Genomic DNA, 59,971 nt, shown 5'->3' on the forward strand with positions numbered 1-59,971 from the left:
CTTTACTTGACCCGAATCCATCTAGGCATCTCATCAGGAAGCGAACTGAGGTAAATAGTGGGTATAATCACGTGTGTATTATCACGTGGGTTACACGTGTGTATAATCCCTTTACTTGACCCGAATCCATCTAGGCATCTCATCAGGAAGCGAACTGAGGTAAATAGTGGGTATAATCACGTGGGTTACACGTGTGTATTATCACGTGGGTTACACGTGTGTATAATCCCTTTACTTGACCCGAATCCATCTAGGCATCTTATCAGGAAGCGAACTGAGGTAAATAGTGGGTATTATCACGTGTGTATAATCCATCTAGGCATCTCATCAGGAAGCGAACTGAGGTAAATTATTTATCGGTTCTTATTTGGGTGGACCAAACTGTGAGCAGCCTTAATTATATAAGCGGGGCTGAATTTATGAGAATTGCTCAAAGAAATAGTTGGCCTCCAACGGGTTTAATTTTTAACTGGGTAATCATTAGTAATCATTAGTAATCATTAGTAATCATTAGTAATCATTAGTAATCATTAGTAATCATTATAACTCGTTCGCCATCAAACACTTTTTGATCTGTTGAGAGACTTATTGAGTTCACCTACCTTATCGGTCATAAATATCACGGACATTCACGCTGAAGACCTTAGCGTGAATAATTGTGTCCGTGAAAATAATGTCCGTGGCATTAAGGTCCGTGAACAATAAAGTCCGGTAATTATTTCCATTACTTTTAGTGTGTGTGTCCCTGCATATGCATAGATATGTGTGTAGCCGATTACTATATTAGCTTATTAGTATACTAGGACAAATATTATCACTCCTCAGTCACATTCTAGAGTTCGGAAAAAGAGTAAAACACTTATTACAAAATCAACACAAACCCTCACAATGTTTTGGAAACTTTTGGGCGGTCATGAGCGTGAATATTTATGTCCGTGAAAAACTTTTCTGTGAAAAACTTTTCCGTGATGATTATGACCGATAAGGTATGTCACAAGTGTGTTCGAGTATACGTACACTATAATACACTTCAGTCAACTTAGTCGATCAGTACTAACTACTAACCAGTAAGTAGTAACCAGTACTAGTAACTAGTAACTACTAACAAGTAGGCTACCTTTACAAATGTCTCGCGTCTGATGAGGTTTACAAATACTTATAGAGATTGTAAAGTTTACAAATTACATACTAGCTTGTCGGATAATGAGAGATTTGGAGATTGTAAAGCTGACAGTTCTGTCATATATAATAATACGGATAGTTCAATTGTGTGGAAATGTGATGGTTCGATTGTGTGGAAATGTGATGGTTTGATTGTGTGGAAATGCGATTGTGTGGAAATGTGATGGTTTGATTGTGTGGAAATGTGATGGTTTGATTGTGTGAAAATGCGATTGTGTGGAAATGTGATGGTTAGATAGTCTAACCCTGATTTACCAGGGATATTGGGGATACTACCCTTGTAAATCGGGGTTTTGATTTACATCGGTGTGATAGTGCGATAGTGTGATCACATCATGGAGCTGCTGTTGGTGTGTATGCCACAAGTCTCATGAGTTCCTGAGACTCACCATAAAGCTCACTCAACCTTTGTTCAAATACCACCAACATTCACATGATCACGTGGTGTGATCACGAGGTGTGATAACGAGGTGTGATAACGAGGTGTGATCACGAGGTGTGATGACGAGGTGTGATCACGTGGTGTGATCACGTGGTGTAATCATGTGGTGTGATCACGTGGTGTGATCACGTGGTGTAATCATGTGGTGTGATCACGAGGTGTGATCACGAGGTGTGATCACGAGGTGTGATCACGAGGTGTTATGACGTGGTGTGATGACATGGTGTGATCATGTGGTGTGATCACGTGGTGTGATCACGTGGTGTGATCACGTGGTGTGATCACGTGGTGTGATCACGAGGTGTGATCACGAGGTGTGATGACATGGTGTGATGACGAGGTGTGAACTGTGATCATGTGGTGTGATCACATGGTGTGATCACGAGGTGTGATGACGTGGTGTGATCACGAGGTGTGATCACGAGGTGTGATCACGAGGTGTGATCACGTGGTGTGATCACGTGGTGTGATCACGAGGTGTGATCACGAGGTGTGATCACGTGGTGTGATCACGTGGTGTGATCACGAGGTGTGATCACGAGGTGTGATCACGAGGTGTGATCACGATGTGTGATCACGAGGTGTGATGACGTGTTGTGATGACGTGGTGTGATCACGAGGTGTGATCACGAGGTGTGATCACGCGGTGTGATCACGAGGTGTGATCACGAGGTGTGATCACGAGGTGTGATGACATGGTGTGATCATGTGGTGTGATCACGTGGTGTGATCACGTGGTGTGATGACTTGGTGTGATCACGAGGTGTGATCACGAGGTGTGATCACGAGGTGTTATGACGTGGTGTGATGACATGGTGTGATCATGTGGTGTGATCGCGTGGTGTGATCATGTGGTGTGATCACGAGATGTGATCACGAGGTGTGATCATGTGGTGTGATGACGTGTTGTGATGACGTGGTGTGATCATGTGGTGTGATGACGTGGTGTGATGACGAGGTGTGATCACGATGTGTGATCACGTGGTATGATCACGAGGTGTGATCACGAGGTGTGATCACGAGGTGTGATCACGATGTGTGATCACGAGGTGTGATGATGTGTTGTGATGACGTGGTGTGATCACGAGGTGTGATGACGTGGTGTGATGACGTGGTGTGATCACGATGTGTGATCACGAGGTGTGATGACGTGTTGTGATGACGTGGTGTGATCATGTGGTGTGATGACGTGGTGTGATGACGAGGTGTGATCACGATGTGTGATGACGAGGTGTGATCACGAGGTGTGATGACGATGTGTGATCACGAGGTGTGATGACGTGTTGTGATGACGTGGTGTGATGACGTGGTGTGATCACGAGGTGTGATCACGATGTGTGATGACGAGGTGTGATGAGGTGGTATCACGTGTGATCACATGCGTACCACGTGGTATCCGGTAACTGTAGTTACAGTCACTTTAGTTGAAAATATTCGGGGCGGGTCAATTAGTTGCTCCAGTAACCTTAAAATACTTGTCTTGAGTGCTCTCTATCACGCGCACATTGCACATGTCTCCATGAGTAGACACTAGACATTGTGGTATTTGAAGTGTAATGCTGCATAGAGTGCTTAAATGTATTTACACAGTACGGTACCGTCATTAATACTCATAACAGTAATATTAAGAGGACATATAGTTATTATGAAATGGAATTATCTGCAATTGTACTAATTTAAAAATGATGACGCGTTTTGTTAATCTCTACTATAATTCAAAAGATTCTTTCTGATGTACGACCGCCCACGTGCAAATCAGACGAGAAATAGGAATTTAGGTAACAACCAAAAGGTTCCATAGCAACGGTGTTTTAATGCACACATGCACGTGCAAAGATTGTTTTAACGTCATTTTGATCGGTTTTGTGGTAATTACGTTGTGTTTAAAGTGTTTTATATTTAAATCGGCTGTATCTTCGGTTGAGATGGATATTTTTTGATGCGATTAAAACTTTCTTTCAAAGAATACTACTAGCTTCGTCCCTGTTACCACGGGCTTTCTAGTCATAAATAATTCATAACCTCAATTAAAAAATCACTGGAAACGTTTTGCGCAGGCACCCCCATCAAACTTAACCTGCTGTGCGATTCGTGAACTAGATAATATGGAGAATGCGCTTCCATATCAAAATAAACAAGTTGAAGAATAATAAGAAATCAAATAATAAGAAATCGAATAATAAGAAATCGAATCATAAGAAATCGAGTGATTCATATCATTTATCAGTAATACTGATAGCACTATGCTTTGCTGGGACAATTAACATAAGAAATTAAGCTCGTATAAAATTGTACGTGTTTGCAAATAAACAGAACATTATTATTACAGAACGCACTGATGTATATTGCCATTGGACAATGGTAAATGGACCAACGAACCGTTTTCCTTTCTAATAAGTTTTTAGATATTTATAAATGAATATACATCATTATTAATTAATATAATATAATACAATTTTACCAGTAACTTTTTCAAAGCTGTTTGCTCTATTATCTATGATATTTTAAAGTTCTGTCTTGAATGCGAATGGTTGATCAATGATCATTTGAGGTTGAATCTTTGATACATACATAATGGAACCGGTCTTGTCGAATTTTACGATTTGCAATCATACTTATGAATACTTCCACTCTGCTTTCCCCATTACTGATTATGTTGCAGCGCACAACAGGATTCCACTTATACAAACCAAAAAGGTAAGGTTTCGTCTGGTTTCTTCAAGAGGTTATCTTTTGCTTTGGTTTACTCACAGAGTTGTACTGGTTTTTTAATTCAAAACGTATGTATGCTCCTGTAAGAATATTTCAACAACAGTGCATATTAGTTAGGGTATGAGGGTATCATGTATCTTAACAAAGGCAATGATGGTTCTAATGAAATTTATCATGGCTCCATGGCAACCTTTCTGCTCCATGGCAACCTGTCTGCTCCATGGCAACCTGTCTGCTCCATGGCAACCTGTCTGCTCCATGGCAACCTGTCTGCTCCATGGCAACCTGTCTGCTCCATGGCAACCTGTCTGCTCCATGGCAACCTGTCTGCTCCATGGCAACCTGTCTGCTCCATGGCAACCTGTCTGCTCCATGACAACCCATCTGCTCCATGACAACCCATCTGCTCCGTGACAACCTATCTGCTCCATGACAACCTATCTGCTCCATGACAACCTATCTGCTCCATGACAACCTATCTGCTCCATGACAACCTATCTGCTCCATGACAACCTATCTGCTCCATGACAACCTTTCTGCTCCATGACAACCTATCCACTCCATGACAACCTATCTGCTCCATGACAACCTATCTGCTCCATGACAACCTATCTGCTCCATGACAACCTATCTGCTCCATGACAACCTTTCTGCTCCATGACAACCTATCTGCTCCATGACAACCTATCTGCTCCATGACAACCTATCTGCTCCATGACAACCTATCTGCTCCAGTTGTCTCAATAGAGTGCAGATGCTACGTGGGTTACTTCCTGTTGCAGACCGTCGCCAAGTACGGTAATTCAAACGCTCGCTTCTTGTACTGTAAATACGTGTAAACTCAGGAGTTGCAATGTTGATCTGTTATCGTTGAGTCTATCCTACAATATTTGGTTGATTGTTGGGCCACTCCTCACCAGTGTAGTTTCTTAGCGACGGCTGTTTCTAGGTGTGATATTGATAAGTTTTGAAGACACTGCTGAGTGTAAAGTGAGAAGATGTCAGATGCTGACGTGTTCAACTTTGAAGGTGGTATCCAGCTAGAAGAAGGAGAAGATACTGGTCATTTAGCTGGCTTCACTCCTCCACCTTCTCATGATGTAAGATTGTTTCTATAGTAACCATCACGAACACTTCATTAGTTATTAGTCTCATCTTGTGGTCAGACTTTCAAATCTCAACTACCATGGGTATTTCAAATATCACGTATATCGGAAACACACTATATTGCCGTAATTCTTCACAGACCTAGAGGTATTTGTGAATTAGGCCACGAATTTGATCTAACCCAGGAAAAAAATAATGTTCACAACAGAAGTACTAGTTCCCGCGTGCATCCAGTCATATAATGATAAATTCTAAATATCATAATAGGGATAATGGAACACGCGAATAATTAACTCTCTGTCATGATTGTATTCTAAAGGTATATTCGATAGGTATGCAGTCTCCACCGCAGTGTATTATGTACCTAAATGTACTGACATTGTCCGGAGAAGAAGCCGCGCAGGAATTACTGTTTTTGGATCAAGCTATAATCCTATCATGGTCACATTTCAACATTTCACCGCGCACCATTGATCGTATTCTTTATACTTCACGTCACCATCCAATACCATCATAATATGTTTATTATTTTTCTTATTTCCTTATTTCTATAAGAGAAATAATAGTAATAAGAGAAATAAGAGAAATAAGAGAAATAATAGAAATAAGAGAAATAAGAGAAATAAGAGAAATAATAGAAATAATAGAAATAAGAGAAATAAGAGAAATAAGAGAAATAAGAGAAATAAGAGAAATAAGAGAAATAAGAGAAATAAGAGAAATAAGAGAAATAAGAGAAATAAGAGAAATAAGAGAAATAAGAGAAATAAGAGAAATAAGAGAAATAAGAGAAATAAGAGAAATAAGAGAATAAGAGAAATAAGAGAAATAAGAGAAATAAGAGAAATAAGAGAAATAAGAGAAATAAGAGAAATAAGAGAAATAAGAGAAATAAGAGAAATAAGAGAAATAAGAGAAATAAGAGAAATAAGAGAAATAAGAGAAATAAGAGAAATAAGAGAAATAAGAGAAATAAGAGAAATAAGAGAAATAAGTGAAATAAGTGAAATAAGAGAAATAAGAGAAATAAGAGAAATAAGAGAAATAAGAGAAATAAGAGAAATAAGAGAAATAAGAGAAATAAGAGAAATAAGAGAAATAAGAGAAATAAGAGAAATAAGAGAAATAAGTGAAATAAGTGAAATAAGTGAAATAAGAGAAATAAGTGAAATAAGTGAAATAAGTGAAATAATTGAAATAAGTGAAATAAGTGAAATAAGAGAAATAAGATAAAACCTGAGAGAAGCTTGCTCCACCAGCTAATAAAGCTAGTTTTAAAAGTGTTATTACTTGTTAAGTTATTCACTCCACAATCGCGCAATCCGAACTTTGCCGGCAAAATTTTCGTGTCTGTAAAACTGATAATATTGATTTTGTGAGTTTAATAAAGTATATTGAAATTACTGATCGGTAATTTACATTATATTTTTCATAATTAAGAGATTTATTTACGTTTGCTAACCTGCAAATATTTTTCAGGAGCAAGAACCAGCATCAGCGGTAAGTGCGGTGTAAGAAGCGGGGGGGGGGGGGGGGGGATCTGCGGTAAGTGCGGTGTAAGAAGCAGGGGGGGGTAAACAAATAATGATACCAACAAATTTTCATTAATGAATATTCGCTATACATCGTATATAATATATCCAATAATTGCACACATACACTATATTTTTCTATCATTTTTCCTCATAGTAAAAGTGCCATGGTGGGACTAACAAGGGGGCGAATAATCATTTAACATTAACAAGCTTTATTTTGTTAATTCTTTTGATTGTTTGTGGGATGTTTCTTACTGCATACTACCTTAACTCAGGGACAAAAGGAAATCGCGGCATGTACGGGATCGCGATTTTTCTCATTCTTTGCGACAAATTTGATGTATAATAGTCTTACGTATAGTCTGTCAAAAATCGCGGTATCGCGATTTTTGGGCAAAATAATCGCGATTTTCTTTTGTCCCTGCCTTAACTTGACCTATGCTATACTACATATATCTCTTTAATACTAGCCTTTATCTATTTACACTACCTATATCTTTATTACTATTAGGTAGGTTCCTAATCTTTATCTAAAGTCCTAGTGTTCCAGTTTGTTGTTGGCACAATCAATACAGCGCACACTTACCACAATATGAGGAAAGCTAATCACAGTACACCAATCTAAATTTAATTCCAGTTTTATACAATTTATTTATCCACAATACCTTGCGGTTACCAGCTGTCCATCTGGCTCCATGTGCGGCCCCACGTGTCTCAGTCACGTGTATCACATGTGACCGAGACGAGGAGCTTCTCACGGTTACACGCACTACACAGTCCGCACGGAGAGTACGCATCTCCGGTTGTGCACTAACGACCCCCTGGGTATCCACCCTGTTATTTGGAGCTGATCATTAAGACACATTCCATTGTAGCATTGTGTATATTATCCAGTTCTCAGAAGCAGTCTGTTATCTAATCCTTGTAGTATTTGAGTACCACACTTCATGTGGAGTGTCAGGATACACACTTGTAGAGTTACAGAGCAATCCAGTGTAGTGTTTTCAGTACAGTGTTCTCAGTATGTGTACTGAAAACACTGTAACTATATTTACTTACCCATAGTGGAGATCTCTAGTGGAGATCTCTAGTGGATAAAGCTCCTCATGAAAGTCGTGATCTTCACTAGCTCCTCATGGTGTATCCACTCGAAACGCTAAGAACTTTGAACAAACTTTACAAAACGTATTTCTCACCGTAGAATTGATTAAAAGTGATCCAGTAATGATTGAATCGATTTTTATTTGTATTTTGATTGGCTGAACTTATTGACAATTTCTAAAAAACCGCCATTTCGCAATCGGTGCACTATAGTTTTAAGTACAGCATAATCATATAATATATATACATAATATTAAGTTATAGTGGCCAGTATCTTACTTTGAATTAGTGAAGAATTATTAGTGGAGAATTACTGTAGTTTTGTTGCTTTGTTTTTTCTGGAATTTTATTGTTTTGACCCGTCATCCGATGCTGCTTTTTCGATAGAATTTTGCAAATTTTGTGTGCTCTTTGCTTTTCATAAAGGTCGTTGGTTTATCTTTTTCCCATTCTAGATTTCAAGAAGCAAGAGAGTGCTTCATGGTTGATCTCAAGGTCATGATGAATTAAGCATCAGAATCATCACTAAAAACCATGAGTGCCATAGGGACACCGCAACAAATAGTTCCTAATGATTCGGAATATCCACGAGTCCTAGCCAAAAAGGTTTCAGTTGGCTGTTGCCAAAAACTGTTTGGAAATGAGTCTGTAAGTATATTGAAATGTTTGGAAATGAGCCTGTAAGTATATTGAAATGTTTGGAAATGAGCCTGTAAGTATATTGAAATGTTCGGAAATGAGCCTGTAAGTATATTGAAATGTTTGGAAATGAGCCTGTAAGTATATTGAAATGTTTGGAAATGAGCTTGTAAGTATATTGAGCTTAATCTCAGGTTAATTTGACATTGAATGTTAAACAAAAGTAACATCTATTACTATATTCTAATCTAGAATAGAATTATGGAACATTTGCAGACGGTACAATGTCTTTGTTCAACACGGTCACCCCTTTTCACACATCTCTTTTCTTCTGCACTCGCACGAGCGTGACTATCAGAGCATCGGGCGTGACTCGGAGAATTCCTACTAAAATCCCGTATCTCACATCCTTCATCGGATTTGGTTTAATTAATGATATGAATGCTATACTACTGGATCCGCGGGCTGGGCGAATACAAAACATTAATTAACAGCACCGGAGTGACCATTGTATGGTGTCTACTGTCTAAACACGCTGCATCCACTGTTGTATGTCTCACACCTTACACAGGTCTCCGCTTTCCTTTGTTACGTCTTGCTCTGCATGTTCTTACGAAATAGTTTCTGTGGTTGCTTTAAAATAGTTTCTGTGGAACCTAGTAGAGGCTACACACTCTAGGTAGTGATGTAAGGGAGACCTCTCCTCGTCACGTCCAGCTAATGAAAGAAAGATTGTCTTCCTTTAATAATGACTCAGCGTACTTGTTACTGCACGATGTAAATGCTAGTTCGGACTATGGTTCCACAGGCAATAGTGCTCCCTCAGTCACAGTCAGCTACCCAGTTGATGAGGATGATACTTTGAGTGATTCTAATAGTTATTCAAAAAAGGTACTCAGATTTACACTTTCCTGGTCGTTCCTTGAACTTGAAGCCTATTTCAATATTTTTATAACACCATAGATTGCATTTATCATTATGTCCAAGTCTCATCTTGTCTAGACGATTGGTAGCACATACTGAGCGACATATTTTATATTATGTTAAGTTCAATGATAAAATACCCCGATTACACCCAATGAACCGAGTTATTCTAGAGGGTCCAATGTTGGACCTTGAGGGACCCCGTGGTGAATGGTAATACTTGCTGCTTGTATTGCCACACTACATATTATATTGCATATTATACAACATATTACTGTGGTCATACTACATATTATACTACATATTATATTACATATTATACTACATATTATACTATATATTAATTACATATTATACTACATATTATACTACATATTATACTACATATTACTGTGGTTATTCTACATATTATATTACATATTACTGTGGGTGTACTACATAGTAGTATTATACTACATATTACTGTGGTTATACTACATATTATACTACAACTGTGGTTATACTACACTAAACTACATCCTCGTTTATTTCCATCGAGAATCGCCTAAAGTAAAGTAATACTACATACAGTGTTATACTACATAGTAGTATTATACTACATATTACTGTGGTTATATTATATGTTCTACTACTGTGGGTAATGAAATTGTTCTTCAGGAGGACTACGATTACTCCCTTCACTACTTCCGAGCTGATCCAGATAAACGGATAGGTATATTGATTTAACATAACCAATAAACATACTTGCTTATTGCTGCTATCTTAGAAAATCATGGGAAGGTCCTTCTTGAACGATAATACGAACGTTTAAACTAGAACCATATCTGCCTTAAAGATTGGAATATACATTGGTTGGCAACCTTTTGGAAAATGCTTGAATCTAACAATGATATATCTCAGACTTTGTTCTCTCATATAGAGAAGTGATAGAGGATCTAGAAGAATGCGGAGAGAAAACTCCCATCCAGAAGACGGGAAAAGAACTTGACGCTAAGAAGAAAAGGAGGATCTTTGAAGAAAACCTTGAGAGGAAGGGACTTTCTATTGAACGCGTTAGTAACACTGACGTCACAGTGACAGAATTATTGCACTGGAATCTCTTTTATAGTAGCTCTAATACCTTAATTCGTATTACACTGGCTCCATATCGAGAAATGTTTAATTTTTACATGTTACTATACATGTTACTATACATGTTACTATACATGTTACTATACAAGTTACTATACATGTTACTATACATGTTACTATACATGTTACTATACATGTTACTATACATGTTACTATACATGTTACTATACATGTTACTATACATGTTACTATACATGTTACTATACATGTTATAGTTATAACAATCTTTATCAGGAAACATATGACAAGAATGAGGGTTCGGACATTAAGAGGATTGTTTACGTGAAGGTTCACGCAACCAAGCAGTGCCTTTTCGAGTATGCAGAACATCTGCAAGTCAAGAAGCTGCTAAAGGTTTGTAAATACGCCATCCCTTGTTCTCTTTATATGTTCTTTAATCTTTATGTGTTCTTCATAATAATATGTTCTTTATGGGTGATTGATGTGTTCTTTAAGTAACTCGGTATGCTGTTCGGTGTTCAACTACAATTTTGCTGATAAGTCTTTTGAATAATCTATCCCCTGTCCGTATATTCCGTGCTGCTCATTTCAAGTTAATACTAATAAATTGAGGTTATGAACAGAATGGCAGTAAAACCCCACGAGTGAGTACAGATAATCGCTTCACTTACTGTTCAGGCTGTTTTGCTTTGCATCCCGACATTATGGCAAAAATCAAAGTCGGAGCTTATTTTGATTCGGTTTTAATTTGCAACTCTACACTCTACAACGTGGTCAAGCTTGAAACTGAGATTTCCTGGATGAGAAAAACAATGTATTATAGTTGTGTTAAATAGCATTACATAGTGAGAGGCCTTAAGGTGACCTCGTCTAAAATAATATGAAATTGACGAGTGACGGGTTGTTAACTTCAGATAGATCCTATGAAGATATTTAGAGATGAGTATAAGGAGGAGAGGAGTTGGTTTGATTGGAAGCTCTTCTCATCTCTACACAGGTACTAACACTAGATACAGTGTACTAACAGTGTTATCTAGCTATTCTCATCTCTACACAGGTACTAACACTAGATACAGTGTACTAACAGTGTTATCTAGCTATTCTCATCTCTACACAGGTACTAACAGTGTTATCTAGGTACTAACACTAGATACAGTGGCGTAACGAAGGGCCCCGCTGACCCCGTTAACAGTAGCTAACATTCATTATGTCACAAGAATTAATTAGGAGAACCTCAAATTACTGGTAGTTTACTGGATACCATTACTGGTAATTTCCGTAAATCGTACGAACCTTATCAAGCGAACTATTGCAGGGGTGAAAAGTTTTACAAAGATGAGATATGGGATGAAATGAAGAATCACAAGATCAGTGCAAGATTCGCTCAAAACAAAGCTGAAAGGTTAGTTTTAATTTTACACAAAATGCAAATTTCTGATGCAAACCCTTCATTCGCTCTGATAGTCTATTCAGTTTTAATCAGTAATAATTGGTATTAATAAGCAATAGTCTGCTTCTTATTCTCAGCGGACTAATTTGTTGTAGAATCCGTGCTTTCAGTGTTTACTATGTTGTCTGAAGGTTTACACAATACTGTAAAACAATAAAATGGGCTTACTTACATTCATCTGTAGAAATACATGTTACAATTTTGCTTTCTAGGAAATTGCTCTCTGGGATGTTAGTGGAAAATCCTAGTAACAATAAGAACTAAAATTTGGTTTTTGTATGATTGAGAAACCATAAAAATCAAGCAAGTAAAAATAAAGTACCTTCGTAACGTTAACACTGTGTTCCCTGTGTGACAAATGAAGGGAAGTCAATGTGACGTCATAGTGACGTCACTGTTTCTGTCACCGTGACGTCACTGCAAAATAACCTTAACACTGTCTGAAGGTTCATAAACCACGACGAGCCGGGATTCTTTACCACGGGGGAGAGGTCTTACATCGTCTCCTACATTCTAGAAGAGACTCCTTTTACAGAAGAGAATAAATCCGGTCAGAAAGATAACGTCGGTGAGTGCAACTAAAAAAGAAACAAATTTATAACTCTCTAACTCTCTGTATATAGTACAGACAAATGCGATTTTTATTTTCAAATGGAATTTTGAAATTTTGAAATTGTGGATTATTTTATCCAAATTCCTTTTACATAAATATTATAATGTAAATACTAATATAAATAATAATGCAGGTATAGAGTATCTGCTGCAAGATGATGTTTATTCCGCCTGGTATCCTCTCCATGATGTGAGTGTTTAGTATTATTACGCTATACTGCTTATCATACACCCTCATTGGTTATATGCGTACAATGATGTTAATCGTTGTGTTAGCGCTTAATTGTATTCAAAGAATGAAAGTATTAACTAATGTTCTGTACAGCAAGCTGGTCTCAAGTCCAGACACCATCATTGTTCTAGTCTTGACGTAAACTGTTGAATATTGTTCAACTGCTGAATATTGTTCAACTGCTGAATATTGTTCAGCTGCTGAATATTGTTCAACTGCTGAATATTGTTCAGCTGCTGAATATTGTTCAACTGCTGAATATTGTTCAACTGCTGAATATTATTCAACTGCTGAATATTGTTCAACTGCTGAATATTGCTCAACTGCTGAATATTGTTCAACTGCTGAATATTGTTCAACTGCTGAATATTGTTCAACTGCTGAATATTGTTCAACTGCTGAATATTGTTCAACTGCTGAATATTGTTCAACTGCTGAATATTGTCCAACTGCTGAATATTGTTCAACTGCTGAATATTGTTCAGCTGCTAAATATTGTTCAACTGCTGAATATTGTTCAACTGCTGAATATTGTTCAACTGCTGAATATTGTTCAACTGCTGAATATTGTTCAACTGCTGAATATTGTTTAACTGCTGACTATTGTTCAACTGCTGAATATTGTTCAACTGCTGAATATTGTTCAACTGCTGAATATTATTCAGTATAAAAACTGCACTCCATTAACAATATTTAACTAAAGTTCCGTCCCAGGGACCTTATGAGTTGCCCAATGTGGAAGATCGGCCCGAGGATGAGAAAGTATTCCTTAACGACAGACAGGTAAAAACACATTACTATGGTTACACAGTTACTATAGTTACTATAAACACAGTGAATTAACATTATTATAGTAATGATAAACACATTAGTAGTACTACTACTACTATATATTGGTAACACAGCTAATTGAGATGTTAACTGCAGGTTCTGAGCATGTTCTGGTCGGATTGGGGGAGATGGTACAAGTACCAGCCTCTCAACAGAGTCAGAATCTACTTCGGAGATACTGTCGCCATGTACTTCGCCTGGCTCGGTACGTTATAGAGTGTAGAGTGTAGAGTGTAGAGTGTAGAGTGTAGAGTGTAGAGTGTAGAGTGTAGAGTGTAGAGTGTAGAGTGTAGAGTGTAGAGTGTAGAGTGTAGAGTGTAGAGTGTAGAGTGTAGAGTGTAGAGTGTAGAGTGTAGAGTGTAGAGTGTAGAGTGTAGAGTGTAGAGTGTAGAGTGTAGAGTGTAGAGTGTAGAGTGTAGAGTGTAGAGTGTAGAGTGTAGAGTGTAGAGTGTAGAGTGTAGAGTGTAGAGTGTAGAGTGTAGAGTGTAGAGTGTAGAGTGTAGAGTGTAGAGTGTAGAGTGTAGAGTGTAGAGTGTAGAGTGTAGAGTGTAGAGTGTAGAGTGTAGAGTGTAGAGTGTAGAGTGTAGAGTGTAGAGTGTAGAGTGTAGAGTGTAGTGTAGAGTGTAGAGTGTAGAGTGTAGAGTGTAGAGTGTAGAGTGTAGAGTGTAGAGTGTAGAGTGTAGAGTGTAGAGTGTAGAGTGTAGAGTGTAGAGTGTAGAGTGTAGAGTGTAGAGTGTAGAGTGTAGAGTGTAGAGTGTAGAGTGTAGAGTGTAGAGTGTAGAGTGTAGAGTGTAGAGTGTAGAGTGTAGAGTAGCAATACTACCAGGAAAACTTTTTTCGAGAATCAAATTGGATCATAATTTGGATTTAATGAAAAAATTACTTGAATCTTTATGTAATTTTCAATCAGGTTTTTACACAAAGTTACTGATAGTTCCAGCGGTTGTTGGTAGCATTGTCTTCGCCTACGATATCTACTCCATCATCGGCAACGAAGTTGTGTAAGTTATAAACTTTTCATACAAATTGAACTCTCCCGATCTAGATTAAAATTGATTAAATGTCATTGATTATTGTGCTTCCAAAGAATTTGCACGTTCTCATAAAGTACTGAGGTTTAACTGTTAAGTGGCATATTTTCATTTTATTAAAAAATGTGCTAAGTGGGAATTATTACATCATTGATATCCAAAAAAGGTATACAATTTTCATTTTTGGCACCAATGACAACTCAAAATGCTAACTTAAAATAAACTTAAAATAAAGCAACATAATTCTGGTTACAGAGACGACTTCTGTAACTCCACATATAACCTATACGGGGCAGCTGATATCAGGAGCAGAAGGCTGTGCTCCCTGTGTGACAAATGCAGGGAAGTCAATGCCACCTCTCACTGCCTCAAGTTCACTGTGAGTCTCTGTCCGAGTGCCGTCATAGTGACGTCACTGCTTCTGTCACAGTGACGTCACTGCTTCTATCAATGTGCGGTTACTGCTTCTATCAATGTGCGCCTCTACATGTTCTTAATCCAGCAGCTGAACACAGTGGCGTAACAAAGTGCCCCGCCGACCCCGCTGTGCGGGGGGGGGGGGGGGGGGCGTTTCGCTCTAGAAACACCCTTGTTTAGAGATTTTACCGGTGTATCCTCTAAATTCATCTAATTTGTTCAATTTTAGGGAGGGGCGCCAAAAGGGGAGGGGGCGCCAACAGGGGGCGCCTTTTCAGCGGGGGGGGGGGGGGGGGGGGGCGCCAACAAGCAACGTTACGCCACTGGCTGAACATGGTTCTGTGTGAGGGGGTGTGGTTTCTGTAAGGGTGGAATTCTATTGTTACATTCTTTCGGCAGAATCACATGGAGCTGTGCCGCATTTCAGGGGTACAGTGCCGAATATTGCTTCTATACCTGGGCGTTGCTGCTCTGTCATACTTACAGTTTACTTACAGTTTATTTACAGTTTACTTACAGTTTACTTACAGTTTACTTACAGTTTACTTACAGTTTACTTACAGTTTACTTACAGTTTACTTACAGTTTACTTACAGTTTACTTACAGTTTACTTACAGTTTACTTACAGTTTACTTACAGTTTACTTACAGTTTACTTACAGTTTACTTACAGTTTACTTACAGTTTACTTACAGTTTACTTACAGTTTACTTACAGTTTACTTACAGTTTACTTACAGTTTACTTACAGTTTACTTACAGTTTACTTACAGTTTACTTACAGTTTACTTACAGTTTACTTACAGTTTACTTACAGTTTACTTACAGTTTACTTACAGTTTACTTACAGTTTACTTACAGTTTACTTACAGTTTACTTACAGTTTACTTACAGTTTACTTACAGTTTACTTACAGTTTACTTACAGTTTACTTACAGTTTACTTACAGTTTACTTACAGTTTACTTACAGTTTACTTACAGTTTACTTACAGTTTACTTACAGTTTACTTACAGTTTACTTACAGTTTACTTACAGTTTACTTACAGTTTACTTACAGTTTACTTACAGTTTACTTACAGTTTACTTACAGTTTACTTACAGTTTACTTACAGTTTACTTACAGTTTACTTACAGTTTACTTACAGTTTACTTACAGTTTACTTACAGTTTACTTACAGTTTACTTACAGTTTACTTACAGTTTACTTACAGTTTACTTACAGTTTACTTACAGTTTACTTACAGTTTACTTACAGTTTACTTACAGTTTACTTACAGTTTACTTACAGTTTACTTACAGTTTACTTACAGTTTACTTACAGTTTACTTACAGTTTACTTACAGTTTACTTACAGTTTACTTACAGTTTACTTACAGTTTACTTACAGTTTACTTACAGTTTACTTACAGTTTACTTACAGTTTACTTACAGTTTACTTACAGTTTACTTACAGTTTACTTACAGTTTACTTACAGTTTACTTACAGTTTACTTACAGTTTACTTACAGTTTACTTACAGTTTACTTACAGTTTACTTACAGTTTACTTACAGTTTACTTACAGTTTACTTACAGTTTACTTACAGTTTACTTACAGTTTACTTACAGTTTACTTACAGTTTACTTACAGTTTACTTACAGTTTACTTACAGTTTACTTACAGTTTACTTACAGTTTACTTACAGTTTACTTACAGTTTACTTACAGTTTACTTACAGTTTACTTACAGTTTACTTACAGTTTACTTACAGTTTACTTACAGTTTACTTACAGTTTACACCCGCTATACCTAGTTATACTATCTACATGTGCTGCACTGTACCTCCGCCAATATCTATATGCCAATTGCATCATACTGCTACGCTTAATAGAGCTAATAGAGGGTGACAAGTGACGTCACGCACCACGTTTTATGACGTCACACACCACGTGTTATGACGTCACGCACCACGTTTTATGACGTCACGCACCACGTTTTATGACGTCACACACCACGTGTTATGACGTCACACACCACGTGTCATACTGCTACGCTAAATAGAGCTAATTCCTTAATCTTCTCTAAAACTGCAACTAAACGCTTGTTGGAGTGTAAACAAGGTGCTTGTAGCCGGGGGATGACATTTTAACCATTATTTGATGGGAATTTTAACCTTATGAATAGCTGCATGATCATGCTAAAACTTGGTGTTTTGATGATCAGGAAAGTCACTATCGGTATTCACCTAAAATGATCAGATCGTCATCTCCCCAACATGGTACTTTTAAGGAATTGTTATAGTTATGGTAGAAACTTAAATTAAGATGTGAAATTGGTAAAAAATAGTGTTACATGAAATATCATCATAACTTAAAAAGTAAACGACTTAAAGCTTCCAAACTATCATACGCCCTCAGAAATTTGATGATTGCGAGATTTTAATGGGGTCCTTGACCACGAAACTTCCATCGGGAGCCGAGATACGAAATTTCATCCAACCGTGTATTGCGATTCAATATTTGCAGGATCAAAACGACTAAATTCATATAAAATTAAGCCTGACAATGTGCTGGACATTATGGCTTGTTAACGATGTGGAGAAGGTACCATGATAACCGTGGTACCATGGTTACCATGGTAGCATGGTTACCATGGTTACCATGGTTACCATGGTTACCATGGTTACCGTGGTACCATGGTAACACTGTTATCTGGAACTCATTTCCTGTTCAACTCCAGGGGAGGTGTTTGTGAAGAAGACACTTCCGGGGCTCTGATGTGTTCAGCGTGTGATAGGTGTATTGATGAACCTCTTGCTATGTACTGCTTCTCTACCTATGTGAGTGGTTCTGCAGTCTTATATGCAGAGGATAAACTGTGAAACTGTTTCACTAAAATGCAGGGGATAAAGCAAACTGTTTCACTAAAATGGCACGACTGCCCGGACTGCAGCATTTCACCATTTAGTTTTGTAGTGGTGGTGTACTACTGATCAGTTCACTGATTCACTACAAGAGTATTATCAAAGTAGGAGTGATCATTAGTTCCTCAGCGCAGCTTATTCGATCGTTAGCATTTATTCAAAAGCAAATCGGCAAAAATCCTATTTAAATTTATCCAAACAAAAAAGCACGGCGGTTTATTGGATAAAATGCATTCCCTTCCCGGGAACATATAACAAATACCTTTTGTCACAAAGCCGTACAAACATGAACACTTGAACGCAAACCTAAAACGCTTCCTTCCTTGTATTGCCCCAACTCAGCAATATAATAGCGCTACCTCAGTGACGCGGTGTGACGTCACAACTCAGCAATATAATAGCGCTACCTCAGTGACGCGGTGTGCGATGAAAACAGCAGCAATACTGAAGCGCACTGTGACGTCACTGTGTCTCACTGTGACGTCACTGTGACGTCACAACTCAGCAATATAATAGCGCTACCTCAGTGACGCGGTGTGCCTCACTGTGACGTCACTGTGACGTCACAACTCAGCAATATAATAGCGCTACCTCAGTGACGCGGTGTGTCTCACTGTGACGTCACTGTGACGTCACAACTCAGCAATATAATAGCGCTACCTCAGTGACGCGGTGTGCCTCACTGTGACGTCACTGTGACGTCACAACTCAGCAATATAATAGCGCTACCTCAGTGACGCGGTGTGCGATGAAAACAGCAGCAATACTGAAGCGCACTGTGACGTCACTGTGTCTCACTGTGACGTCACTGTGACGTCACAACTCAGCAATATAATAGCGCTACCTCAGTGACGCGGTGTGTGATGAAAACAGCAGCAATACTGAAGCGCACTCCCCAATATGCCCGGCTTGTGATGAAGAGTGTGACGTCACTGTGTCTCACTGTGACGTCACTGTGACGTCACAACTCAGCAATATAATAGCGCTACCTCAGTGACGTCACTGTGACGTCACAACTCAGCAATATAATAGCGCTACCTCAGTGACGCGGTGTGTGATGAAAACAGCAGCAATACTGAAGCGCACTCCCCAATATGCCCCGCTTGTGATGAAGAGTGTGATATCGTGGACCTCAAATCATTTTGTAATCTATTTATGGTGAGAGGCGTGATATGGAATGATCAGTTTAACTGCATGAGTGGTCTGGAGTGCATTAAGTTTGATGTTTTTATATTTTATTTCATCGTTTTGCATCTCTTGTTTATTTATATCTCTTGTTTCAGATGCATGGTTTGATTTGTTCCGTTTTTAGTTATAAACCGTTCAGGACTGCTTTGCAGAAGCAGCTTGGTAAATTCCACAGGTTATAATTATAGTTATGCTAATCCAAACGGAAACAGATTTAGTGGTTTTCTTCGCTGTCGAGTTGAATATCTATTCCTAAGGAATAGTGTTCCTTTTTAAAAGTTCCTGTTTTTTAAACCTCTCCAACATATTATAACTATAAGGGTGAAATCTGAACACTAAGAGTGATGTCTTTATAACCTTTGTTATTCATTATGCTGAAATTGCCCGATTTTCGATTCCAATGCAGGAGCTGTAGCACGCATGAATCTTCATTGCATTATATCCTTATGATTTCATGTATTATTTCCTTATGATTTCATGTATTATTTCCTTGTGCATTGTGATTTCCGTATTATTTGAAGAAATGAGCTATTAAATTTGAAAACCTGGAAAAATTTTCATGAAATCGAAATTATGATATCAATTTTTTGTGATATGAAAATCTTCCTTAGCGTTTGACATTAATTATTTACAGGTGGCGAACGCGTTTAATAACGGGGGTTCAGTATTCTTTGCAATATTCATCTCCTTTTGTTACAGGTGGCGAACGCGTTTAATAACGGGGGTTCGGTATTCTTTGCAATATTCATCTCCTTTTGTTACAGGTGGCGAACGCGTTTAATAACGGGGGTTCAGTATTCTTTGCAATATTCATCTCCTTTTGTTACAGGTGGCGAACGCGTTTAATAACGGGGGTTCAGTATTCTTTGCAATATTCATCTCCTTTTGTTACAGGTGGCGAATGCGTTTAATAACGGGGGTTCAGTATTCTTTGCAATATTCATCTCCTTTTGTTACAGGTGGCGAACGCGTTTAATAACGGGGGTTCGGTATTCTTTGCAATATTCATCTCCTTTTGTTACAGGTGGCGAATGCGTTTAATAACGGGGGTTCAGTATTCTTTGCAATATTCATCTCCTTTTGTTACAGGTGGCGAACGCGTTTAATAACGGGGGTTCAGTATTCTTTGCAATATTCATCTCCTTTTGTTACAGGTGGCGAACGCGTTTAATAACGGGGGTTCAGTATTCTTTGCAATATTCATCTCCTTTTGTTACAGGTGGCGAACGCGTTTAATAACGGGGGTTCAGTATTCTTTGCAATATTCATCTCCTTTTGTTACAGGTGGCGAACGCGTTTAATAACGGGGGTTCAGTATTCTTTGCAATATTCATCTCCTTTTGTTACAGGTGGCGAACGCGTTTAATAACGGGGGTTCAGTATTCTTTGCAATATTCATCTCCTTTTGTTACAGGTGGCGAACGCGTTTAATAACGGGGGTTCAGTATTCTTTGCAATATTCATCTCCTTTTGTTACAGGTGGCGAACGCGTTTAATAACGGGGGTTCAGTATTCTTTGCAATATTCATCTCCTTTTGTTACAGGTGGCAAACGCGTTTAATAACGGGGGTTCAGTATTCTTTGCAATATTCATCTCCTTTTGTTACAGGTGGCAAACGCGTTTAATAACGGGGGTTCAGTATTCTTTGCAATATTCATCTCCTTTTGTTACAGGTGGCGAACGCGTTCAATAACGGGGGTTCAGTATTCTTTGCAATATTCATCTCCTTTTGTTACAGGTGGCGAACGCGTTCAATAACGGGGGTTCAGTATTCTTTGCAATATTCATCTCCTTTTGTTACAGGTGGCGAACGCGTTTAATAACGGGGGTTCAGTATTCTTTGCAATATTCATCTCCTTTTGTTACAGGTGGCGAACGCGTTTAATAACGGGGGTTCAGTATTCTTCGCAATATTCATCTCCTTTTGTTACAGGTGGCGAACGCGTTTAATAACGGAGGTTCAGTATTCTTTGCAATATTCATCTCCTTTTGTTACAGGTGGCGAACGCGTTTAATAATGGGGGTTCAGTATTCTTTGCAATATTCATCTCCTTTTGTTACAGGTGGCGAACGCGTTTAATAACGGGGGTTCAGTATTCTTTGCAATATTCATCTCCTTTTGTTACAGGTGGCGAATGCGTTTAATAACGGGGGTTCAGTATTCTTTGCAATATTCATCTCCTTTTGTTACAGGTGGCGAATGCGTTTAATAACGGGGGTTCAGTATTCTTTGCAATATTCATCTCCTTTTGTTACAGGTGGCGAACGCGTTTAATAATGGGGGTTCAGTATTCTTTGCAATATTCATCTCCTTTTGTTACAGGTGGCGAACGCGTTTAATAACGGAGGTTCAGTATTCTTTGCAATATTCATCTCCTTTTGTTACAGGTGGCGAACGCGTTTAATAACGGGGGTTCAGTATTCTTTGCAATATTCATCTCCTTTTGTTACAGGTGGCGAATGCGTTTAATAACGGGGGTTCAGTATTCTTTGCAATATTCATCTCCTTTTGTTACAGGTGGCGAACGCGTTTAATAACGGGGGTTCAGTATTCTTTGCAATATTCATCTCCTTTTGGTGTGAGTCTGCTTTAAGATTTAATTATATTTGTATTTATGATTCCATATTTGCACCGTGTACCAATATTTATTTGGGAAAAACTGTGCAAGGAAAATATTTGGCTTTAAATTTCGAAGACATGAATGATGATCGGATTCAAAGGATTGTTCCTAAAACAATTACTATACTCTAAACGCATACACAATAAGTTCGCTCTTCTCAAATAAGAACAAAGTTAATTAACGATTTACCATTAATTTACCGTTAATTAACGATTTACCCGAGCTACAAATTACATGTCTGATGTTTCAATAATTAATTAATTACAAAACCATCAGCTGCGTTCTTCCTGGAGTTCTGGAAACGCTACCAGATAACTTTAGCGTTCCTCTGGAGCAAAGCTGACTTTACGGACGCCCAGGAACCGGCCAGACCTGAATATGCGGTCACGTGCGAGGAGGACGACGTCAGGTATGAGCAACAATAGTAGGGGGAGGGGGTTCTACTTCAACAATAGTAGGGGGAGGGGGTTCTACTTCAACAATAGTATGGGGAAGGGGTTCTACTTCAACAATAGTAGGGGGAGGGGGTTCTACTTCAACAATAGTAGGGGGAGGGGGTTCTACTTCACTAATAGTAGGGGGAGGGGGTTCTACTTCAACATTAGTAGGGGGAGGGGGTTCTACTTCAACAATAGTAGGGGGAGGGGGTTCTACTTCAACATTAGTAGGGGGAGGGGGTTCTACTTCAACAATAGTAGGGGGAGGGGGTTCTACTTCAACAATAGTAGGGGGAGGGGGTTCTACTTTAACAATAGTAGGGGGAGGGGTTCTACTTCAACAATAGTAGGGGGATGGGGTTCTACTTCAACAATAGTAGGGGGAGGGGGTTCTACTTCAACAATAGTAGGGGGAGGGGGTTCTGCTTCAACAATAGTAGGGGGAGGGGGTTCTACTTCAACAATAGTAGGGGGAGGGGGTTCTACTTCAACAATAGTAGGGGGAGGGGGTTCTACTTCAACAATAGTAGGGGGAGGGGGTTCTACTTCAACAATATTAGGGGGGAGGGGGTTCTACTTCAACAATAGTAGGGGGAGGGGTTTCTACTTAACAATAGTAGGGGGAGGGGGTTCTACTTCAACAATAGTAGGGGGAGGGGGTTCTACTTCAACAATAGTAGGGGGAGGGGGTTCTACTTCAACAATAGTAAGGGGAGGGGGTTCTACTTCAACAATAGTAGGGGAGGGGGTTCTACTTTAACAATAGTAGGGGGAGGGGGTTCTACTTCAACAATAGTAGGGGGAGGGGTTTCTACTTTAACAATAGTAGGGGGAGGGGGTTCTACTTCACTAATAGTAGGGGAAGGGGTTCTACATCAACAATAGTGGGGGGAGGGGGTTCTACTTCAACAATAGTAGGGGGAGGGGTTCTACTTCAACAATAGTAGGGGGAGGGGGTTCTACTTCAACAATAGTAGGGGGAGGGGGTTCTACTTCAACAATAGTAGGGGGAGGGGGTTCTACTTCAACAATATTAGGGGGAGGGGGTTCTACTTCAACAATAGTAGGGGGAGGGGGTTCTACTACAACAATAGTAGGGGGAGGGGGTTCTACTTCAACAATAGTAGGGGAGGGGGTTCTACTTCAACAATAGTAGGGGGAGGGGGTTCTACTTCAACAATAGTAGGGGGAGGGGGTTCTACTTCAACAATAGTAGGGGGAGGGGGTTCTACTTCAGTAATAGTAGTCAGCTAATTGACTGTATAGTACTGACTACTGATTATGTTGGATTTAACTTTCAATGTTTCAGGTTTAATCCGATCACGTTACGATTTGAGCCGTACCGAGAGCCGAGTATTTTCAAAACTATCACAGCTGTATCTGTTGTCATCATCACAGTAAGTGGGAAATGGTTTTGGGTTCTACTAATATATCCTATTTTTACACCCACAAATCTAATATTCTGCTTCACACTGGACTAAATCTAATATTCTGCTTCACAGTTCACACTGGACTAAATATAATTTTCTGCTTCACACTGGACTAAATATAATATTCTGCTTCACACTGGACTAAACTGTGAATATTTTCAGGTTATTGTAGTCATTATAACCCTGATCTCTATCATTATCTACAAAATAGCGGTGTACTCTATATTCGACCACATGTCTAACGGAAGCCTGAAACCCTACGCTGCTACGTTATCATCTGTCTCAGGGTCTATACTACAACTTATAGCCATTACCGTCCTATCTCAGGTATACTACTCTTCTTTTGTGTGTTTTTGTTTATTTATAAATAAAATCAGTGTTGAAAAAAACCATTTCAACTTGACATGGTTGTATGATAGTTGATTAATTTGAAATGGAGTTTCAAGAAATCAGCGACTCTTCAGTCCTGTTCACTATATCTGCAATCTAAAATATGCTATCTCAATGCAGGTCTATGCTTGGTTGGCGGAGAAGATCACTCTTTGGGAAAATTATCGAACAGAAACTGAATTCCAGAACAATCTGACTGTTAAAAGATTTATCTTTGAGTTTTTTAATTACTACGGCTCATGTTTCTACATCGCATTTGTCAAGGGAAAGTAAGTTGAGCTTCTGATAGAAGTTACTATTAAATCCTTTGTAGCTTAACAATGCTGATTAATGTTTATCTGATCAACTATATTTAGCGGCTTCAAAAACTGTGAAATAGTCGTATCAAAAGCATTTGTACTGTTTAGCGTTTTAAAAAAAAATCAAATTGTGAGATAAACTTCTCTAACAGTATTTAACACGCGAAACCTCTCAGTTTCGCTGGTACTCAGTATTTAACACGTTACCTCTCAGTTTCGCTTGTACTCAGTATTTAACACGTGACCTCTCAGTTTCGCTGGTATTTAACACGTTACCTCTCAGTTTCGCTTGTACTCAGTATTTAACACGTGACCTCTCAGTTTCGCTGGTATTTAACACATGACCTCTCAGTTTCGCTGGTACTCAGTATTTAACACGTGACCTCTCAGTTTCGCTGGTGTTTAACACATGACCTCTCAGTTTCGCTGGTACTCCGTACAACTACACGCGGATATTCGGAATACGTTTGGACACGTGTGGTCCTGGTGGGTGTCTAGGAGAGTTAGCTGAGAACTTGGCCATTATCTTCCTTGGTAAACAGATCATGAACAACTTCCAGGAACTCCTCATACCTATGATGAAGAGCTGGTGGTCACGGAGAAAGTCTAATCAATATCAGGTCAGTTGATTATTGATTCTCTATTTATTAATCCATAAAAATTATACATTCTTCTCTAAACACAATAAAGTTTGTCTACTGAGATGAAGGACAGTTCAAAGTAATCAAACCAAACTCTCACCAAGTCTGGCACAAATAAAGAACAAATATCAATATCAATGACCAATAAAACCCTCACACAGTCGGGTACTGATAAAGAACAGATATCAATATCCATGACCAATAAAACTCTCACATAGTCGGGTACTGATAAAGAACAGATATCAATATCCATGACCAATAAAACCCTCACACAGTCGGGTACTGATAAAGAACAGATATCAATATCCATGACCAATAAAACTCTCACATAGTCGGGTACTGATAAAGAACAGATATCAATATCCATGACCAATAAAACTCTCACACAGTCGGGTACTGATAAAGAACAGATATCAATATCCATGACCAATAAAACTCTCACACAGTCGGGTACTGATAAAGAACAGATATCAATATCCATGACCAATAAAACTCTCACATAGTCGGGTACTGATAAAGAACAGATATCAATATCCATGACCAATAAAACTCTCTCACAGTCGGGTACTGATAAAGAACAGATATCAATATCCATGACCAATAAAACTCTCTCACAGTCGGGTACTGATAAAGAACAGATATCAATATCCATGACCACACCATGGGAGGCTGATAACGATCTGGCTGAGCAGGAGAACCTTTTCCCAGAGTACTTGGAAATGGGTGGGTTCTTTTACTTTAACTGATTTTTAGTGATTGCTTCATTACTAATTTTAATGTTTACTCAACTAAACACCAATTTTTAACTGATTTTGAATTTTCTTAAGATAACTTTAAGCTCCACATTGAGTACTACAACGATAACTTATTTTCAGTTATTCAGTACGGTTTCGCAACAATGTTTGTTGTTGCTTTCCCTGTAGCCCCACTATTTGCTCTCATAAATAACGTGGTGGAGATTAGACTTGATGCTAAGAAATACACAGAACTACTCAAGAGACCAATACCTATCAACTGCATGAGTATAGGTATGTAATACCATATAAGGGCATCACGTGATACTGCAACTACCATATTAGGGCATCACGTGATACTGCAACTACCATATTAGGGCATCACGTGATACTGCAACTACCATATTAGGGCATCACGTGATACTGCAACTACCATATTAGGGCATCACGTGATACTGCAACTACCATATTAGGGCATCACGTGATACTGCAACTACCATATTAGGGCATCACGTGATACTGCAACTACCATATTAGGGCATCACGTGATACATAATAACACCAGTATAGGTATGTAATGCCACCACCATCTTATACATCTGAATACTGGTCAACCATATTGTTGTGATGTGTGACCGAGATTAACCAATAAAAACCCAGAATCACTGTCACGTGTCAAAACAAAATATGGTTCACCTTCCAGCTATCATTTTTTGTTGTCATGATCTACACTGTAACACATAATAACGTTGAAAGTATATTTAGATTTGACATTCATTTCCTTCCCAGGAATTTGGTATGGAATCCTGGACTATATGGCCTCAATTGCTATCATTACAAATGTAAGTAATTACAAATATTACTTATATCATTACCAATATCAGTATTATTAATGTTTGAAGATTTCTGAATATTTATTCGATCGATTATACAAGAAAGCTCAAAGAATTTATAACATCAGAAATGAGTATATATATATATATCTATAGGTAACTAATTAACTAATTAGGTAAATAATTACTTTACTCACCTCAGGCGTTCGTCATTGCATTTACATCAGATTTCGTTTCTCAAATCCTGTGGAAATATAACCATGACGACGGACTCGCAACATACGTTAAAGGTCATTTGTCTTCCTTTACGGGTCCTATTTTAAATGATCTAGGGGAAGAAGTGATAGACACTTGCAAGTAAGTTGTTAAGCCGAACACAATTACCTTATCGGACTATATTCGAACGGAAATTAATTGGACGCTGGCGATAAGTTTAGCGTTCATTTTAATGTTCGTTCAAATAAAGTCCGATGAGGTAATTAAATTAAATACTGATCATGATTGCATTCGAGTGTTCATTTTAAAGTACGTTCAAAATTATTTCCGTTCACGCAATGTCCAAAATAACGTCCGATAAAGTAACACAAGTTATTTATTAATAAAAGCAGTTCTTTACTATGTTACAATTTACAGGTACTGGGATTACAGACTAGAAAAGGGTGAAACATCTTTGTGGTGGTGGAAACTTAAAGCTGTCCAGTTTATATTCGTTGTAGTGTTCGAGGTAGGAACTTGAAAATATAATAAACTCAGCTCTCCGTAATAATAATCTTCTTTTGGATTTTGAATGATTAATAAGCGGTACTCTGCAAGTGTGACTATATCCTTAAATTAAACCTGCTTGAAGTTAAAACACTGGGACAGTCCCAGTGTTTTAACTAAAACCGTTTAATTTATTAACAACCCTCTAAAATATTTCTAATCCGCTACATTGGTAATAAAAGTGCACATTTCAGCACTTCGTGTTCACTATAGTGAGGTTGATAGACCTGCTGATACCTGATGTACCTGAGAAGCTGGAGGCTCTTATTCATCTGGAAGACAGTTTTGCCAGAGAGATGATGAAGGAAGTCATCGAGGTAACCACCTGTTTTACTCTTATTTTCTATCATATTTCTATCATTAAAAGATTAAAGTAATCTCCTGTTTTTATCATATTTTCATGATTTAAACGCGATTCTGAATGAAATATGCACACTTGTACTGCACTTCACACTTATAAATAATTCCAGATTGACCTCGAAAAGCTTGAAGACGTCCGAAACCGCGTAAAAGTCAAAAAGAGACAGCGACAGAAATATGACTGAGCGTCATTCCTTACTGGACAGTTACCATCCATACCTGCGGAGCTGAAAGAAAGCCAGATCTTTACCCATTTAACAGACTTGACGATGAACTTTGAATTTAATCTTCTTACTGGTTTTAGGATTTGGGTTCAATATAATCGGGATTATACTTGTGAACTTGTGCTCTTTTTATCAGTAGATATACCCCTTGTGTATATCACCCTCTGGGGTGTATGTGTTGCTTCTGACTTATCAGTAGTGTTACACTGACTAGTGACTATCAGCAGTGTTACACTGACTAGTGACTATCAGCAGTGTTACACTGACTAGTGACTATCAGCAGTGTTACACTGACTAGTGACTATCAGTAGTGTTACACTGACTAGTGACTATCAGCAGTGTTACACTGACTAGTGACTATCAGCAGTGTTACACTGACTAGTGACTATCAGCAGTGTTACACTGACTAGTGTTACACTGACTAGTGACTATCAGCAGTGTTACACTGACTAGTGACTATCAGCAGTGTTACACTGACTAGTGACTATCAGTAGTGTTACACTGACTAGTGACTATCAGCAGTGTTACACTGACTAGTGACTATCAGCAGTGTTACACTGACTAGTGACTATCAGCAGTGTTACACTGACTAGTGACTATCAGCAGTGTTACACTGACTAGTGACTATCAGCAGTGTTACACTGACTAGTGACTATCAGTAGTGTTACACTGACTAGTGACTATCAGCAGTGTTACACTGACTAGTGACTATCAGCAGTGTTACACTGACTAGTGACTATCAGTAGTGTTACACTGACTAGTGACTATCAGTAGTGTTACACTGACTAGTGACTATCAGCAGTGTTACACTGACTAGTGACTATCAGCAGTGTTACACTGACTAGTGACTATCAGCAGTGTTACACTGACTAGTGACTATCAGCAGTGTTACACTGACTAGTGACTATCAGCAGTGTTACACTGACTAGTGACTATCAGCAGTGTTACACTGACTAGTGACTATCAGCAGTGTTACACTGACTAGTGACTATCAGCAGTGTTACACTGACTAGTGACTATCAGCAGTGTTACACTGACTAGTGACTATCAGCAGTGTTACACTGACTAGTGACTATCAGCAGTGTTACACTGACTAGTGACTATCAGTAGTGTTACACTGACTAGTGACTATCAGCAGTGTTACACTGACTAGTGACTATCAGCAGTGTTACACTGACTAGTGACTATCAGCAGTGTTACACTGACTAGTGACTATCAGCAGTGTTACACTGACTAGTGACTATCAGCAGTGTTACACTGACTAGTGACTATCAGCAGTGTTACACTGACTAGTGACTATCAGCAGTGTTACACTGACTAGTGACTATCAGCAGTGTTACACTGACTAGTGACTATCAGCAGTGTTACACTGACTAGTGACTATCAGCAGTGTTACACTGACTAGTGACTATCAGCAGTGTTACACTGACTAGTGACTATCAGCAGTGTTACACTGACTAGTGACTATCAGCAGTGTTACACTGACTAGTGACTATCAGCAGTGTTACACTGACTAGTGACTATCAGTAGTGTTACACTGACTAGTGACTATCAGCAGTGTTACACTGACTAGTGACTATCAGCAGTGTTACACTGACTAGTGACTATCAGCAGTGTTACACTGACTAGTGACTATCAGCAGTGTTACACTGACTAGTGACTATCAGCAGTGTTACACTGACTAGTGACTATCAGCAGTGTTACACTGACTAGTGACTATCAGCAGTGTTACACTGACTAGTGACTATCAGCAGTGTTACACTGACTAGTGACTATCAGCAGTGTTACACTGACTAGTGACTATCAGCAGTGTTACACTGACTAGTGACTATCAGCAGTGTTACACTGACTAGTGACTATCAGCAGTGTTACACTGACTAGTGACTATCAGCAGTGTTACACTGACTAGTGACTATCAGCAGTGTTACACTGACTAGTGACTATCAGCAGTGTTACACTGACTAGTGACTATCAGTAGTGTTACACTGACTAGTGACTATCAGCAGTGTTACACTGACTAGTGACTATCAGCAGTGTTACACTGACTAGTGACTATCAGTAGTGTTACACTGACTAGTGACTATCAGTAGTGTTACACTGACTAGTGACTATCAGCAGTGTTACACTGACTAGTGACTATCAGCAGTGTTACACTGACTAGTGACTTATCTGTAGGATCAGCATTATCTTTAATCTTTAGGTGTATGCATGGTTTCCAATGAACATTGAGTAGGTGACGACACAGAATTCTTATCGTGAGGTTTAAAATGAGTATTCGTGTTTGAGGCACCATTTTCAGCCATGTTTTTGTTTTTAACAAACAAAATTAAGTGGTTGAATAATGAATATGTGGGACATCGTAATGATTTCATGGAACTTTGGATTGAAGAAATTGACATTAAGAATAGAAAAACTTGAAGGTTATTTTTAAAATGCATGTTATCATGAAGTAGTAAGAATGTTGAGCAAGTTGACCTTGTATTACAGATATTAAAATCAGTTCCAAATCAGGTTATAAAAAGGTGCGGTGCACTTTCCGCTGGATAATTAAAATAAAAGGACTAATTTTTCGGTTTCAAAAATATAAATTGATTGAGATAAAACATTTTTACATGTAACTTGAAGTTGCTGTCAAAAATTGTTTTACCGTTTTGTAGGATTCAGTTTTAGCATGTACATGAGCTTATGTAAATTTCAAGTTGTTTTTATCTCAAAGAAGTCTTCAGTGATCTTTATAAATTATTTTTTGTATCGTCAAGATGAGGTGATGAATCCAGCTTTACAAATATGGTTCTAAAATTGTGAAGTTGCAAAATCGGTAACCAAAAGCGGAACTAATTTCGATATATATCTCGTACCACATTTCCATGCGAGAGAGTGACATTAAACTCAAAAAATAAAATATAACACAAAAATCCTTTTAAAAGTTGTACTCTTACATTTTTAACGAGGTGAGAATTATCGCCCACCACCGCGATCGTCTACTGATATTACCTGGGGACCCCATATTATTACTGATAGCGATCGTCTACTGATATCACCTGGGGACCCCATATTATTACTGATAGCGTTTTAAATCTCGGGCTCCTTTCAAGTCCCTCAGTTCCTTGGTCCACAAATGGGCGAAAATTATAATCCGAGTGTAACTCCTTGAGCCAGGCTAGTTTGCCGGATAATCCGAGTGTAACTCCTTGAGCCAGGCTATTTTGCCGGATAATCCGACTGTAACTCCTTGAGTCAGGCTAGTTTGCCGGATAATCCGAGTGTAACTCCTTGAGCCAGGCTAATTTGCCGAATAATCCGAGTGTAACTCCTTGAGCCAGGCTAGTTTGTCAGATAATCCGAGTGTAACTCCTTGAGTCAGGCTAGTTTGCCGAATAATCCGAGTGTAACTCTTTGAGCCAGGCTAGTTTGCCAAATAATCCGAGTGTAACTCCTTGAGCCAGGCTATTTTGTCGGATAATCCGAGTGTAACTCCTTGAGTCAGGCTAGTTTGCCGGATAATCCGAGTGTAACTCCTTGAGCCAGGCTAATTTGCCGGATAATCCGAGTGTAACTCCTTGAGCCAGGCTAGTTTGCCGGATAATCCGAGTGTAACTCCAATTGAGCCAGGCTAATTTGCCGGATAATCCGAGTGTAACTCCTTGAGCCAGGCTAGTTTGTCGGAGACTCGGATAATCCAAGTTTAACTCCTTGAGTCAGGCTAGTTTGCCGGATAATCCAAGTGTAACTCCTTGAGCCAGGCTAATTTGCCGGATAATCCGAGTGTAACTCCTTGAGCCAGGCTAGTTTGCCGGATAATCCGAGTGTAACTCTTTGAGCCAGGCTAGTTTGCCGGATAATCCGAGTGTAACTCCTTGAGCCAGGCTAGTTTGCCGGATAATCCGAGTGTAACTCCTTGAGCCAGGCTAGTTTGCCGGATAATCCGAGTGTAACTCTTTGAGCCAGGCTAGTTTGCCGGATAATCCGAGTGTAACTCCTTGAGCCAGGCTAGTTTGCCGGATAATCCGAGTGTAACTCTTTGAGCCAGGCTAGTTTGCCGGATAATCCGACTGTAACTCCTTGAGCCAGGCTAGTTTGTCGGATAATCCGAGTGTAACTCCTTGAGTCAGGCTAGTTTGCCGGATAATCCGAGTGTAACTCCTTGAGCCAGGCTAATTTGCCGGATAATCCGAGTGTAACTCCTTGAGCCAGGCTAGTTTGCCGGATAATCCGAGTGTAACTCCTTGAGCCAGGCTAGTTTGCCGGATAATCCGAGTGTAACTCCTTGAGCCAGGCTAGTTTGCCGAATAATCCGAGTGTAACTCCTTGAGCCAGGCTAGTTTGCCGAATAATTTGAGTGTAACTCCTTGAGCCAGGCTAGTTTGCCGAATAATCCGAGTGTAACTCCTTGAGCCAGGCTAGTTTGCCGGATAATCCGAGTGTAACTCCTTGAGCCAGGCTAGTTTGTCAGATAATGCGAGTGTAAATCCTTGAGTCAGGCTAGTTTGCCGAATAATCCGAGTGTAACTCTTTGAGCCAGGCTAGTTTGCCAAATAATCCGAGTGTAACTCCTTGAGCCAGGATATTTTGCCGGATAATCCGACTGTAACTCCTTGAGTCAGGCTAGTTTGCCGGATAATCCGAGTGTAACTCTTTGAGCCAGGCTAGTTTGCCGGATAATCCGAGTGTAACTCCTTGAGCCAGGCTAGTTTGCCGGATAATCCGAGTGTAACTCTTGAGCCAGGCTAGTTTGCCGGATAATCCGAGTGTAACTCCTTGAGCCAGGCTAGTTTGCCGGATAATCCGAGTGTAACTCTTTGAGCCAGGCTAGTTTGCCGGATAATCCGACTGTAACTCCTTGAGCCAGGCTAGTTTGTCGGATAATCCGAGTGTAACTCCTTGAGCCAGGCTAGTTTGCCGGATAATCCGAGTGTAACTCCTTGAGCCAGGCTAGTTTGCCGAATAATCCGAGTGTAACTCCTTGAGCCAGGCTAGTTTGCCGGATAATCCGAGTGTAACTCCTTGAGCCAGGCTAGTTTGTCGGATAATCCGAGTGTAACTCCTTGAGCCAGGCTAGTTTGCCAGATAATTGGGGTGTAACTCCTTGAGCCAGGCTAGTTTGCCGAATAATCCGAGGGTAACTTCTTGAGCCAGGCTAGTTTGCCGGATAATCCGAGTGTAACTGATCCTTGAGCCAGGCTAGTTTGCCGGATAATCCGAGTGTAACTCCTTGAGCCAGGCTAGTTTGCCGGATTTTAAATCGGGTCTCCTAATTCTCACATCTTCCGCTCTCTGTTTCCCAACGATAAACCAGACAATCGCGTTTATTCCTTCAAAACGTCAGTTTTAACTATGACAGAAATCCTAACAGTCAGATACAAGATTTGGGGTAACCAACTATACTTTCTTCTCTCAGAGTCAGTCCCAGCGGACAAGGAGGGCTGGACAATCGAGACGGGTGTGCTGAGTGCTCGAGGACGTATTTCCCGCTATTTGCAATAACAACTGCATTAGATTATCGATGATGCTGGGAGTAAACCAGTTGTAAAGAGGGGCACTAAACCAAGTCAACGAAACGCAAGTTTTTAAAGCTATTAATAGAGAGTGACTAAAAGTAAAGGATATAAATAGTTATATACCTTATCGGACCTTATTTGGACGGACATTAAATGAACGGACATAATTATGAACGGACATTAATATGAACGCTAAATTCTAGAAGGCATTCAAAGCCATCAAAAATCCGAATTCTTTTTCTTTCTTTTTTTACGTTTCTTTATTTCAGCAAATGATTTTTAAATCCATTTTTTATACAGTAAGTAAGAAAAGCAGTCGTTCAGCAGTAAACATTTTAAAATATGTGTACATGATCAGTATCTTATATCACATATCATCTTCATCAAATGGGTTTTCGTGCATGAAATACTAAATAGTCCATGCTTAAAGCATCAGTGATTTCTAGCTTTATCATTATGGAAACCTTTTTTCATCAAACTACCCCGGTCTTGCATTTCAGTGTTAACTTTTACAAGCCATTCGGCGTGAAGTGGTTTTACCTTAGACAACTTTAAGTTAATCTTAAAATCACGTGGAGCTTTCCTAGTACTGTTTCATTACCTCCCCTGAGTAATATGAACTATAACAAGGTCAGACAATGTCCTTGGCAACACGATTTACCGTAATATCTAGAGGCTAGAACAAGTTTGTCATGTTGGCGGAGACTAGCTCATGAACTATGTCATTGAGTACCATAATTTCGTTGACTTTTTTCGCCAAGTGACCCTTGAAAACATCATATCCCAGTAAAGTTTTCTGTACCTCCGGCAGACCAAGGAGAACCGTTCCGTTGTTAACTAATAACTTACGGCACAATAAAGCTAAAGTTCTCATAGTTGTCATATTCTGGACGAAAAGTTAGAATTTTTGAAAAAATTTCAACGGACTTTAACTTGGACGGACCTTAAATGAACGGACTTTATTTGAACGGACATTAAAATGAACGTTATATTAGGGCCTCTAGCGTTCAATTAATGTCCGTCCAAATAAGGTCCGATAAGGTAGTTAGCTAGGAGTATTCCTTAAAAGAAAGTTTTAATCACATCAACAAAATATCCATCCCATACAGCCCAATAAAACATAAAATTAAAACACTTTGAACACAAGTGGTTTGTAAATGGGCCATTGTTAGCCCCAAGCGTTTTGGTCCCTCATTCCTGCCACTCAGCATTGCCTACTGTAAAGTAGAAACTTTTCTAAGACAATAGAGAAATTGACCCTGTCTCACTAAATTCCCCTAAATTCAACCACTTACCATAATAAAAATACTAACAACCAAATAAAGTTTTTTAAATAAAGAATATTTCCTCAAGTTTACGTCTAGCTAACTAATTCGTGGTTTAAGCTCTTATTTTATTTATGATTAAAGGAATGTAAAATAAAACTTTTCGTTTCATTGAAAACTTTTCGTTTCATTGAACACAATTGCCACAAAATCGATCAAAATGCTCTTCCAGCAACCTTTGCTTATCTTGTCAAATTATAACTTGTTCTCTTCATTGCTTCGCCAGAGAATCTGCAACAAACAAGTATATTATATTTGAGTAATAGTTAAGATTCTGTGATTGTTTTTACCAAACCCCAAAATTGGGTAGAGTGGACTGTGGCCACTGTGTCTGTATTTCCTTTCTCGGCCCGCGTTATAGCGAGGGGCGTTTTACTTATAGCGAGGTACTTCTGTAATTACTATGGAGTTATCGTAATGTAACTGTCACTCCTTTCTCAGCTCCAATAGTTCATTGTCCGTTTATTTCTAGATTTCCATAGAAGCCACAAAGTAAGGGACTAGATTCTGAATTCAATGGTAAAACGATTAACCTTGCCCTCAGAAACTTGCCACTAGGATCATTGTGCTAAGAGATTACATACTATAACTATTGCAGTCACTCTAACTCTTGTTAAACTTACCAAGCCTGTCTGTCCTTGTTAATCTCATACGGGATTACAAATAGACTAAGTCATCTTTATATTCAACAGGTTGAAAAGAGAAGAACAAAAATCACCGTTTAGGGCACCACGAGTATTAGCCGGGCTGCTGCGAGCTTAGCGTATTTATTCAAAGTACTGCAAGTGAGCCTGTTCGTATAGTCGTTAGCCATAGAAAGATCTCGATTAACTCCAAGTAGAATTATAAAGAAACGTGAGGACTGAGAGGATTTTCAGGACGCGACTCTGCAGTGGTCGTTTTGAGGGATACCTGAGGAAAATCAAATTTGGGTAGGAAAAATTGTATTTACCAAACTGTTAGTCAGAAATTTATAAAAGTTTTAGTTTACAATAAGTTTAATTATATCTTTTTGACAGTATTTTTATAATTATTTGTCAGACCCATCATCTTTTCGTAGACGAGACAGTAAAGGTGGTTTGTTGTTCTGTACAAATGATTACACTCACATCCATCTACCTTAAAAATTCCCATTCTTCTAATTATTAAAGACGGCTCATGAATTGTCGTTCTAAGTTGTGAATAGAATGACGCGGTTATATAGGAAACGATTAGCCGGGCTGCGAGCTCAAGCTCGACGCCGGTTATGATCACTTAATGGGCCGAATGTAGTGAATAGAATGACGCGGTTAAATAGGAAACAATTAAAACTCACATAGAATCTCTTGTGCGCTCTTTTACTTGCGCTATTCCCTAACTGCACTGTTTCAGTTTGTCCCTCTGTCCAGTTAACCAGTTAATAAGGTTATACAGAATCATAAAATATGTTTTTTTGCGAATATGATATTGATAAACTCTCGGTAATAAAATTCGGTCCAGTCAGAATTTCAAAATTCACGAGTGGGATCATTATCTTAGGACTAGGTATGTTGCCTGTTGGGCTGTAACTGTAAGTATTTTGTGAGCATGATAATGATATCATTAAATCTTTAAATGATCTTAATCTGCACCATTCACGATCCCTCACCTTTTTTTATTGCATGATGCATGCCATGTACTGCAAAGCTCTCCGGCCTGGTTTTCTGGTAAGAATAAATATTCATCTATTCAGATCTGCTGTACTAGGAGAAGAGACCTGATTCTTTCACTGACCACTTGGCTGGCCCAAATTTTGTAGTAACGATGAATATTCAAACCTACAGATGAGACCTGATTCTTTCACAAATCATTAGGCTGCCCCAACTCACCAGCTTAATCGTGCATTAGTTATCAGCTTATCTAAGAACCTTGTAAGAGGCATCAGGTCAAAGGCGGTTGCAAGGCGATGGGTACACGTGACACACAAAGATCACCTCGGTCCTTTTCTTGTAGATCAGTACACTATTTAAGGGTTAGGGTCAGGGTTTTCTTTTGCACGCTCTCATATCTAGAACACTGAACAGCGTACAAATTATTCGATTGATGCCGGCTGCTCATAAACTTTAAGGGCTAACGCTATCCTGGACTCGTGTATCGCGTCGGGGAGCTTATAAAAGTCTTCTTCTTTTACATTAGTTCTTACCATTATTTTTTTTGTTTAAGGAAAAACCTATGGTGAAAAATATTATTTTTAGAGACAGACTTTAATATTTCACAAATCTGTGCTCAGTAATCGAAATGAGTTTATTGTCTTTTCCATATAGTTTTATTTTATCTATAAGGTGTCCAGTTCCAGAAACATCAATGTCCTCAATCACTAATCAATTCCACGCAGTGATTTCGTAACAGAATTACAGGGATCATACAGTAATTGAAAATCTTTTAGATTCTGTCAAATATTTTTCCCGATCCATGACTCGTGCCGAAGGCACAAAAGAGTCAAGGACAAGGGTTAGCGATCGAGGTTTTTTTTGTATATGGTAGCTTTGCGACCGTGCCTGCATGCGTGCGTGCGTACGTGCCTGCGAGCACTGTTATCGCCCACGTTACTACCTGCGCAAAGTTATTTTGCGTGATGATCTGAATTATATAATTGTTGGCGCGCGGCGCTGAACCAACCAAGTACATTATTAATTTCATCATGTACGTATCCCACTAGGCACTAATTCATAGCATATAATTATTATTTTGAGTTAGTATTACTATTTTGCACAGATCCGTGTCAGGTTGCATAAACAATAAACATATGGTTACATAGAAGTATACACGATTTTCAAATTCAATATAGAATTATATTAACTGGGCGGCGCTCGGCAGTCGGCATGTCACTTCGCCATATTTGTATGTTTATATAAACAGTAAAGACTGGGCCGTCCCCAGGTTGTATGGAATATGATAAATACGTCATCACGGATCGGGAAATTGAGCGGACATCCACAAAAGAAAAGCGGCCGCATTTCTTGTTAAGTCTCCGAAGTCCGCTGATATGAGATTATCAAACAATAATAAAATAGTTTTGTCATATTTGATATTTAAGGTACAAATATTTTTGTTGTTATATTTGATTTATCACTTTATCAGTCCTAATAAACTACATATATAAAATAATTAAATATATCAGAAGCCAGAACATGAAAACGACGGTGATCATTATTACGACTTTGCTTTGGTTACCCCTCAAAGGTAAGAATAAATTTAATTCAATGACACATTTTAATTCTAATAAGTATTACAGTAGCTTACCTCGTTATAACGCGCATCGATGGAGGAAATTATTCCTCAGGAGATAATTTAGCCCAAAAAACCGTGTTATAATTATGTTAAAAACTGCATTTTAACGAGGTTTGATTTTGAAGGCAAATTATCACATACCGAGCTTGTGTTATAAGCAGTTTTGTAGAGTTAAACACATATTATATAAGATCAGTGTTTGGTGCACATATCATTCGGTTTAAGTTAGTCAACTAATTGATCAATTAGGATACATATTACACATACTATGTAATTATGTAATTCAAGTTTTTATAATTTAGTCAAATCAACACTATTTCTTTAATTTGACTGATTGAAAATGGTATAAATTATAATGTGACAATCTCTTATAGTGTTCACTACTTCAGGTGCACTAAGACCAGAGGTACTAGGTGAGATAAAACCTGCGTCTGTGTCTCAGTCTGTGACTTGGGATAATGACGTGGTTAAGTATGGAGCAGATAATGCTATAGACAGGGACCTGAGCACCTTTGCTAATGCACAACCAGTAGGGGATAGTAATGCTTGGTTTAGAGCGTCTCTAGATAAGGAACACTGCATTAAGCAGGTAGTGCATTATTGGCACTCACGTGAGTCCACAAAGAACACTCACACCTGCTCTAGAGACTCGTGTACCTGTGAGGGAGAGTGGTGTGATTGGTATCCCCTCACAGTGTACCATGAAAACACGGTCCCTGGAGACTATGTCCCCTCCGGGTGTAAACTTGGAGACACTGTAGAAATAAATAGGCAGGGAGATGTCTACGTGAATGAAATAGTGATCATCGCAAAATTAGGTAGTCTATTGAACTCATTAATTTTAAGTTGCTTTTCCAGATATTATTTAGAAATTATCAAATTATATCATGTCATAGCTTCATGAGTTATACTTAGCTATATTTTTAAAGTGACATTAGATTAAGACGATATTTCACGACAGTTTACTAGTTGCGCGAAAAAACGACATTCTAAAATTATAATATCTACCGAAGGTTGCGAGGAACTGAGCCTAAAGAACGTCGTATCAACGGAGCCTGGACTTCCTGTAGCACATGGAACACTGATGACGGTACAATGCGAAACAGAGTTCATCAACAGAGAAGGAAAAGCAAGGTGTATGGATGGAGAGATAGTTGGTCTTGCACCACTTTGTGATATCATAATAAGTATGTTTAATACTCACTTAATAAGAATATTATTTAAACTCTTAAATTAATATTTATGTCATGCACGAGGAAGAGATACTGCGAACTTCTCGAATATATTAGCGCGAGTTACTTTGGTAACTAAACCGCAGAGCAAAATAAAAATTTCGAGATTGCGATGAGGCGCTGCAAACATTCCACACTATAATTCTGTCTAGTCAACAGAACTTATTTAACATATGCCCATTATATATGTATATGGCGCGAAATGGCGCGAAATCTGGCAATAACTCAATAATTTTGGAATAGGTTTAGGTTAATACTTTAGCTATTTTCCTTACCCAAGATATCATACGAACCTACAAATAAAAGTTTGATTATTTAGCAGAGTATGGCGGTGATCAGTGAGTACAATGTTCAATAAATATTTAAATACAAAAATGTCGACAAGTAAAATATTGATTTAGGAATCATGTTTTTAGATAAATAAACAAATTCGTTGTGAAAATGTACATTGTGCTTAAGCATAAAACGATAAAAGAGTTGGTAAGGCAATAATGAAGCTATCTAAAATTTCAGAAAAACAGAAGAGAGAAGAAAAACAGAAGAGAGAAAGAATTATGATCACGGAAAGAAAGATGTCCAGGCGGTAAGCATTAATTTGTTATTCTCAGTATCGATAGAGTAACTTAAATTCAATATTTATTAGTCTTATGAGGTATTATTCTAATTTAGTGATTGTGTGAAACTCAGCTTATTTTAATTTCGAATAACACATTACTCTCTGCAGGGACAGTTGGTAAATTGCAAACCAGAATGAACGAAGGTGACACGGAGGAAACCACACACTTTGAACTGGGAACAGGTACCACTTCAGAAACTAAACAATCAATTGTATTTGTGTTTACATTTGAGACCCGTTCCCATTCTCAATATGAATATGATAGAACTCATGGTTTTCAGTATAACTACGGTCATTACCTCAAAGACTATTCATCATAATTATTTCTAGTTCTCTGAAAGTCTAGTCATGTCAGAGTTATACTTATTTGGATCGTTATCGTAATAGTAGTACTTCGTGATATTGATCCAAATTAATTCTAATCAGTTAGATCTTAGCTAAATAGTGCGGACTCAATTAGGAACCTTTCAGCTCAAACAAATACCACGGTACGTGCCTAAATAACAAAAACTATACAGCACCGTTAATAAAGAATAAAGGGGCCGTATCAAAAGTCAATTTTTAATATTAAGTCATAACTTTCTTAAGCTCTTGAAATTAAATAGCGGTTGTGAGACGTCGCTCTTCTTAAAGGAGTTTTGAAGTAGACTTGTGAAATAAGAATTTTAAATGTAATTGTTTGATTCTATTGATATTTGATTGACTATTATAATTATCAGCTTCTATTTCAGAAAACGGACTAGATGAAAACTCTACACCGAAAGAAGCATCAACTGTCTGGAGACAAATTAAAGGACTAGGACTGACCTTGCAGTTAAAAAACTTGCATATTGTACATTTATATATGCATCACTATCAGAGACAACTCAAAATAAACAATTACCCTTACGGCCTTACTCAAACTGATATACTTCATTTAGTCTAGTTTTACTTGTTAAGTTATTTTCCAACTTATATAATCATTATAATAATATGGTTTCAAAAGGTTTTTAAAAACTTTTAAAATCTATTTTCTTGGTTTAAAAACCGATCTATAATAGGGGTGCATTTTAATATTCTGTGGCGCATTTTCTATTGAAATTTTATTACAATATTTTGAAACTTTTATTTACATTTTGCAAGGTGACAATTGATTTTATCATACCTGTTTGTCTTCGTGCCATTGTAAGGTTAGTATTTATTCAACTGGGATTTTAGGCAATTTAAATAATTTTTCGGTTTAAGTAAGTGGTTAGTACATGAACTAAAAAGGTTAGTACATGTACTGTAAATTTTAGAACACAATATTAATGGAGTTAACATTATTTACAGTCGCGGTTTAGTACACTTTGGGTTATAAAGTTAATTGAAACGGAGTATTCTGGATTTGGCGTTTACAGATTTTGTTAATAATAAGATAATAGGTGTTCTGATTTGAAAGATGTATTAGGATGGGAAATTAGTTTAAGCTAGGTTTATAATTGTTGGGTTATAAGATGTCACGTGATAGTTATACATTATACAATTTCTAAAGTAATAGGTAAGATTTGAACATTGGCCCACTTCGGGCTCCTGAATATCGCATTAGTTACTTGTACAAAGCATTAAAATACACTACAATCAAAATTTAATTTAATTCAAATAAAAGTTCAACCAGTTTCACATGAAATTTTTGATTTTTTTAGTTTACTAATCGTCTAATCTATTTACATCAACTTTATCAAGCGAATGTGAGATTTAACTGGCTAATAATTGGTTATTAATCAACTATTGACTGGCTATTACCTGGCAATTAACTTATTAACCAGCAATTAAGCAATTGTGACGAGTGATGACTTAAGAGCTCTAACTGGATTTTAGCCTGCTGTTAACCGGCTATTACCAGACCATTAACCGGCTATAAACCGGTTATAAACCTGTTATTAACTGGCTATAAACCAGCTATTAACCGGCTATAAACCTGCTATAAACCGGCTATTAACCAGCTATCAACCGGCTATCCACCGGCTATTAACCAGCTATAAATCAACTATAAACCAGCTATTAACCAGCTATTAACCAGCTATTAACCGGCAATTAACCGGCTATTAACCTGCTATAAACCGGCTATTAACCAGCTATTAACCGTCTATTAACCGTCTATTAACCGGCTATTAACCGGCTATTAACCAGCTATTAACCAGCTAAAAATCAGCTATAAACCAGTTATTAACCTGCTATAAACCAGCTATTAACCAGTTATTAACCGGCTATTAACCAGCTATTAACCGGCTATTAACCGGTTATTAACCTGCTATAAACCGGCTATTAACCGGCTATAAACCGGCTATTAACCAGCTATTAACCAGCTATTAACCGGCTATTAACCGGCTATTGACCGGCTATTGACCTTTATTTGAACAGACATTAAGATGAACGTTAGGGCCTCCAGCGGTCATTTAATGTCCGTCCAAATAAGGTCCGATAAGGTAGAAGTAGAATAGGAAGAGTGCTAACGGAGGAAGTTCTAGTCACTAGTCAGCGGCGGATATATACGAAGCGAACTGACTTTTGAGAGAATATTTTAGATCTACAGCTTCCTGAAGATTGCTGTAGTTTAATCACTGTAGTATGAAACTTAAAGTTTAACTCATCATTTGAACTTTGTTTCATTTGTTCTTTATACGGATACATATATTATTAATATGTGTATAGGTGAGGTAAGGTCGGCTAAAATTGAATCCTTAAGAAATGAGGGACCACGTGACTTCAGGGAGATAATGAAGGGAATCACATGTAGCACCAGGCAAGCCTGTGTGGCACCAGGCAAGCCTGTGTGGCACCAGGCAAGCCTGTGTGGCACTGTGTGTGGCACCGTGCCGAAATAGTATACGATCCCATGTTCATCAGAGCTCTGAGTCTAGACAGGCCTTCATGGAATCTGATCTACAATGATTTTTGTGCAGTTGTAGTTGGTGAAGTTGTAATTGGGTTTGGTATTGAGTGATTGAGCACCCTAGTAGGGTCGCTACTATGTTGATTGGGTAACTCGGTTTAACTAGGTGAAGTTGTTGCAACCTATCAGAACTTAAAGAATTGCAACTTTCATGATTTTCTTCAGCTTTGGCAATTAATTCGAGGCATTTTATACTGTTAACCGTATTTCGGAGTAACTGTTTACCATTACGAGTATTATCTCTACTTAACTGCACTGGTCCCACGGTAACTACTCCTACTAGACGGTAACGTGTATATAACGTGTACTTAATGGAGGCAACCTCCGCACACCATCCTATTCCTGATAAAGTAGCTAATATCAAACACATTACCTAACTAGTAACTATAGCACGTTAAATACAATATGGTGGCTATTCTGGTAGTGATGTTAGAGATAACAGCCTTGTTTAGTGTTTACTTTCAGTTTCAGAAAATATAATTTATTTTGAAGACAGTTCTCATCTGTGTACATTTTACTGTTAAATGTTGCAGTAAATAAAGTTAATTGTGGGAATGTTTTAAATTCGGAATAGACGCGTTACTAAAATATCATTATAAAACGATTTAGAGTTTTTTTTTAAGTTTAAAAAGATTTAAACAAATATCATGACAACAAAACGATAAACAAATAGAGTTGCATCAAAGCAATATATATACAACAACATTATCAGTATTTTATTAATTCTATTCATATCGTGGAGGGAATTGGAAACACGAGGGGGTGAAAGTATTTCTAGCCTGACGCCAGAATCTTATAATCTCGGTCCCAATTTCATTTCATTTCATGATAACGTTATTTCATGATAAGGTTGTCGTGCAACCATGTCAGTAATTCAACTGTTCGGTTGAAAGTGGTTCAGGAAAGGTCAAGACTAAAAATAATTATAATTTTTAAATATTCGCACGTTCTTTTAATCAAGAAAGAGCCTGTACCGGAAAGGGCCGGGAAAACTTTCAATCGAATACTATATTTGAAAATCATTTCTAATAACATGTCTTAATTAAATTCATCTGGCTTAAATTAGTTAATTATCTGCAACTGTTTGTATTACTGGGGGGCGCTCAGCCTGTCACTCCGCCAAGCACTAAGCCCCCTCAGAATCACACTAAATAGTGTAATCTACTCGTCACATTCCCCCTCGGAATCACACTAAATAGTGTGATCTACTCGTCACATTCCCCCTCAGAATCACACTAAATAGTGTAATCTACTGGTCACATTCCCCCTCAGAATCACACTAAATAGTGTAATCTACTAGTTTGGGGACTGGTTTGTAAGCCAGCCAATGTTTACGAATGTAATATTAATAACTTTATTACATAATCATAAATATATACATATCATAAATAGATCAAATCTGAAACACAAATTTGCACGCAGTTAATAAATTTATTAAAAAAAAGAAAATGAAAAAAAGAAAGGTTTATTGATAAAACAAAATATGGAGCACTCTGTGCTTCCAACAGCCTTTCAGACTCGCGCTAAGTTTGTTAGGGACTGATTTAGGATATCGTAGATATTGCTATGCCATGCCATTAGTTTGGATATGTAGTGTTTGTGATTGTTGAAATCAATTAATTACGGTTTGTGCTGATAGGAAAATAGTGATAGTGGGAATGTGGCAGTGTAAATATGGACCTGGAATTTAGGATGTGTGGCTTACCTTACTCGGGATTATTATAACCGGGATAAAGTGGTGGGTTTTGGAAGATTCCGCCATATTTTTCCCGGTCAAAAATTTTACCAGTCATAAAAAAACCCGCCGACTCAAATTATGGGGTTCCAAGGGGGTGGTGATCATCATATTTTACCTGAAGTCTCATATGCTCATATGTGCTAGAGAAGACTTTTGAAGCAGTGGATGGAGGGCTGTAACTTTATTGGCGGTTGCTACCATAATTTCGTTATAAAAATCACAATTTGGTTATAGAAATCAGATTTCAGGGTGGACCGTGATTCTCACTTTTCTTGCCCATGAAGTGAGTAAACTGTGCCACTATTTCATGGTCCACGGTGGATTGATTACTGGAGCAGTTGAAGATGCAAAGCCAAGACGTTCCCCAATACCAAGCGGTGGGCAGGAAATTAAGCTCCGGCTGACCTTCAGAGCAGTAGCCCCATTAGCGGACAAAATGAAAGTCTTGTTAAGACAACAATACAACTTCGAATTTGACGGTCAGCAGCAGGGGGATATCAATAATGATAATGGAGGGGACATTAGCGATAATGAGAATGAGAATACGCTTTAATGAAGATTTGACTTATTATTGCTATAGATTTATTTTCCTTTAAATACTAGACGTGTCTTTTTTTCTATTTCTGAGTAATATCAGTAACTGTAAATTGAAATAACTTCTTTAACAAGTAACAAAAACAAAAATTTCGGTTGAAAATTTGTTGACCTCTGAAAAAAAACTTGAAAGGTCGGCCACCGGTAAATACATGACCGGGATAATTTGGCGGGTTTTGGGAAATTCCGCCATATTTTTCCCGGTTATTAATTTTCCCAGTCATAAATTAACCCGCTATAATATTCCCGAGTAAGGTATCCATTAATATTAGTTACCGCTAGTCTGTGATCAGTTTGTTCTGGTTTTTTTGTGTATAAATATATATTCATAGTTTATTTTTGTAATATCATATAAATTTCTTCGGAATTTCGCTGGATTGTACAACTTTCGTCTTGGTAGATTCCAAACACAAGGAAATTTTCCTTCTGGTTGGTAATATACTCAATGATGGGAGTATAGTGTATTGGCTATGCCCCGCTTACTAGTTTAGCTCTTTCTAGTCCCCTGCTACACGGCATGTAAACAGGGATTGGCTAGTTAGAGGCGGTCCGTGTAGGCCTTACACTGTGCTTTCAGCAATACTCATATAGTACTTAATAATAACCATATGACTAATAACTGATTTACCAATTAACTAATTAACTAATTCACTAAACTGATATAATGACCGTTGTGTCCAGTAACTTTTAGACACGTTGTGACCTTCTTAGACCTGTTGTGGAACACAACAAGAAAATTGAGAATAATCTTGTGCGAGGGTAGGGACCCAGATGTCGTTTCTAACCCAAATAAACTTTAAGGAGGCTTCTCATCAGTAGCCGCACCTCCTTACTCGGTTTCTGAACTGGAATTCTATGGGCTTCCAGACGGCTAGACCGAGTATTACCACCCCATCCTTCTAGAGTTCATCACAAGTAGCACCCACCTTGAAGATCTTTGACACCCAGACACACCCCATTGGCGAACAAACTTTGGATATAATCTTACATGCTCCCGAAGGAATCCCTGGTTTATGGTCTTTCTCATCGTCACCAGCACTTTCACTAGAGTCACCAGCCCTTTCACTGGAGTCATCAGCCCAATCACTGAAGTATACAGAAGTATAGTTGTGGAACACAACAAGAAAATTGAGAATAATCTTGTGCGAGGGTAGGGACCCAGATGTCGTTTCTAACCCAAATAAACTTTAAGGAGGCTTCTCATCAGTAGCCGCACCTCCTTACTCGGTTTCTGAACTGGAATTCTATGGGCTTCCAGACGGCCAGACCGAGTATTACCACCCCATCCTTCTAGAGTTCATCACAAGTAGCACCCACCTTGAAGATCTTTGACACCCAGACACACCCCATTGGCGAACAAACTTTGGATATAATCTTACATGCTCCCGAAGGAATCCCTGGTTTATGGTCTTTCTCATCGTCACCAGCACTTTCACTAGAGTCACCAGCCCTTTCACTGGAGTCATCAGCCCAATCACTGAAGTATACAGAAGTATAGTTGTGGAACACAACAAGAAAATTGAGAATAATCTTGTGGAATATTATGTAATAAGAAACTGGGCCACGTGTCATCGTCATTTTCACTCTGCAGGTTCAAGAGCATGCGTTTTGTAACCGATTTAAAAAGGTTTATGGAAAAAAGTGTGGGTAGGGTGCTTACATTTGCATTTACAGCATAAATTGAGAGTAAAGGTCCTTTGAAGAACATCGAAGATCTGAAATGTGTGGTGTTGTACTCGGCTAACCAGGATGCTGCAGTCACGTGATCTGAGTTTGCAGTGGGTGCATTTTCTGGGATAGTCATACAGATTTGTTGAGGGACTGAGCTGCGGAAATGTTTGATTCGGTGCATGAGAATTAGTGTGTTTTTTACAATAACACTGTGCACCGTGAGTATACCATTGTTATTGAAAAATTGTTTTGTGTGTTCTGGCAGTCGACCGTCTTTCCAAAAGTAATTAATGTGACCTGGCATTACTGCCCTGATACCCTGTTTTTGTCGTGAGAAGAGTGATTCAATGTGATTGATGTTGGTGAACTGCCCCGACATGATCTGAAACTGCTACTGGGTGACTTCAATGGAAAAGTTACTTCAAACAGATATGGATTCGAGGGAGTTATTGGTGGAGAATCTCTCCATAGTTCATCAAGCGACAATGGGACCAGGCTCATGGATTTCTGTGCAGCCAATCAACTTGTTATTGGTGGAACTCTGTTCCAGCATAGAGACATCCACAAGGGTACATGGCGGTCTCCCAACGGGTTAACTGTGAATCAAATAGATCATATTTGTATTAGTGGACGATTCCAACAGTGTTAGAGAGGAGATGTCAGGAATATCAATGGCGTGGGATTAGTTTGTTAGAAGCAATTTGACTTCAAGAATCACTAGTTGGAAGCCTAAACTAAAGGATTTTTATAGGTGGCAATTTTTATTTTGGCGGGAACACCCATATACGGGCCACGCCCTTTTTCAGGGTTTCGCGGTCACTCGAATTTTTGTATTTCAGCCCAGGAAGGTCTTAAAGACTATTCCGATGCACCAAAATGTGCCTAATAACCACATTTATATACAACTTATGAAGCAACATATACCTTAAAATGCTTCGTTTCGGAAATATGGCCGAAAAACGGTTTTTGGCTTGACGCAGTTCATAATTTCCGTGATTTTTGGCATTTCCGCCTAGGAAGGTCGTAGAGACTATTCTGATACACTAAAATGTACATAATGGCCACATTTATATACAACTTATAAAGCAACATATACCCTAAAAGACTTATTTTCGGAAATGTGGCTGAAAAACGGATTTTTGCCGAGCGAACAATGACAATATTCACAAATGGGCTATTGGACTGTTAACTAGAAAGGTCTTTAAGACTCATGAGCAACACAGCATTTGTAAGATTACTCACTTTCTGTCCAGAAAAACCTACAAAAATTGGAGATTAATCTACTTTATTGGGCATCTCTCTTAATGGGCCAGGCCAGCAGCATATTTGTGTCTTACGAAAGGGCAATTTTTCAAAATTACGGGTCCTTTAGTAAAGGTGAATGGATCAGTTGCTAACAGCAAATTGTTCGCAATAACCGACTCCTGCACATCATACTATACTAAAAAACGCTCACTTTAGGAGTCATTAATAAATAACTACTACATGATTTGTGAAAACTCCAACAATTTTTCCTTGGCACCAATTTAGCCAAAATGTAATGACCAAAATTCAACTTTTGATTTATTCCTTCCATGAAACCATTATATGTACTAAGAATACCGGACCTAAAATAACTCGGCACTGGATACGGGCCAGATTGTCGCTTGACCACTGACCAGTACCCCACTTTATAATTATAATTGACTTCACTGCCTCGACCAATATTGGTCTATAATCCCTGGATTGGGATCTGTTGGCTGCAGTTTAATTTAGCTCATTTACCATAATAGTAATACCGCAGTGGTTTGGTTCGCATAGATTTTTCCATTGTATGATAATGTCTTAATGTGTGTCATTCCCTCGTTTTTTAATCAAGTGGTTACTGGCTAGCTCGTTTGTTATTACAGCTGCCTCGAGATCTTATCTAGGGCACAATACATTAGTACTAGAACATTAGAACTGTAATTCTAGAACTTCAGATTAAGATTACTTGGCCGAATGGCAGGGTTCGATATTCGACTCTAAAACGCTCAGTTTAGGAGTGATTAGTAGATAACTACTGCATGATATGCGAAAACTCCAACTAGACAAGGATCATTCTTAATCAAAGTGTTCCTCGACTTGTACTCAAGTCTTGTAACCTACTGGAGTTTGGGCCACTGAATCGAATACGACCTGATATTAATTTTAGGATGTCGGGAAATTCATTAAGATTTTTGTTCTTTGGTTTTTCAATTGTGCTACAAATCCGAGTTTGAGTTGATAACACCGAATTTCTTGTTTGACTCTCAAAGAGACGAACCAAGGCTTAGGTTCCTCTTTTTGGCTCTGAGATCCAACTTTAAGATCGGACTTCGGAGATCCTCGCGTCATAGATCATGTAAGTGTAACATCAGTACCGTAGATCAGACTCTTGCTTGATATTGGACCTATAAATCTAATTATATATTCGAAACGGGATGTAACCAAGGTTAATTTAGATAAGATATACCAGCTTTCGGGGTTACAAGACCCCACGAAAGGCAGGCTGAGCATCCTAAATCCTCATGCTATCCTCACGTTGACCATCTAGGTCCAGACTCCAGCCTCTCATTAAAAAACAGCTATTAGGCCCGAGATCCGTTCCTTGTCCCGTAGTGTCCCGTCAGTAAGAGATCGTTCAGAGTTTGGTCATTTAGACCCCTCCCCGCTCTAAAATCCACTTTACCCAAAGCTGGAAAAATTTCACATGTGTGAAACCTAAATAGCTAAATCAGCATCTTGAGACCATCTATTATATAAACCCCGTGATCCTACTATAAGCTTATAACTTACAAGGCATTGCATGCCGAAATTAAGATTCACCTCAACTGGTAATATGAACCTGGTATGTTACCTGAATGTCCTCAGTCAAATCTCGAACCCTGCTAATGCTATTCTGCCAAGTAACCTTAATCTGAGGTTCTAGAATTACAGTTCCAATGTTCTAGTATTTGTGCCCATGCCCCAGATAAGATCTCGAGGCAGCTCACAGCTGAAATAACAGAAGAAATAGCCAGTCACCACTTGATTAAAAAACGAGGGAATGACACACATTATCATACGACGGGAAAATCTATGCGACTAAAAAAAAGAATATGGGGTAATTCTGAAGTGGGAACCAAACCACTGCAGTATTATAGGAAATTAGCTCAATTAAACTGCGGCCAACAGATCTCAATCCAGGAATTACAGACCAATATTGGTCGAGGCAGCGAAATCAATCATAATTATAAAGTGGGGTACTGGTCAGCGGTCAAGCAACAATCTGGCCCGGATCTAGTGCCGATTTATTTTAGGTTTTATTTAAATTGGTGCCAAGGAAAAATTGTTGGAGTTTTCACAAATAATGTAGTAGTTATTTATTAAATTAACGACTCCTAAAGTGAGCGTTTTTGAGTATAGTATGATGTGCAGGAGTCGGTTATTGCGAACAATTTGCTGTTAGCAACTGATCCATTCACCTTTACTAAAGGACCCGTAATTTTGAAAAATTGCCCTTTCGTAAGACACAAATATGCTGCTGGCCTGGCCCATTAAGAGAGATGCCCAATAAAGTAGATTAATCTCCAATTTTTGTAGGTTTTTCTGGACAGAAAGTGAGTAATCTTACAAATGCTGTGTTGCTCATGAGTCTTAAAGACCTTTCTAGTTAACAGTCCAATAGCCCATTTGTGAATATTGTCATTGTTCGCTCGGCAAAAATCCGTTTTTCAGCCACATTTCCGAAAATAAGTCTTTTAGGGTATATGTTGCTTTATAAGTTGTATATAAATGTGGCCATTATGTACATTTTAGTGTATCAGAATAGTCTCTACGACCTTCCTAGGCGGAAATGCCAAAAATCACGGAAATTATGAACTGCGTCAAGCCAAAAACCGTTTTTTCGGCCATATTTCCGAAACGAAGCATTTTAAGGTATATGTTGCTTCATAAGTTGTATATAAATGTGGTTATTAGGCACATTTTGGTGCATCGGAATAGTCTTTAAGACCTTCCTGGGCTGAAATACAAAAATTCGAGTGACCGCGAAACCCTGAAAAAGGGCGTGGCCCGTATATGGGTGTTCCCGCCAAAATAAAAATTGCCACCTATAAAAATCCTTTAGTTTAGGCTTCCAACTAGTGATTCTTGAAGTCAAATTGCTTCTAACAAACTAATCCCACGCCATTACATCTCCTCCCTAACTAACTCGCTACTCGATGTTAAGGTATGTCGTGGGGCGGACATTGGTTCAGATCACTATCTTGTTCGTGGACGGCTGCAAATCAAACTGCAGTCGGTAGCTAAGATCACTGCTAAAAGGCACGATGTGCCTGCTATCGAACATTTGCGAAACTCGTCTAAGGTTCAAGAGTACAACGTGGCTCTTCAGGACCGTTTTGATTGTCTGGCTAATGAGGTCAACCTTGAGGACATGTGGGATAATTTCAAGCAGACAGTCACTGATGTCTCGATGGAAGTGCTTGGAAAGCGTCCCCGGAAGGTTAAAGAACAACACCTTTCGCAAACCTCTAAGAACTTGATAGAGCAACGAGGAATGTTCAAACGGAGGGATCCCACTTCAAACGTCAATAGATCAGCCTACTCTAAACTTAATAAATTAGTTAAGAAAAGTTGTAAAATTGACGACAACAACTGGGCTACTAAAATAGCGACTGATCTAGAGGAGGCTTCTAAGAAAGGCCAGCAAAGGGAAGTTTGGGATAAGATAAAGAAGATTTCTGGGAAAAAGAAGAAGAAAGTGGGTATGTCAGTTAGGGATAAGGATGGTCATTTTATTACAGACCCGGACAGTCAGAAGGAAAGGTGGAAGGAGCACTTTACTGAGCTCTTAAATCCTCCACTATCGGATGCCAATCTTGATGACCTCGATGGTGTGCCCTCACAACCGAGTTTTGACTACCTTTCTTGTTCTGATGGACCTCCTTCTAGAGATGAGATTAGTTATGCTCTAAAGAAACTGAAGAACTGCAAAAGTGCAGGGGTTGATGAGATAACTAATGAACAACTTAAGTATGGTGGAAGTGCTCTTGTTGGCCAACTAGAGCTACTGTTTAAAAAGGTATGGGAGGAAGAGGTGATCCCTGAGGATTGGCTTAAAGGTGTTATAGTGGTTATCGGAAAGAAGGGAGACACCTCATACTGCTGCAATAATAGGGGTATAACTCTTAGGGCAACGTCTTCTAAGGTTCTTCAAATGGTTCTTCTTAAGAGGCTGGATGTTGGAATGGAGTGTCTTCTTAGGGAAAATCAGTGTTGGTTCAGACGGAACCGCTCATGTATTGATCAGATTTATTCCATCCGCACCATTATTCACAACTGCATTGAGTTTAACATTCCACTTTATGTTAATTTCATTGATTTTAAGGCAGCGTTTGATTCCATCAGAAGAGAGTTTATTCGGTCAAGCATGAGACACTATGGACTTCCTGAGAAATATGTTAGAATCTTTCAGGCATTCTTCAACGGAACCATGAGTGCTGTCAGGGTTAATGGTGAAATGCCTGATTGGTTTTCTGTTAATTCGGGTACTGGACAGGGTGATATCCAGGGCCCTCCTGTATTTAATTTCTGTCTGAACTTTGGAATCTTTTTGGCCGAGGTTCACAAGGCAATCAGTCATGGTGCTGTACTGCAAAAGGAACTAAAGGGTGCAGATGAAAAGGTTATCATGGATAGTGACTACGCTGATGATCTGGCAGTGATGGACAATACTGAAGAAGGGCTGCAAGAGTCCACTGATCTTATAGCTTATTACACCTCTTATGCTGGGTTGAAGATCAACGCTAAAAAGACACAATGCATGGCGATCAGCAAGTGTGCGTCCCAGCGACCTTACACCGAAAGAGACAGTATAAAGCTAACAGTGGAGGGAGAACCTGTTGAACAGGTCAGCAACTTTGTTTATCTTGGTGCCAACATCAGTGGGGATGGTACCATTGACCGAGATCTTGACATCAGGATCCAGCGTGCTAATGGTGCATTCCATCAGCTTTGGAAGATATGGAACAGTCGAACTATAAGAACGCCCACCAAGATCCGTATCTACAAGGCTGCTGTTATTACTATTCTGTTATATGGAGCTGAAGTGTGGAACACAACAAAGAAGCAGATTAAACGGTTTGAGGTCTTCCACCTGACCTCCCTGAGAAGAATCTTGAAGATAAAGTGGTTCTTCCATGTCTCCAATGAAGAAGTTCTCAGGCGTGCTGGAATTAAGTCTATCGAAACTTTCATCGGTGCGGCTAGACTAAGGTGGTACGGACATGTTGTCAGAATGCCAGAGACGCGGTTCCCCAGTTTCTTACTGGATTGGAAACCAAACTATGGAAAGAGACTGAGAGGACGACCCCGCAAAGGCTGGATGGCCTGTGTACTCGAGGATGCGGCTGAATTTACAGGTGTCGATAACATCAGCAGAGATGCAGTAAAACAGTTGGCTCTAAAGCGAGTGGAATGGAGGAACATGTTACGCCGTAGAAGAGATGTGTGTGATGCATGCTACTCCAACGACTAGGAGGAGACCTCTTCATGTAGCATGTATGTATGTATGTATGTATGTATGTCAACGACATCTTTGACAACCAACATATCTCCACTATTGTCAACTTCGCAAAACATTTCACTTGCCACTTCATCTCCACATAGATAACCCCGGAAATCTTATACAGGGTTGTGATACCCCAAAGGCAGGCAGAGAATTCTCATTTTATCCTCTCGTGGGCCATTTAGGTACAGCCTCACTTAAAAATAAAAATAAAGATAAAATAGTTAGCCACTGTATCTAATCATATACACACTGTGTATTACACAGTGATTAGTAGATAATGCAATATTTAATAAAGGAAACAGCAAAACTTTTTGCTATTCCTTGCACGATAGCATCAAGTTTGTGCCGCAATCTACAGCAAGTTTCCATAAATGAAATTTTATTATCAGCGCTGATAATCGCTTTTTCGGCGCGTTTTTAAAAAAACTGCTGCGGTTTATAATCAATTTTTTAACAATTATAACTATAAGCGGTTCAAAAAAATCGCTTATAATCGACTATAATTGATGTAATAATTCAAAAAAGCGCTTTTAAAAAAATATAAAAGCGCTTATAAGCGATCATAAGTCTCCACAAACGATTTGAAAGCGATTTTCCAGTAGGATTGGTGGTAAAAAGTGGTAGATAAGCGGTCGGCCAGATAAGCGATTTGTAGGCGCTTTTTAATTTTTGAACCATTTATAAGCGATTATAAGCGCTTATAAGTGGGTTGTAATTTACATGTTTGTAAAGCGCTAAAAAAGCGCTTATAAGCGTCTTTTAAATTAAGTCAGAAAAACGCTATTTTACATCTTATAACCGCTCATAATCGATTATAATCGCTTTTTAAAAATCGCTTATTCAGCTTATTCCTTGATTTTTAACCGCTTTTTACCGCTTTTCCTATCATCCATGGCCAGATGGGCAAGAATTAGAAAGCGCTTATAAGCGCATTTTGATGCTGCCCCTAACCTGGTCGGAACTGGAATTGGAGAGTGCCCGCTTATAAGCGCTTTTCTGAGCAACCTGGGGTGCACCGGCAGTGTCAGGATTTGTAGCGCGATGCACTAGTACTACTGGGTCGCGCGCGCATCAAATAATGCTTCTCGCAACCACTTCGGTAGATCGGCGAAATGCACCACTGTGCCTCACCCAGGAAAAGTTACCGGCTGGTGGTGGTACTAGAGTTGGTTTAATTTAAGCAGACGGCTTGACCTCGCGCGCGACAACAAGCATGATTTGCACGCGTGGCGTATTCCAATGTTCAGGCAGCTACCACGTGACACAATTCAGCCAACCAGATTACAGGAATCCGCAAAGTTAAAGTTGCAAACTTTTGATCGGCCCGAAAGGGGACTTTTCTGGAGATTTTGAGATAACTCAACAATTACGTTGTCTTGAATTTTCCTCCTGGAGAGGTAACGTTACTTTTAAAAGAGGAACATGTTACAAAAAACCGGAAGTCTCCAACTCTTTTACTTTCAAAGTTAAGTCCCATCCGGTCAGGATTCCTGGGTGCAGCTGGCTGACGCCGAGTAGGGTGTTTTGGCCGTTCTAACTTAAAACTTTTATGAATTAAAGCAGCCGTATTGATCTTCCAAACCTACAACTTTCAAGGGCTAGAATTCGCTGTATTTTGCCGTTAAAACACAACTTGTACTGTTTAACTTCATGATTGGGCCGTAATTCAAAAGCAAATTGGCAAGAAGTGGTGCTCACGGTCTCACTTATCGCTCAGTTAAGAGCGACCATGGTCTTAAGCGACAGACAGCCTGCAGGCATATGATCCGAATACGAAATATTCTTGTGTTCGGCATTTAAGGGGAGATACACCAAAACCGTTTTTGCTCCGAACATCGATTTTATTTTATATTATTTTTAAATAGACAAAAAGAACAAAATTGTACACCTTCAAAAATTTTTTTAAATATTCCCTCATCGAGAAAAAAAATATTTTTCTTTTTCGAAAATTTTTAAAATTTGGAGAAGTCTGTCACTGTAATACCGATAGTTCGGCCATTTAAAAAGTTTTTTTGGCTGATTTGTTTACTGAACATTACTTACACTCCGTACTAGAAGCCATTGAAAGGATTATATAATTGAACAATAAATGACCAAGTTACAGACCGAACAAGGTGAAAAAAGAAAAATTGGGATTTTTGCCTACCACCAAAGTTGTACATTTCACCACCCGCCAAGGTCATCAGATATCGCTTCAAAAATTCTTGTCAGTGTATAGTTGATGATCATGGCAAGCTTTTTGGAACCGGATTTCTCTCAATTTTGAGTTTTAAGCTATGCAATGTGGCCTCAAACGACTTAGTAAAATTCATCGTAAAAAAGGGCAAAAAAGGCAAATTTAAGGCTTAAAATGCCATGCCTATAACTCAAAAAGTATCAGTTTTTTTTGAAATAATTTTTACAGGATCGTAATCAGCTTGGTAAGACGAATCTTTTAGTACGACATTTATAATATTCGAAGCCACAAAAATTGTAAAAAAATGTGTACAATTTGTACAAAATTTATACAAGGGGGGACCCTTGTGTTCGAGCTAGAAAATTATTTAAGACAATTTGTCTTCTAAAAGCACCTATTTGGTACTAAAAGATTCGTTTTACCAAGCTGATTACGATCCTGTAAAAATTATTTCAAAAAAAACTGATACTTTTTGAGTTATAGGCATTTTAAGCCTTAAATCTGCCTTTTTTTGCCCTTTTTTACGATGAATTTTACTAAGTCGTTTGAGGCCACATTGCATAGCTTAAAACTCAAAATTGAGAGAAATCCGGTTCCAAAAAGCTTGCCATGATCATCAACTACACTGACAAGAATTTTTGAAGCGATATCTGATGACCTGGGCGGGTGGTGAAATGTACAACTTTGGTGGTAGGCAAAAATCCCAATTTTTCTTTTTTCACCTTGTTCGGTCTGTAACTTGGTCATTTATTGTTCAATTATATAATCCTTTCAATGGCTTCTAGTACGGAGTGTAAGTAATGTTCAGTAAACAAATCAGCCAAAAAAACTTTTTAAATGGCCGAACTATCGGTATTACAGTGACAGACTTCTCCAAATTTTAAAAATTTTCGAAAAAGAAAAATATTTTTTTTCTCGATGAGGGAATATTTAAAAAAATTTTTGAAGGTGTACAATTTTGTTCTTTTTGTCTATTTAAAAATAATATAAAATAAAATCGATGTTCGGAGCAAAAACGGTTTTGGTGTATCTCCCCTTAATATAGCCCTAATAGTAGAGGCTCTTACGGGCATTGTCTGCTCGATACGCTAGGGACCCCAGATACACCTTACTAGACGTATTTTTGACCGTACAATCGATTAAAAGTGGTTTTAAGATGATTAGACTGACTTTTTGGGGGTAAAATCGCAAAAAACCGATTTTTGGGCTAAAAATAGGCCAAAAAACCATGTTTTTTGATATTTTGAACAAGTTAATTTTGTTGGCATGTCGGCAAAACTTGCATGGAGATAGCTAAAACACAGCCGCACAAGATGGTTTAAAAGTTTGAAAAATCCCTCTATTTTTTTGGGGGTAAAAATCCAAAAAAGTGGTAAAAATTTAGACTTTTTTGCTTGAAGTTTGAATAATTTTTTGCAGTTGTATTAAATCAACCCAAAAGTAATCCCATCGTGTTTGCCTAAATTTTTCCTTTCCGAGAAGTACCCACTTCATATACTTTATCAAAGTTTGAATATTGTCACTCCGCAAGCGTTTTTGCCAAATTTTCGACGCGCACTACGCGCAAAAGCATTTAGTTGTTATCAATTGGCATCCGCGCGTTCATCATAAATTTCAAACAGCTATAACTCAGTGAGATTATGTCCGTTCTAGCTCATATTTTCACACCAAATAGAAAACAATGTAATCTTATCGCTGACAAAATATGAATGTAATTACTTTATTTGCCTTAGAGTAATAGACTGTCAAAGTTTAAAACGCGCATTGGTATAGCACGTGACTAATAAGGCCAAATTTATACTTCTTAACATATTATCGATTCTTAGACATCATACTATTGTGTCCAATTAGCGGTTAGGTCTCAGCTCTAAACTCGTAGCAAAAAACACGTCTTTTTGCCCGTAAGAGCCTCTACTTGGTTACTTCGTATAACCGAGCTGCGAAGGATTGACATCGTGAATCAATGTCAGGATTTAAAAGCGCTTAAAAGCGCTTATGATCGCTTTTCTACCTTTTATAAATAAATTAAAAATATGACACTTTTTAAAATCGTATTAACGCTTTTCTCAATATTGTCCATTACAGTTAATGGCAAATGGACTGACCCGGAATAGCGCGCTATTTTGGAACTATTTCATATTTGCTTCTTACTAGGCCGCTAGGCGCTAACCTACGCGCGTTTAAAAGAATTTGCACTTTCATTTTAAAACGTTCACTTTGACAAACCATAACTCTCCACCAATCAAGTCAAATTTCATTTTTAAAATATCAAAAGAAAGTAGAAAATTTCGCCAACACGAAAGGGAATCCCTAGATGGGCTAGTAAAAACGCGATCTTCACCCTCAAAATCGACTTTTAGTTTTAAAACTTCATACATTTTCTGCTGAAATTATAAATCTTATATTGCAAAACATCCCCCAACCTCCCTGCACCTCCCCCTTGTAGGTTTACAACCTACCAGGACGCGCGCCGAGTTGGACTCGTCGACGGTCCAAATCCAATATATGGAACAGATATTTTACGAGTATCTATCACCCGTTAACTCCCCCCTTTCCTTCAGCTTTCTTAGCTGAACTATGAACTCTCAGCTCTTTCGCCCACCCAGGAAACCTTACCGCCTGCCGGGTTCGCTAGAGGTGATCGATTTTCAACAGCACGTTTGTCCTCGCGCGTTGAAAACCGGAAGGTTCTATATATTTTACTTTTGGAGATATACTCCAGACGGTAGGGTTTGCTGGGTCAGCAAAATGTTCGTTTCGTTAAATTAACGTTAGCTTCCCAGGAGCAAACTTTTGGACAAACATTGAACGTAGATTTTGAGTTATCTCGAAAAGGGATGATGATTAATCACTCTACACTTTGACTGTACACTCGACTGTCACGTGACTCTTTATGCGCATGTTATTATATCTCCGCCGAAAGCACACTCCCCAAATTGCGCGCATTGCCGTAACTTCTTTCAAACTTCGCGCTTCGTGAATCGAGATAAATTATTTTGCAATGTATTCAGAATTAATATGTGCACTTATATGAATCACCTGGAATACTTTTGAAAGAGAATAACAAGCTCAAAAATGCTACTGACGTCGCGTATTTCTCCATAAAAAGTACAATAGCGTGGGTAGCTTTAGTCTAGGTGCCTCGAAAGTGATCTTAAACGATTCCCCGTTTAAGTTTGGTCGTGGAGCGTCAACTTAGTGCATAATCAAGGAAGTTATAAACATATTTTATACTATCAAATTGGTTGTAGAGCGATGTTGTCATACGTTGTATGACCCGCCGCGCACGAAGTGCGTGGCTCCCCCTGTATCGTTAGGACCATAGTGAAACGACCGTGGGGGTCGCAACGTGATACAAGAGCGATGCACTACTGGGCCGCGCTGCGCATCAAATAATTCTTCTCGCAACCATCTCACATCTTCGGTAGATCGGCGAAATGATGACATACATTGCATGCCACTTTTCGCGCGCGAAGCGCGCGCCGCCGAAAATATATTTATATATTATCTCTGATATTGGGATACGAAACATGTATCAAGCGAAATGCACCACTGGGCCTTAGGATTGACATCGTGAATCAACATTATGTTGTTTCTTGTATCACGTTGTGACCCCCACGGTCGTTTCGCGTCTAAATTTCTTCGAAGCGCCGCTTTCTTCTCGAAACACGTTATTACATATTAACAATGGACAACCATTCGCGCGTGAAAAGAGGTATGCAACGTATGTGTATCAAATTTAGGCGCCGATATTTATAGGCGCCGATATTTATAGTTATATTGCAGTGGTTAAGGGGTTTTCCAAACTCCAGGGGCTCGTGAAGTGTCTTACACAACCTCTCCGAGCCCAAGATCCGTAGTGCGTGGTGAAGAGCCACACCCTTCTCGAGGTGCCACTGTTAAGCTTAGTAGCCTGTTCTGGGTGATTCCAGTTAAAACAGGTGAACGGTAACAGAACACTGCGGCTCTAGACCAGTACAGGTCGAAAAATATAACCGGGAAATCTGTCTCGTTAGGACTGCATGCAGTTCATCGGGTGCGAAGGGCCAGCATCCCTTCCACCTCAAATAACAACGCTACTGAAACAACACACACATCAAATGGACGGAGTGCTACTTCCAATTCAAGGACGGATGGTTCCAGCATGACGGAGGCTGGGCAAAGCCTACGGGACCCCAGTCGCCTGATGAGAAGAGGGGGTACTCGTCATCCGACCAGATTTATTAGTCAACAGATCATCCATGTTGACCCTGCTTCCAACAAATCCAATCCAGT

The 59,971-nt window shown here is 38.7% G+C and overlaps 1 protein-coding gene across 7 annotated transcripts; it reads left to right on the forward strand.

The window, feature by feature from the left end:
• The first annotated feature begins 5,143 nt into the window (after positions 1 to 5,143).
• On the forward strand, positions 5,144 to 30,549 carry LOC134814181 (anoctamin-7-like). Of its 7 annotated transcripts, XM_063822234.1 has the most exons (27): positions 5,144 to 5,436; positions 6,923 to 6,943; positions 10,300 to 10,354; positions 10,543 to 10,694; positions 11,008 to 11,127; positions 11,649 to 11,731; positions 12,050 to 12,136; positions 12,631 to 12,752; positions 12,931 to 12,986; positions 13,743 to 13,811; positions 13,956 to 14,064; positions 14,770 to 14,860; positions 19,254 to 19,368; positions 21,918 to 21,978; positions 22,297 to 22,429; positions 23,767 to 23,854; positions 24,050 to 24,214; positions 24,398 to 24,546; positions 24,998 to 25,196; positions 25,835 to 25,940; positions 26,093 to 26,245; positions 26,741 to 26,793; positions 26,987 to 27,141; positions 27,418 to 27,508; positions 27,741 to 27,863; positions 28,017 to 29,463; positions 30,306 to 30,549. In XM_063822234.1, the coding sequence occupies exons 1-26, from the start codon at positions 5,335 to 5,337 to the stop codon at positions 28,089 to 28,091; spliced, it is 2,733 nt and encodes a 910-aa protein (XP_063678304.1). In that variant the 5' UTR covers positions 5,144 to 5,334; the 3' UTR covers positions 28,092 to 29,463; positions 30,306 to 30,549. The 7 variants fall into 7 exon arrangements, with proteins under 7 accessions (XP_063678304.1, XP_063678306.1, XP_063678307.1 ...); XM_063822236.1 differs by lacking the exons at positions 5,144 to 5,436; positions 6,923 to 6,943 and adding an exon at positions 8,511 to 8,727; XM_063822237.1 differs by lacking the exons at positions 5,144 to 5,436; positions 6,923 to 6,943 and adding an exon at positions 8,511 to 8,727 and having other exon boundaries at positions 28,017 to 29,211.
• The last annotated feature ends 29,422 nt before the right edge of the window (positions 30,550 to 59,971 follow it).

This window comes from Bolinopsis microptera, chromosome 4 (assembly GCF_026151205.1).
Source record: "Bolinopsis microptera isolate Bmic1 chromosome 4, MBARI_Bmic_1.0, whole genome shotgun sequence".
Lineage (NCBI taxonomy): Eukaryota > Metazoa > Ctenophora > Tentaculata > Lobata > Bolinopsidae > Bolinopsis > Bolinopsis microptera.

What these genes read in the sequence shown, in the direction of transcription:
- LOC134814181 (XM_063822231.1), top strand. Translation starts at nt 9,439, where the DNA reads ATGAAAGAAAGATTGTCTTCCTTTAATAATGACTCAGCGTACTTGTTA. An exon ending in CATTTTGTAATCTATTTATG is followed by an intron (nt 19,369 to 21,917) that starts GTGAGAGGCGTG and finishes CTTTTGTTACAG; the next exon opens with GTGGCGAACGCGTTTAATAA. An exon ending in TGATGAAGGAAGTCATCGAG is followed by an intron (nt 27,864 to 28,016) that starts GTAACCACCTGT and finishes AAATAATTCCAG; the next exon opens with ATTGACCTCGAAAAGCTTGA.